This window comes from Strongylocentrotus purpuratus, unplaced genomic scaffold (genome assembly GCF_000002235.5).
Source record: "Strongylocentrotus purpuratus isolate Spur 01 unplaced genomic scaffold, Spur_5.0 spur5_scaffold_17, whole genome shotgun sequence".
NCBI lineage: Eukaryota > Metazoa > Echinodermata > Echinoidea > Camarodonta > Strongylocentrotidae > Strongylocentrotus > Strongylocentrotus purpuratus.
Genome location: NW_022145602.1, coordinates 175246 through 247334, shown reverse-complemented (window position 1 = coordinate 247334; position 72089 = coordinate 175246). Strand labels below are relative to the sequence as shown.

The 72089-nt window shown below is 36.8% G+C and overlaps 3 protein-coding genes across 4 annotated transcripts in view; 2 read left to right on the top strand and 1 right to left on the bottom strand.

Moving 5' to 3' along the window:
• Window positions 1-19420: 19420 nt before the first annotated feature.
• Window positions 19421-41582, top strand: LOC105444710 (synaptonemal complex protein 1-like). The gene is made up of 24 exons (XM_030988569.1): window positions 19421-19649; window positions 20511-20690; window positions 21370-21534; window positions 22233-22300; window positions 22776-22908; window positions 23527-23596; window positions 24262-24335; window positions 25133-25241; window positions 25999-26123; window positions 26623-26739; window positions 27592-27696; window positions 28412-28515; window positions 29907-30024; window positions 30621-30773; window positions 31585-31773; window positions 32534-32707; window positions 32960-33052; window positions 33512-33658; window positions 34617-34830; window positions 36194-36247; window positions 37211-37371; window positions 37783-37941; window positions 39995-40087; window positions 40870-41582. The coding sequence occupies exons 1-24, from the start codon at window positions 19491-19493 to the stop codon at window positions 41047-41049; spliced, it is 3144 nt and encodes a 1047-aa protein (XP_030844429.1). The 5' UTR covers window positions 19421-19490; the 3' UTR covers window positions 41050-41582.
• Window positions 41583-44065: 2483 nt separating this feature from the next.
• On the top strand, window positions 44066-61814 carry LOC581563 (sulfotransferase 4A1). The gene is made up of 6 exons (XM_781552.5): window positions 44066-44281; window positions 54050-54264; window positions 59198-59324; window positions 59880-59974; window positions 60796-60910; window positions 61505-61814. Exons 1-6 carry the CDS (start codon window positions 44104-44106, stop codon window positions 61618-61620), a joined length of 846 nt encoding a protein of 281 aa, XP_786645.2. The 5' UTR covers window positions 44066-44103; the 3' UTR covers window positions 61621-61814.
• A 6343-nt stretch (window positions 61815-68157) lies between these two features.
• The window catches only part of LOC100889959, a 6063-nt gene continuing 2131 nt past the window's right edge, over window positions 68158-72089 (bottom strand). For both annotated transcript variants that reach the window (XM_030988363.1, XM_003726147.3), the window contains exons 2-3: window positions 70146-71186; window positions 68158-69604 (exon numbers count right to left, since the gene is read on the bottom strand). In XM_030988363.1, the coding sequence (XP_030844223.1) occupies window positions 68412-69604; window positions 70146-71118 (2166 nt within the window). In that variant the 5' untranslated portion in view covers window positions 71119-71186 and the 3' untranslated portion in view covers window positions 68158-68411. The remainder of the gene's footprint in view (window positions 69605-70145; window positions 71187-72089) is intronic.

Sequence of the window (72089 nt, the reverse complement as noted above, 5' to 3'; positions counted from 1 at the left end):
CTAACCTGAAGACTGCCATACATAACAATCATGAAAGCTCAAGGAACCTTTGACAGCTCACTTATTTTGTTAGCCTTTGTTTTTATTAGTTCGACTCGTCTGTTTGAAGTGGTTTTATTGCTTGATTTCTGTTTAACTTGGCCCCAATATACTGCTTTGTGGGGGAAATTGCGAAACTTTTTGTAAATATACAAGGAAAACACGCTATAACAAATAGTGATTTTAGGTCGGATGTAGGGTAGGGTCGTGTCAGGTCGTTTGTTTAGGTTTGGAATGCGACGCATGTGTTTACGAACTAGACACGACGGTTGTAACACCATAACTTTATTTTGCTATCCTTTTTCAAGTGAATATTGAGATATTGGTATACATCCATTTATAGCGAACGCACCCCAAGGTGGGTTGCTATAATAATGATCATCATTATTCTATCTGCCAAAAATAATAAATCTAGGAGCGCCCCAACTCAAACAAAAACAAATATATTTGAGTTTGAAAGATAGTTTGACGATGCATATCCATGCAAGAAAGTCTCAAGTAGCCAAGCAGCAAAAATCATACCCCGTTAGAAAAATTGCTCTTGATGTATAACTTACTCTGTTCACGTTGATTTATATTTCATAATATATATTGTAATTTGTAGGCTTATTTTTAATTTTTGTTTTGTTTAATATGTAATTGTTTATCATTGTGTTTTGTTTGTTATAGCGCTTAGAGACTTCGGTGGTAAGCGCTTTATAAGCACCGTTTTTATCATTATTATTATTGTTAGCTACGCCACCGGATAATAATGCACTACCAGATGGAACTCGTTTGTGGCCGAATGAACCTATAAACCCCGTCCTAGTTTCTCTCTGGCTGTTGCAGTGAACGGGAGATAGGTCGAAAACTTAGAAGGTGACCAGGGGGGTGTTTCATAAAGCTGTTCGTAAAGTTACGCATGACTTTACGAACGACTTGTATATGAAAAGCCAAATGGGATGCTCAATCATTATTTATTATTATTTATTAAGTTGAACTGTGCAGATGTAGATTAACATTCTTATTATAATAACCATTATTAATGCAAAGTATATTTTTTGCCATAATTTTAATTGAGGTTATTGGAAATATCAGAAAAAACTTTGGGCATCCTATCTGGCACTTCATATATAAATCGTTCGTAAAGTCATGCATAACTTTACGAACTCTTTATGAAACACTCCCTGGCAAGGGTGTCGATTTGAATCCGTGGTTGGGGGGATGATAAGTGCCAAAATATTTTCGGCAATGGATCAAAGCAATCAAGAGGTAGAAGCGTATGGCAAGTTGCACCCCTCCCAAGCGCGTAGCCAGGATTTCATTTTAAAGGTATTACAAAGTTTTGGTATGGGGTCATGAATTTGGTTCAAATTAACATATTGGAAGCATATGCGTTCCTACAATATTAATTGATCGTTGTCGCGGTTGAAATCGAGTCTATGAAATTATAAATAATAAAATCTTTATGTTGTATAGCTCCCTCTCAAGGTCAAGATATTAATTTAGCTATGAAACAATGTTTCTTGACTAAAATTGACCGATTAGCTATTCCCGTTTGGAAATTATATATCACAACTACATATTCTGAAATTTTCATGGTCGCAGCTACCATTGTACGGCCATAGGCGCTATTTGAAATTTATCAAAATTTACCGGGAGCACCGGTAAATTTTTATATTCCATTTTTCTCAAAAGCAGAAGAGTTTTAGGGGCTAATTTTTCTAGTGCTTATAATACATCCACAGGGGCATCCAAATATATCAAAATTGTAAAGATTCACTATCCATCCAATTTTCAAAATTTCCCAAAACTTTGTATTACCTTTAAGGGGCGGTAGTGAGCACGCGAAGCGTGGTCCCTAGGGGGTTGCGTCCAGGGAGCGCGGAAGCTTTGACGTTTCACTAAATTATTAGAAAAAGAAGACGATTCGTTGGACCGTTCTCGACCCTTAATCCTTGTTTGAATCAAGTTCCCCTTCCTCCGCGCGTAGCGCGGAAGCTCTGACGTTTCATTAGATTATTAAAGACAGAAGACGATTCGATGTACCATTCTCAACTTTTAATCCTTGCTAGAATCAAGTTCACCTTCCTCCGCGCATAGCGCGGAAGATCTGACGTTTAATCAGATTATTAAAGAAAAGACGATTCGATGTACCATTCTCGACTCTTAATCCTTAATGTTTGAATCAAATTCCCCCTTCCCCGCGCGTGGCGCGGAAGCTCTGATGTGTCATTAGATGATTAAAGAAAGAAGACGATCCTATGTTCCATTCTCGACTCTTAATCCTTGTCTGAACTCATTTTCGCCCATTCCTGCGCGAAGCGCGGAAGCTTTCACATTAGTGAAAGAAGACGATTTGTTGTATCGTGTCCTTCATGAACTCAGTTTCCCCCCTACCGCGCGAAGCGCGGAAGCTTTATCGTTTCAATAAATTATTACTCTTAATCCTTGTCTGTATTTATTTTCGCCCATTCGCGCGGAAGCTTTCACGTTTCATTAAATTATTCGTAAAAGAAGACGCTTCGTTGTATCGTGTACTTTGACGTTTCATTTGATTATTACGCTTAATCCAATTCTGAATTTAGTTGCCCCCTAACAGCTTTCCCCTTTTCACTGAATTATTAGAGAAAGAAGACGATTCGTTGTTCTGTTCTTTATATTAATCCTTGTCTGAATTCAGTTTCCCCACTGAAAATAATTTGTGTTACAAATAAGTTGTGACATAATAATCTTTCTCCAGAAATGAAAAATCTTTTAGGAAATAACAAAAATAAAGATACAATGACGTGAATTTTAAAAAGCGTAAACGGAAACAACATAACAACTAGAGAACTATTTTATAAGTTATACTAATGTCCGAAAATCTTTCTCCTTGTCTCCGATCTCATCACGAAATCGTCACAGAGTTCATCTATGTTTACACTGTCCAGGATTGTCTGATGTGCATTGCAGATTGCTATTTTTGCGCTTCGCGCTTAACATTTAGCTCGTTGCTTTTTGACGCTGCGTCTTTGCATTTGGCGCACTGCATTTCTATGATGCTGTTGATTGAACAAATTGAATAAATTCATCAATTCCTGATGAAGCCGTATGAGCGAGAATTCAATTTATTCTTGTCTCATATACGGTTATCTTATTTACTTCGGATATATGTATGTATTATGAAAATGAGATAGCAAAATGTGTATATTGATGGTCATCTTGCGAGTAATAACCATTTACTACTCTCATCGGGCTCTCATCCTTAATTTTTCTCTTCATTTTTTATTTTTTTTTGATGGTGAATTATTGGGGGGGGGGGGATGATTGTACAGGCAATCCCCCCACCTGAAATATTGGGGGGGGGGGGGATATATCCCCCCATCCCCCCCCCCCCCCCCCGGGATCGACACCCATGCTCCCTGGACAGTTTTATTTGACTGACAAGGAAATCCTCTATCAGTACGAGGTAAGCTATCAAATGGTATAAATGATATGGTTTGTGACATTCTATATCTAAATTTGGGAAACCGATATCGTAATATTATGAACAGTTAAAGTTTGTTTGAAAATTTGATAGGCTTACTACGACGTACTCTCTTGCCAGTATTCGAAATACAAAACGGGTATTTCGTCACAAGCCCGTAAGACCTAGAGCTAATATTATCATAAGCCCTTTAATCACCATGATATAAAAGGGATCCCTCTTTTTTAAACTTTGCATGGTTGAAATATATTATTTTCTAAAATTTAAGGAATTAATGGACAATAATTATTGCTTATTTCAAGACTTTTAAGGAATCTACTCAAGGGCAATTTTAATACTCTATTACTTTTATAAATCATGATAGGATTGGTAATGTCATTGTCATGTCCGCATATTTCGATAGGTGACCCACAATGCAATGCTATTGTAATTGCCTCGGGTTGATTACTTGGAAGGCTTTGCGATCGCGCTTGAATTTTTGTATCATCACCCCCCCCCCTCTTGACATTTAAAAACAACATTTAACTGGTAACACAAAACCAAGAATTGTTCATTAAGAAAGTTGCCCGTTAAATTTGTTTTAATGTCCATTTTATTATCATTTTATTGTATAACCCTTTACACATTAAAAACAATTTGTTATAATTTGTATTATATTCCACATACTAAGAATCTTGCTCTACGATTGGTCAAAAGTAAATCACATGACGAAAGATAGTTCGCCCATTATTGATGGGAGAAGCAACAAGTTCGTTACACTGTGTAGATAGTACTACTATCTACACAGTGCAACGCACTTTCACTGAAGATAGAGGTACTATCTACACAGGGCAACGCACTTTCACTGAAGATTATCCAAAAGCGCACTAAAACAGGCGTAATTAAGCGCGCATTACCAATGAGCGCCATTAAAACAAACACATGCGCGCACCGTACCCTCAAGGGGTTAAACTGTTTAACTTTTTTTGTGTGAATTTGGACATGGTGTCTTTTATGTAGATGCATACACGTCCTTTTCTTTTTGTAGTTAAATTGTTTTAGATGTGGAATATAAAGCAAATAATTACCTTTTGGTTTCAGGCGATGGCAAACTATCACTTCCTCGTCGATCAGAATGTTTACGCTATCTTTCCTCAGCTTCGCTTCGGAAAAATAGCTACATCCAGATCGTCTCGGAAGTGATAGTTTGTCCCATCACCTTCACCAACGGTAGTTATTTGCTTATTATGCTATATTGCTGAAATGTAATTTGATTTGTATGTTGCAGAAGAAAATTAATCCAATTCAATCAACAACAACAACAACAACAAAAGTTTGCCAAATAAAAGATATTTGCTCCTGTCATGTCTGTGCAATTTATTCTCTATGTTAAAATAGACTATACCTGATAGGCATTTACAGACTACATGATAGGTAATGAGTCATACATGTCTATGTCTGTACAATTTCTTTTAGCCAAAGGGAAGAAATGTTTTTAGTTATACTAAACGCTGCCTTCCTGTAGCACTCGGGGTCATGTCAATTCCGTACTGTTACATGTGCTAATCCGTTTCTTTTGGAATTATTTCCTTTAAAAAAAAAAAGCCCCTATAGGAGACTTCATGATTTAATCTATCCTCATTGGCCATTCTTCTTCCTTCTGAGTACAGACCTCTTTGCAGAGTATTATCGTACTATACTGGGGCTGTGTGCAGGTGGACCACTACACCGGGGTTTCCTCCTATACTCTTATACGAATAGTGCAGTGTAGTGGGTTCTTAACGTGCAAAGGTAGAGACTCTTCTCTACACGGGGCCTCCATTTAACGTCCTATCCGAGGGACGTTTTGTGGTCTAATGGATAGGTCGTCGGATTTTGAACCACAAGGTACGGCGTTCGAATCCCTGTCACAATACTAATTTGGCAAGACACTTGTCTTCCTCGACCCAGGTGAGGTAGGCCTATAGATGTGTACCTGGCAGGAATAATTTCCTTTTAATAATTGCTAGAGCGCTATAATGGCAGCCATGCTAAAGCCGGGGTAGTGGAGAGCCAGGAGTGTAAAGTCTGACAAATATGAGCGCTATGCAAGAACCAATAGTAGTAGTATTATTTTGTTGGTGTTTGATCGAATATAAAGTTGTGAGTTTTTCTTAAAGATTGTACCATGTATAAATTATATTATTCCCCATACTTAATATAGGTTCTATATCAAGGAACTACGTGGTTTCAGTAGAAAATGGGTTAAAAGAATCAAACGAAAGCTAATGCCGTAGCATAAGGTAATTAAGATTGGACTGTACAAAAACTGTAATGACCACATCTCTAAATAACATTTGTGAAATGTATCTTTATTCTCGACAGGAGTTCAATAGTCACTATGTTTTCTCCAGTACCGCTCTTTCTACTGGTGTCTATTGGGATGTTGTCAGGGTCTGCTCATAGGCATTCATGGACTACGACTACGTTGTGAAAGAGTTCAAAACTCGAGACTGTGGCGGTTAGTCGAATTCAACTTATTTCTTTTGTCGGAGGATGTTATTGAGTAATTGATCTTTAAAGGGATCCGGTAACTTTGTCCAGATTCTGAAACAAAATCCTCGATTTAGCTCATGCTGCAATGATACTTATAAACCTTTAGGTCAGTCAGGAACCATGACTTTTACAAGCCGATCGCCTGTATGATTATCAAGATATTAATGATTGGAAATCGAAAACAAATTTTGCGTTTTCCTAACACTACAGTCTATTGGGGAAAACGAGTATGGAAAAATCGGTCACTCAAAGATTTGTTACTTTTTAGAGGCACTTCTTGATCATTTTGAAGCGCATTTTTTTTACGGCTTCAAATAATATTACACCATATCACAGACACTGATAACACGTGGGGCCGTGCATCTCAGATATAAGAAGGTATAACATTGTTAAACGATGCCTTTAAATAGAATAAGAGTCCAGGCACGATTCAAGTACTGAAATCAGTCACCCTTAGTGACCCTATAATGAATGGATTCATGTAATTTATACGCCTTTCTCTACTTCTTTCCCCCTCAATTTTGTTTCTCAGTCAATAACCTTACCCGATGTATGTACTTTTCCTCTAATTATGTGACCTACATTATATAATGAAGTTAATCTGTTATATTGCTAGGATCTTTAAATGATTCGGGAGGGGGCGGGGGGGGGGGGCGGGATGCATGCAAAGAATTGTCGTACCTGGCAGGTACGAAAATTCTTTGCATGCATCCCGGCTTGCATTACATTAATATCGATAAATGTGGGAGAAAAGAAACTTGATTATTCTTATTCTTTAATTATTGGTAATCAGAATCAGTATGATTGGCATAAAGATGGGAAGAGTATCCCCGGCATTATTATATGGCACTCTGAGATTTAACATAAATTTAACATAACAAATTACCTCCCCAAACTAGCGTATATAGATCACTTTGATCAATTTAATTTGTTTGGCCCTCAAATATTTGAAAAATCGCACCCTCCCCTTGAGCGCCAGGGAAGGGGCCCCATCTCAAAAAAAGGTAAAATTTACTTTTGATATACTATATTATAGTATAACAGATGAATGAAATGATTCGTGAAGAGGCACTCCACAAAGACGTATGCAGTAGGCCTACATAGCTTAAAGAAAACTGGCATTGAATTTGCAAATGATCATTATTTTATTTCCTTTCCTTCCACATCACTTTGAACTTGAACAGGAAACGGTTATGTTTGTTTAAAGTAATGCTTGAATTTCCATAATTTTATTAAACGAATCCACCCTAAAACAAATAAAAAAAAAAAAAAGACGGAAGACTTCATGCCAGGCGAGTAGCCAGAGTTTCATGTTTTTTTTTTTTTTTTTTTTTTTTTTTTTTTTGGGGGGGGGGGGGGGGGGACATACATGTAATCGATCGAGATCGAAAAAAGTTCGACCGATCTTGGAAATTTTTTTGGGGCACCCCCCCCCCCCCCATTGCTACGTGCCTGCTTCATGCATGGCTGATTGTCAACGAAACGGAGTTAGGTCTTTTGTAAACTCTGTTTGTTGCTACGGCAGGCAGCCCGTGAAAACGAAAATCCATATTTATGGGAAAAACAAATGTCGGCCCGAATTAATTCACAAAGGAGGTTTAAATTCTAATAATTAGCGCAAATTAGGCGTACCTTGCCTACGCGCGCGTCTAGGTAGGACCTGTGACTGTACTGTAGGCGCGCTTATTTCTTGGGATAATTTTAAACCATGTTTTATGTATATAAATAAAGATTTAAACCATGGGTTAAATCTAAACCTCCTGAATTCGGGCCGTCATTTTCTTTCAGAAACTCTGTATCTGAACGGCAGGGCTTTGTTTATACCATCAATATTCACAGCACTAGATCTAGTCGGAGCCAGTATTTATCAGCGTTCCGAAAATTGCAAGGAAAGGATGAGACATGGAACAAGAAGAGGAAATTGGAGACCACGCCCTTCCGGTAGAACAGTTAGATAGAGAGGATGGTGAGGGTGAGGAGGATTCATCTGATGAGAGCTATTATGACTCAGATCCTGAGATCGCTGATGGAGAGGACATTGGATTACCGATCTATGATTGCCCACCTTCCCAAGACACAAACCATATGTGGCAGAGGCATTATCCACGAGAGTTCATACCATTTGGTTGTGTTGAATATGATGATCATTACTCCGGGAGGGGAAAGTGGATGTTGTTCTACCCAGTATCGGAGATTGATAAAAAATTGGAGATGGCAAATGATTTGTTTGATACCGGTGAGCTGAGGGGTGTGAGGGGAATGAAAGTCTCAACAGCTAAGGTCAATCCAAGAAGTTCTGATAATACCAATGCAGTGCTTATCATGTATTGTGGACCGTGGACTAATGAACTGCTCATGAGAAAAATTGGGAGAAATCTGGCTCTAAAAACAAAGTATGAGAGTAAGACTGGTCGTATGTTGTACAAAACAGACGACCAAACCAGAGGGGGGACAAGGGCAACAGGTCAAGCTGTAAACCATGTTTACCAGATGCAGGTGCCAAGGCCTATCGAAGGAACTGCTACTAGCTCAGCAATGCCGGAAATGCTTCCGTCCAAAGATACAAGAGACTTTTGGCAGTGGCACTTTCCCAATTGTTCACCTTTTGGTTGTGCTGAGGAATATGACTTCTCAAAGAGTGGGCGATGGATGCTGTTCTATTCATTGGCAGAGATCGACGAGAAATGGCAGATGATGAAAGGCTTGTTTGATTCGGATGAACTGGATGGAGTTCGAGGATTAAAAGTCTCCACAGCCTCCTCCCCACAAGGTAACCATAGGGGCAACAGTTCTGCAGTTATTATGGTCTACTGTGGGCCATGGGATGACGAGGATCTTGTGTTGAGAGTAGGAGAGAATCTAGTCCAGAAGACCTCGTATAAAGACAAATCTGGCACTCTTCGCTACAAGACAGATATAGTTGGAAAGGGAACGGCAAGTTTGGGACAGTTGGTGTCTACATACAAACAGGTGTTACCAGTTCCCAGGCCAAACATGGGGGCCAACTACAGCCAATCAGGCGTGGCAGACCTTCCACCATCTAAAGACATGAGAAGAAATTGGCAGTGGCATCCGAAGTCCAAAGATGGCAGGTTTACAAACTATGACTCATCATTGAGGGGGAAATGGATGCTGTTTTATCCATTGCCAGATATCGATGACATGTGGCAGCTGATGAAGGATCTGTTCGACGCTGGGGAACTGCACGGAGTCAGTGATGCAATGGTCTCTACAGCAAAGAGCAGTGCTGCACATCCTGAAAAAAACAGAGGAGTTATCATGGTGTATTGTGGACCGTGCGATGACGCAGAGCTCACGTCGAAAATCGGGGAAAACATTGCGTTGAAAACAAAATATGAAGACAGATCTGGTATCATGCGTTACAAGGTAGATGCTCCAAGAGAGGGGAGAAGAGCAACAGGTAAGAGGAGCTCGAGCTACTGGGTACAAGTACCAAAGCCTCAGGCGATGTGGGCAAGTGCCTGGGACACAACAGAATGCCCGCCTTCAAGAGACACAGCAGAATGCCTGCCTTCAAGAGACAAGAGAAACGTCTTGCAGTGGCATCGTAAACCTGATGGTGTTGAATATGATCCATCAACGAGCGGGAAATGGATGCTCTTCTATCCAACGTCAGAAATTGATAGTCGGTGGCATCTGGTGAAGAGTCTTTTCGACGCTGGCGAACTACAGGGAGTTGGAGAATTACAGGTTTCTACAGCAAAGGGCTATGCTGGACGTCCTGACAGTGGGGTCATCAACGTGCATTGCGGACCATACGACGACGAAGAGCTCATGATGAGAATAGGAAAGAATCTTGCGAAGAAGATGCAGTATAAAAACAGAAATGGTTTCATGTTGTACAAGACAGAGGGACAACAGATAAAGCAGGGTGGAGCAATGGACCAGGAATGGGACCATCTTTACAAATTAAGTTTGCCATGGAGATACGTTTGACAAGAGATAAATTAGAAGATAGTCCAAATGCCGATGAAAAATCTGTTCATAAATACTTTAAAGTGTATCTTCAGCTTTTTTTGCTGTTCTTCAGAATTTCTTATCATTAGTGCAAGTAGCTACATGCAACATAGGTGAGCATTAAAGAAAAAGTGTGATTTAATGTTGATACCTATTGATGTCTCAACAAAATTCTACCAAGTTTTCACAACGTTGCCTTACTTTTACATCGATCTAGATAAAGCACAATTGGTCTTGACTTTGGACTTGGCATTGCTTTCATTCTGATAATGTGTCGAGAATGTTGTGGTGATTTATATGGAGAATAATGAAGTTAGGATCATATAAAGTTGCCAATTTGTATTTTTTGTAGCATTTAAATGATTCACTTAACTGTAAGTCGAATAGAATGTGATAACTTTACTATTATTTAGATGATTTTAAAGGACAGATCCAGGCGATGTTCAAGTCAAATCCGAATAAAACGAGGAATTTAATACAAATGGACCACTGAAAATTTGTAAAAATTGACATAGATTAAAAAAGTTATGGAATTATGTAGGTTTTGCAAAATTTCAAAAATGATCGATATGTATCGCACGGGTTGCATGCAGATTAGTGAGTTGATGTCACCTTCACCTTTGCTCTATTAATTAGAACGACTTTGTAAAAAGAACTGGAGACTGGAGTTGTCCTCTAATTTCAATAAAACTTCTTTTTTTAAAATAAATTATTCATAATTAAATGTTATGTAGCCATTTAGGAACGAGAATGGTATTTGAATTTTTCTTTATTTTTCACTGAATGCTTATGGAATGATGCTCTGTATATAAACCAAAAGAAGAAAAAAAAACGTTGATTACCTACAGTAATTAGATTCCACTCCATCGGCATACATGTAAATCGATTGTGATAAGTTGCCTTGATGAGTTGTCCCTTTAGCTTATAACGAGTCTCATTCCGTTCAATACCCCCTGCAAATGAGGCGTTACTACCTGCAAGCATGTTTGAGAGTGTACATTTTAAAGGAACTCATAATTGTATTAACGAAACTAACATATCTTTATAATTATATCATAAAGTGTTATATGTAATGTTTTTCGAATTCAATGAAGTACAATGAGTATTTATAACATGTCATATTTCCATTATTTCTAAAATTTAAGTTTCATTTATTTACATGTGTTGATATTTGTGCTACCAGTATATCCAATTTTATTACTCTATGTCGCACAGGGCAGCTCAGATTTTCTACATGCAGGAATCGATTTTTGTTAACATATCTTGAACAATATGTAGTTTGTTTCTTGAAATTGAAATTCAGCTTCTGGCTGAAAAAGACATAATTTTGCAATGATAACGAGCCATTTTGATTGGAAATTATTTGACAAAATAAATAAATATAGACAACATTCGAACAATGTTTTGACGCATTCTTATACAATGTATGTCGTTATTAATACACTGAAAGCAGTAATTATCTTGTTATCTGTATATTTTGTCATTGACATTCCATTTATAAGTTTACATAAAAATTAGAAATCCCCAAGCTCAGATAAATCAATTTAAATAAACTATCTTCATTGGCGGCACACATTATTGAAGAGATCATAAATTAACTATTCAACTCCAATTAAATTTTAATGTGCTCTTCATTGACATTGACCCTCGTAAACTGCCCTATTTGTTGCAGTGGCGGATCCAGGGGGGGGGGGCACAGGGGGCACGTGCCCCCGGCCCAAAAATATGTTAAAGGCAGGCCTAAATTCGCCCAAAATGTACTAAAAAACAGGGTCATGCCCCCCCCCGGCCCAAAAAAATAATTAAAAAATTATTATACCTTACCCCCCCTCACAACGGAGCAAAATGTAAATTTTAAAAATTTCGTGACCCCCCAAAAGTATCCTCTCCCCCCCCCCCCCCCCCCCCCTGCTTATTCAGCCACTGGCTGAGTCGTTGCGATTTTTGGGGGGACTAAAAAAAAAAAAAAAAAAAAAAAAAAAAAAAATATATATATATATATATATATATATATATATATATATGTATATATATGTTCTCTTTCCAACCGGGTGCCCCCCCCCCCCCCCGTGTGCTCCCCAGGCAAGTAATTCCTGGATCCGCCACTGTGTTGGATAAGGGGAAGGGAAAATAAATTCTGACGACAACAACAGGTGCTCTGCTACGCTACGCGGCAGACCAGCTAAAAATAGACTTCAATAGACGGGAATGCAGGCCCAGCAAATTATTGGACCGCATTTTACTAATTCCGTTAACCCGACACGGGGTCTAAAATCACTTTTAGCAAAGGGAAAACTCGGAGCGCATACTACCTTCTAATTATTTTGAACACAAGCATAAACTAATCGTCGGTTTTAAATGGTCAAATGTTCGGATAATAAGTGCCTTAGTGTGATCAAGAGGTTCGCAAAAGGTCTTGCGGACGTTAAAACATCAAAGAAGAAGTCCACCGTGAAATAAAGCTGGTTTTAATAGAAGCAGAAAAATGAAAGGAAGAGGTCGAAATTCCGATTAAATTAGAAATTCTTTCTCTCATTATTTTATATGTATACGCGTATAATGACATGAAATAGAAATCCGACCCAACTAATCCATTCAAACACTTTTGAAGATAAACAAATGTTTCAAGTTTTAAAAAAAGGAGATTTTTTTTAAAAGATTGAAGAAAAAAAAATGTTTTACAAAACGTGTTTTAGGTGTCAGACTTCAGTATTAACGTTTCAATGCAAGTTTTCTTTTCCAGGATCGCCATTAAATGTGATTTGTACAATTTAACCATTAAAGTTTTAGCGCCTTTCTTACTTTCTTTCTATTTCTCTTTAACATACTTTTTCAAAAAAAGTGGGGGAGGGGGGGGGGGGGCTCGAGCCAGCCGAGCCCAGCTGTTATTAATTTGATGTACAGTTAGAAAAAAAAAGTGAAACATGAAGATAATAATGAACTCATAACATTGTATGTACCCATACCTAAATTAATGGAAACGAAACATTTTATTATTACAGAATTCGGTCTTTCGATGAACATATTTCTGTCTGAACGAAAAGCAGGGCATGCAATGAAACTCGTCCACAAAGCCAAAGGGCTCTGTTTGCCTTGCATAATTATACAAGTACGCGCGCGCGCCGCACACGCGCGCCTATTGATTGCGCGTCCGGTATCGATCACAACAAAAATCACGATATTAAAGCGATCACGTAAATGAGAAAATGGTGTCGTTGATGTAATCTTGCAGCTCATAGCTTTACTTTTAAAGTTATATTAGTAAATCTCAGACGCACTTCTCTGGTACTTGATTAATTGATGGGGTAAGTACCGTTTAGAACATCTTGAAATAAGTTTTCTCCTTTTTATGGTGGGATGGGAAGGGGGAAGGCCAAGTGAGACTTGTTAATTCGTTCGTTTGTCGACCAAAATTAATCCCATTATTGCATTGACAATTGTCATTCATTCATTGCATGCATTGCACTGCCATTACCATAAGTCGTGTCGTGGGCATGGCACTAACCTCAGAATCTCAGAATCTCAGAATTGGTGTCCAGACATCGCTTTTGAAGCACTAACGTCTAGAGGGGGTTTCATGTGCATTTTAAATTGATGGACGGTTCTTTTGGAGGCATAGTTTAAAGGTTTGTGTTTTTACACAGTGCAGTCAAACAGAGGTCACGACTGAAACCAGCCTTCAGACCATCCAAGGTGGACATGAAAGACTGGGCGAAATATCTTCAATTTGTAAGAAGGGTATTGAGTTAAGTGAAAGTTTGACAAAATCTAGTGATGATCCGAAAATTATAGTTGACGGTCGAAAATATAAGTTCCCTTGTGGGAACTGTGATAAGCCAGTCAAATGTAATCAACACGGCCTTCTGTGTTCTTATTGTAAAAAATGGTTTCACACTAATTGTCAAGCTATCAGTTTTTCAGAGTACCGCAGGTTATATTATGAATGCCCTGATGAGAAGTGGAATTGTTTAACATGTTGTCTGCCATCTTTTTGTGACTCATTATTTAACGACGATTGTTTAGAGAAAGAAAGCCAAAACGAGGATAGACTAAAAGAAAACTATTTTAAGATAACGCGCGTTACACCTGAAAAGCAAGCGATAGCAAGAGTAATTCAGCCAAACCTCAGAGATGAAAACACTTCTCTTTATCAAGAATTTGAAGAAAAGTTTAAAGTTAAAGGTCTTCATTTTTTACACCTTAATGTTAGGTCTATTCTAAACAAGATATCGGAACTTAGAATTCTTTTTAAAAGAAAAAGGCTGTCTATTATTGCTTTCACTGAAACATGGTTAAACAATTCCATAAATGATGAAGAAATTGAAATAGACGGATATAAAATCATACGCCATGATCGATCCTCTGGCTCTGGAGGTGGTGTATGTTTCTATATCAGAAATGATATTGCATTTAATATTATGGATGCTATAAGTACTGGAGATACGGAATCCCTGTGGATAAATTTGCTTATACCAAGATCAAAACCAATTGTTGTTGGTGTTCTGTATCGACCTCCGAAAAACAATTTGTTTATCGAGAAATTGTCCAATATTCTTGATACATTAAAGAAGGATGACGAAATAATTCTTTTAGGAGACATGAATATTTGTCTTCTTCGCAAATCGCCACTGGCTAAAAAATATATTGACTTGTTGAGTCTTCATGGGTTTAGTCAACTCATTAAAGAGGCAACACGCGTTACACCTACATGTTCTTCTCTATTGGATCATGTTGGTTGTACCAAAGAAAATAAAATAAGTCAAAGTGGTGTCATTGATCTAGGTATTAGCGACCATTATTTTACTTTCTGTACACGGAAAAATGTTAGACTGGCTATAGGTCATCACAGGACTAATGATATCAGATCCATGAAAAAATATACAGAAGAGTCTTTCAATCTTCAACTATCTGTTGTTGATTGGTCACGAATAACTGACTGTACAGATGTAAATGAGGCATGGTCAATATTTCAACATGTTTTTATCTCAAATTTGAATATGATAGCGCCACTGAAACGGATAAGAATAAAACAAAGATCAGAAACTTGGGTGACTAAAGATATTCTTTCCCTAATTCAAGAGAGAAATATAGTATACAAAAAATGGAGGAAAAGAGCAAAAGATGAGAAGCTCTATAAAAGATACAGAGTATTAAGAAATATGGTCCAAAGAGAGGTGAAAAAGGCTAAACTCGATTACTTACAAAACAAGATAGAAGAAAATAAACAAGATTCGAAAAAACTTTGGCAGAATCTAAAAAGCTTAGGATTGAAAAATAAGAAGCGAAAAGAACAAGAATCTGTCATTAAAATTGATGGGGAATTATGTCATGATAAGATGGCCATCGCTGATGAATTCAATTCTCATTTCACAAATGTGGCTGCCAAATTAGTAGACAAACTCCCCCCTTCCAAAGACTTTTTCAGCGCAGACAATGATTGTATTCGTGACTTTTACGAAAGAAAAGGTGTACGTGAAAACAGCTTCGAGTTATTACCAATCAGTGAACAATTTGTTTTCAAAGAGTTACGTAAGTTGAATGTATCAAAAAGTACTGGGTTAGACTTGATTCCAGCTAAATTTCTAAAAGATGGTGCGAAGGTTTTATTTAAGCCTCTAAGTTACTTAATGAACCTATCTATCTTGACGAGTACTTTTCCAGAAGATATGAAAATAGCAAAAGTGACTCCACTTTATAAAAAGAAAGATAAAACTGATGTTAGCAACTATAGACCTATTAGTGTTTTAAGCGTAGCATCAAAGATTCTAGAAAAATCGGTCTGTGTTCAAATTGAAAGATACTTCAAAGAAAATGAAATAATTTATGAATTTCAATCTGGTTTTCGACATGATTATTCGACTGAAACATGTCTAATGCATTTGACTGATTATTTGAGGAGAGAAACTTCCCAAGGACGCTTTGTTGGTATGGTGCTCCTTGATCTGCAAAAAGCTTTTGATACAGTTAATCATTGCGTCTTATTGAAGAAGTTACAACTAATGGGTTTTGATAAGGCAAGTTTAGATTGGTTCAGATCCTACTTATCTAATCGGCACCAAGTAGTGGCCATTCATGATATTCGTTCCAAACTAATGCCTATAACATGCGGTGTTCCTCAGGGAAGTATTTTAGGCCCAATTCTATTTTCAAGTTATATAAATGATATGTGTATTTGTATAAAAGACTTCAAACTATTATTGTACGCAGATGACAGCGTACTACTCTATTCAAATCCTGATCCTAAATATATTGAGGAAAAGCTCAGTGAACAGCTGTCTACGTGTGTCGATTGGATGACTGATAATAAGCTTTCTTTACACTTGGGAAAAACAGAAAGCATTTTATTTTGTTCTAAAAGTAGTTCTAAAAAGTCATTTGAATTCAAAGTGACACACAATAATCAAGCAATCAAGAGAAAAGAGTCTGTGAAGTATTTAGGCATTGAGTTGGCTAGCGCAATTTCATTTTCATCTTTAGTAGAATCAGTTGTAAAAAAAGCAAATTCTCGTCTGAAATTTTTGTACAGATATCAAAGTTGTATGGATTTAAAAGCAAGACGTACACTCTGTTTTGCTCTTATTCAATGTTTATTTGACTATGCTAACCCTGCATGGTACAGTAACATAAACAAGTCAGATCAAAAGAAGTTGAAGATTATACAGAACAAAATGGTGAGATTTATCAACTGTTCTGGTCCAAGAACTCATGTTGGCTATAGCGAACTTTCTAAAGCTGGTTTTCTTGAAGTCGACCAAAGATCAAAACAACTCGCATTGCATCACGTGCATAAAATATATCATACTAGGGCGAATCATTATATTCGATCCAACTTCGATCTTGTTACTGACGTACATGATTATAATACAAGAAATAGACGATTCAACTTTAACTTACCAGAAAGAGTAGGTAGTATTGGAAATTCGTTTTATTACAATGCCATAAAACATTGGAATTCCCTTCCCAATGGTGTAAAAGAAATAGGAAACTATGATCATTTTAAGAGGAAATTAAAGGAATACCTAATACTTGACAGTCAGAGAAGAGAAGTGAATGACATGTTATATGATTGAAATTGTTATTCTTCTGTCGGTTCATACTTTTTCATGTTGTATATACTTATGTTTTCGTACGTTATAGAAATTCTACAAATTCATCATTATTTTCCTCTTCTTCCTTCTCCTCTTTTTCTTCTTCTCCTTCTTCTTTTTCTTCTTGTACTTAATATCATTTCTATCATCAGTTTAATGTTGTTATTATTATCTTTAATAAGTAGTTCTTTTAATTTTCTTATCTGTCTGTAAATATTACTATTTTAATTTATTAATTGTATACATGTCTGTAAGGGACCCCACTGGAAATAAGCTCTCGAGCTTTCGTGGGTTATCCTGTTCAAGCTGACTTATTTTTGATCTGTTATTATTGTATATTGTTGTATATTGGAAGCTTGTCGAATAAAAATCAATCAATCAACTTTAATTTAAAGATTTTTTTTAGACGCCGCTCAACCTGTTTAGTCTACTGACTAGATCTAGATCTAGATCTAGATCTATTTAAAAAAAGGGAGTTTGCTCTTGGACCATTTAGATGTAGATCTAGATCTAACATTAACATTATGACAAGTAGATCCAAGTCTTTGTGTGGCTGTTCACAATCACACTCAGTTCAGTGACAGACTGATAGTGTTTGTGTCTGCAAAACATTGTGAACAATACTAGATCTAGGCCTAACTTAGGTCTAATACTAGCTCATTCTATCTTGTTAAATTACTGTTAGAAATAGAGGGAGAGACTGAGTGTGAGAGTCCATGCAGGCTTGACCAGAGCAAAGGTAGAGAGTGAGACTGAGAGTTGGAACAGAGAGCTAATTCGAGAGAGACAGAGACTGAGACTGAGACAGAGAGATGAAAAGAAAGCTAGAGTACACGGTAAAAATGCTGTTTAAAAAAGTGATGTTCACTTACAGTAGTACACTATCTTAAACAACAGTTGAACAAATTGTAAACAACGTTGCTCAAAACGAAAGTAGTTTTGTTAAACATTCGCTGTATAAAATTTAATGACTGCTATATTTACTATACGAGAGCTTTTAGTTTTAGACAGTGTTGTTTACATATGACGTCATGTGTCTCGTGCCAGTAAAGTGCCCGTTGGCTAAAAGCTTTATTTCACATTGTTATGTTTAGAAACAGGTTCCTTGAAACTAACATGCAATTGAAATTAACATGCCACTTAGAAATGTAGTGCAGCTGTTCAGGCACAGCTCATTGTTATTCATATTAGATGCATACACACAATGCAAGTGTATGCAAGGGTCTCCTGTTGACTACACAGATTGATACATATGTAAAAGCACAGGGATATTGAGTCTGGATTAAACTACCAAAGCAACCACACGTGTTTCTGCAGGCTCCATTTTGTTTGTCTCTAAACTATTACATTTATTTAGCTTAATAGTTATTACTTTCCAACCCACAACACAACACACATCATGGCCGACCAACCCGACCAAGCTACCGACTTCTAAGTGACTGCAGGGATTCAGTGGCTTCATTGAAATCACTTTTCTATTAACTAATTTGAAGTTTTTAACTTATAGCGTAAGTTCACAGTTAAAATTTTCAGTATCTGTACGCAAACGTCAGAATATATGTAGACTTAAAATCGTCGCGTCATGCAGTGCGGCACTGATCGCGCACTCGGTTATAGATCGTGTGCTAAATTCCTTGCCATAGAGATTGCATGCATCCCTAGATATGCAGTTTATACGTGCGTGCATGTGCGCTCATGCAAAATGGGCACTGTTTTGGCGCTAATTCATGAATTGCAGAATTACCCTACCATATTGTTAGTCTTCATATACCTATAATATAGAGACCCAGAAGTAGTGGTGCACTTATTCAGAGTATCAAACCCAAATTATACCCCATTATACAACCCTTTTGGAGTAAACAACCCCCACTGAACAACAGCTCCTTTTTAAACAACTTTCTTTAAACAACCCAGTTGGTGTAAATAACCCCCATTGAACAACAGCTATTTTTTAAACAACTTTCTTTAAACAACCCAGTTGCTGTAAACAACCCCCACTGAACAACAGCTCCTTTTTAAACAACCGTCTTTAAACAACACCAGTTGTTTAAATTGTGATTTTAAACAAGTTGTTCAAAATGTTGATCAACTAAGTACGTGTTTAAACTTTAAACAACTCGAGATGCTTAAGATTTTAAACAACTTTCAGATCAGGTCACCCGTTAATCAAGAGTTGTTTAAACTTTTAAAAAACTTGTTCACAAAAATTTTAACTGTGCAGAGAGAGAGAGAAAAGAGTCTAGAACTAGAAGACTAGGTCTAGAGCTCTAAAATAGAGAGAGAGATTCCAATCTAAGTTTTTTGTACAACCTATTTCATATTTACTTATTTTACCTACACTACAGCTTACAGGGACAGGTGCAGTAGGGTACATCTAAACCTTCCTCTTGTTCTGAAGAGCAGAAGGTCAACTATCATCAAACATGATGCAGCAGCAGAGACAAGAGCAAGAACACCATGCTGATAAACAGCCTTTCTTCATGCCTACTACTAGTCAGAGTCAGAACAGACAGGATAGTTTCTTCATGAACATTGAACGAGATCAGCAAGCATCTACTTCATCAGCAGCTTCTCTCTTCACTGTTAGTTCATTTCAAATGTTTACCCTTTTTAAATTTCAGTAAAATTCAGTGGGATTAAATAGAAGTAGGTCTCCCCTTTCCAGGCTACTGCTTGGATATCTAAAGAGAAAAAATTAACATGGGAGTTTTACGATAAATCCTCAGATGGCTTACAATCTTTAGTTCATTTCTGTGATAATCTGCATAGCCCTTTGGAAAAGGAGGAGGAGGAGATGAAATTTTCTGTGTGTGTATTTGATGAATACGAAATATATATGATGTGACTATCCCAGCAACCCCCCTTTAATGTTCTCAAGACATTTGCAAACATCCAAAGGATGATAAAAAAATATGTTGAAGCTTAATCATGGTTCTGCGAACATTGAGTGTTACATAGGATATTAATTATGAAGAATTATCTCTAAACCCCAAGTAGAGTCTGCTAAGTTCACATCTTATAGAGATCAGTGCCTTGTTTCATAATACCTGTCACTGATCACAAGTTTCAAGGTATTCTCTACCAACTAAATTCTAAAGAGTTTCAGCTCCTATCTTACACAGCATTGCATGTTATTGACCTCTGAAATTAACATCTTGATTAATTTCGGTTTCATGAATATTTTCAATCCTATTGGTGTTATCTGAATTTCATTCTCTGTCTTTTTGTCTCACTCTTTGTCTAGCTCATACGTCTTGCCCCTTTGTCTCACTCTTTGTCTAGCTCATACGTCTTGCCCCTTTGTCTCACTCGTATCTTTTTTGCCTCCCTATCTTTCTTTTCCTAATATAATTGTCCTTTTTGTCATCTTTTCTTAGTTTTCTATCTCACAAACCTACCACTAAATTATTATTTTGTTCTCTTTTGGCCCTTATTAATATTAGGACAATGCTACTACTCAGTCCTTGGCTGGTACTGAAGGGTCAATGCACTTCACAAAGGGTCAGTCCTTCCAGACACAGCCCCTTCAAGCGTCTGAACAGTTCCTACAAAACACCTCAGAAATGACCAAAGAGTTCCAGACTTCCCTTGCCCAACACGAGAATGAAACCCTGGAGATACAGGTCTGACTTTGATTTACATATATATATATATATATATCTTCTAATTTTTTTTTCAGGAATTGTTGATACAAAGTTCTATTTTTTTTTTTTTTTTTTTTTTTTAGGGCGGGGGGGGGGGGGGGGGAACATTTGTAGTCAAATTTTTCTTTAACTCTACATAATATACTTTAATTCCTTTTTAAATATTCTGAGTCGGAAAAGATATTTTCCTTATCACTCTCTACATTATATCTTGTAAAACCCACTTAAGGTCTATGTAGCTAAACATTTCTAAATGAGATATTTTTAAAGCAAAAGGCCCATCAATGTTTTTTTGTTGTCCAGGTTGCATGTGTCTGCTAACTTTTTTTCTACATTTAGCAAAAGCTCTCACAGCCCGCAAAGCCAAAAAGTACTTTGGTTGTATTCTAATGATTCAGTTAGACCCAACGCAAGAACTAAAGTCATACAAAAGAAAGTAAACTTGACCTTGGTCTAAATCTCTTTGTCACACTCCAGGTTTAAAGAATGCACAGCTTTGTGTACAAGGGGAAAGAAGAATTTTCACCACAATTGTTTTGAATTGATTTATTTTCCACATTTCCATATAAAATAACAAAACAATATACACGATATACAGTTAATGATTTTCATGTTCATGTCTTTTTCTTTGGTTGCCTTTTATGTCAAACCATGTTAGAATCAGGACAAGATGAATGCCTTGCACTCACGCTTGCATCAGGAAGCAGACAAGATACGCCGCTGGAAGGTACAGATGGAGATTGATGTGAGGCAGAAGGAAAGAGGATTAAGTGATGCACAACAGACAATTGAATCACAAAGAAAATCACTCCTTGAACTTCAGGTAAGAATGAAAAAGTATGGTACAAATTGAATGAGAGTAATTCTATCTATGAATTCAGCACTTTGTTCAAAACAAACAGGAGGCAGTTAATTCTGTTATGAGTAATGCCCTTCTGTCTTCAAATAGACAAAGTGATAGTAACAATTTTTGACTTGAATTATGAAGTTCATTAAGATTGGATTCAATCTGCCAATCAAATTTTATTCATTGTATTTGTTATTGTTCAAATTTTTGTACTTTGAATTTGAATTTGTATCTTTTTTAATGCAGAAATAAAATCAATCAAACAAACAAACAAACAAATAGAGTCATAGCACTTGCCAAGGCATTCCTGTAATTGGGCCAGTGATGTTTTAACATGTAGTGTTGACATGATGATGTAATGACATGGTGCATATCCAGAAAAAATGTGACCATGTCATAAACTCGAAATTGGCCAGTTTCACCTATCATCGCTGTAGATTCCCATTCTCTCCGACGGCTGTACTACCCCATCTACTGGCGATAAAATTTCAGTCCATTGATGCCTGCGGCAATGAGTAAGCAAAAGTCTCACAGGTAAAACAGGTAAGTCTCACAGGTTTTTGATTGTGATACAATGGAATAAATACCAATCAGATAAGCCTCTTCAAGGATGTAATTACAAAGATCAAAGTATGTTTGAATCATATTGATATTCCTTTTCATCCTCCTTTCAGCTCCAAAATGAGAACCTAAGTGTGAGGCTACAGGAGGAGATAGAAAACAGAATTGACATCTCCCAGAAGTATGTATCATTGTGTGTCTTCAAAGTGTTCTGACTTTGTTGCAAGTTTTATAGATGTTGACGTAAAATTGATATTATGTAGGAAAGAAGTCAAATGCAAATGAATTTTTGTGTACACTAGTGAGAGAATGGATTAAAGAAGAAATTTTGAAATTTAGGATACATAAGTCGATGTAAAAGTTCCATTAATACTAAATACTGAGCTGAATCATCCCTTCCTCAAAACCAAATGACTAACAAATTCTTTGGTCTTTCAATGAATTTGTGAATTAATCAAGTTATTTAATCAAAATGGTTTTAATGATAATATTCCACATTTAAACCATGGAACTTGTATTACATTGACATTAATGCTATGTACACTGTATAATGATGATTTATTGATGATTATATTTTGAATGCACTCATCAATTGAGTAAGAGCAACATGAACAATATTTATTGTTATTACAACATTTTTATTTGATTGAATGTAGAATCGTATCAACAAGGGAGATGTGTAACTTGGTGAAGGGTTACGCCGGCAAGTTAGAAGGCAAGCTGATGGAGGGTGAACAAGTGAAGGAGGAGCTGCAAGACAATGCGCAGAAACAACTTGGAGATATGAACGTAAGATTTATCATTCTAATAGGTTTAAACGTAGAAAATGGAGAGAGAGAGAGAGAGAGAGAGAGAGAGAGAGGAGCTTCAAGATAATGGACAGAAACAACTTGGAGATATGAAATTAAGATTAACTTCTAGTTTAGAATAACGCTGATAGCTTTGAAGGCAAACTGATGGAGTGAAATAAAGAGAGAGAGAGAGAGAGAAATGGGGGGGGGGGGGAATGGATGATAGATTCAGGTTAAAGATGTAAGGTTAACTCCTGGTTTACAATGATGCCGAGCGGTGGAGAAAATGTTTTCTGTTGTTTCCTACTTTTGAATATGAAGAAGAAGAAGGAAAAAGAAAGAAAAAGGAGGTGACCATAGGCTAGTATAGTTGAATGTCTTTGTATCCTGACCCAATTGTTTTATACCAAATGTATCCCAGGGTAATTTTTTTTAGACCAAATATCAGATGACTGCAGTTCTATAAACTGATATAGAAATCTCTTATTTCTTCACTCATTCTAAAGAGTCCATTAGTAGCGTTACTGTTTCAACCCTGTATTTGTAAGAGGCTGGGTAAAGCCAGAAAGCCACCTTGCGCTAACTCAAATTGTTTGTTGTATTACATTCTACACAGATCCTGGAAATGAAGTTTCAAGAGTTGAGTCTGGCTCAGTGCAACCAAGTCAATGAGCTGAAATCAGAATGTGAGTTGAAATCAGCAAAAACTTATCATGATTTGTCAGCAAAATAGTTATCTCTCAACTTATATTCATGTTCATTTCTATTCTTAACCACCTAATCTGTTGTATGCAAAGCCTGCAAATTTTTGTTTTGTTGATTACCTTTATTAAGGACTTGTTGAAAAACAGCCCAGTTGAAGGCATTTTTGTTTAAAACACAGTATCTGAAACTAAAGTTGTGTCCCTCTGCAACCAAACGCGACTTAACAAGAGAGGGAGCTGTGTTTGAAAATGCCAGTAAAACCATTGTTCATTGTACACTGTGTTTTATGGTTTAAACTTTAAAAAGACAACTTTTGAAATGAAAGGATTAAGGTGCAATGCTATTGAGGGATGTGAAGATATCAAGCTATTTAAATGTTATTTTGCATTGTATCACCATTGAGACCTTCTTGAGTTTCTACTTGGGTTAAAAGTTTAGATGACACTTCTTTTTCAAGTACTGTAAGACAGATTCAAACACTTTGAATAAAACAGCACTTCAAAGTGAGCCAGAGAGAGCAAACAACTTTAAACCCTTTTTTTTAGAAGAATTGAACAGTTTTTCAAAGCATTTTATTTGCAAATGTAGTATGAAGACCTGTGATGTCAGAATAGTAATGCTCTTGATGTGTTCTATTTCTATGTAGTGCAAAGACAGAAGATAAAACTTGCTGAAGCTGAAGATACAATGGAAGCCAAGATATCTGGAATAGAGAAAGAGGTAATACAAATCTTGAAATAATTCCTCTGTTGAGAGTCAGAAGGACAATAACTTAAATTCAAATTCAAATTCAAATTCAAATTTATTCATGTTTCCAACAAAACATTACAAATCAATTATGAGCATTTAAAACAAATTTAAGAAATACATGTTGGAAACAGAGGGGTCCACTAAAAAGCAATGCTTGTACAAGTGTGGACACCTCAAATGAAACTTAGGAATAATGAGTAATTAAATTATCTAATATGTAACTACAAAAGGAACTATAAAATAGGGGAAATAAAAGGGGAATGCCAACAGAGACGAGAAAGGGACAAGACAATACTTTACACGACAAAGATAGAAGAACACGGTCAACTGACATTGTAATCTTCAACCACTTCTGAACAATATTCATATGCTGCTATACTTACACAGCCATGTCCCTTTTTTCGTAAATTGAAAGATTCTTGGTGTTATAAATTTAGTTATACATAAATATATCTATATGAGCCTCATTTGAACCAAGCTGTGAAAGTGATAAGTTATGCCAGGATTTACATATTGAACCAGGACAAAGTGATCCAGATCAGTTCAGTTCCAAATCAATTCAAAACAATTTTACTCCCAAATCATTAAAACATCTCAAATGAATATGAAGTTACAGTTATGTACAGTGATAACAAATGATAATAAATACAGAAAATAACAAAATTAAAGCTTGTAAGTGGTATGAAAGTAGTTGTATTTGATCCATAATTGGAATGGTTTAGACCCAAACACTTTGTCAGTAAAGATGTAACTGTTTTGTTTTGAAGTGTGAAGAATTACAGAGTGTCTGTGAGAAGAAAGACCAGACTATCTCTGATCTCCAAGATGATATCAAGAAGACTTCTAGACAGATAGCTGTACTCCAACAAGAGAAAGGTCAGCACAAAACATTTTTCTTCCTCCGTCAAACAGATTTAATGGAGTTTTAATACATTCATAGAGTTTGTTATGTTGTTATAGCCCCTAGGTGCCATGGGCGACTAATCCTGCCCCCCCCCAAAAAAAAATAAATAAATAAAATAAAAAAAATAAAAATAAAATAAATAAATAAATAAAAAAATAAATAAAAATAAAAAAATAAAAAAATAATAATAATAATAATTAAAAAAAAAAAATTACAATAATAATATGAGAGTTGAACAGTGTATGGTTCGGTAATCTGCAGGCCATTAGTTGATGGTTTCTTTCTTTCTTTTTTGTAATTGTTAAACTTGTTTCTTACAGAAGCAGTCACTTGTACTTTGAAGTTTCTGTCCCTAGAATTTCAACCACTTTCACTCTTGAAGGTTCTTTTATTAGAGGAGAATTGTCAAAGGACATTGGGGCCCCTGTCTCCTCTGTGTTCTCCTTTTTTCTTCCGGGCATCTTTTAACTATGTTCGTTCCTCAGTTTCTGTTTCTTTTCAACCTCTTCTTTGTTTCCCCCTGTCTTGAAGCATTCTAACCTTCTTGTTCTGCTCCTACAGAATGTCTTCATGAGTCTCTGAGCCAAGCCAATGAATGTCTTCTCTGTGTTTTCCTTCTTTCTTCCCATCTTTTAATCAAGTCTGTTCCTCAGTTTCTGTTTCTTTTCAACCTCTTCTTTGTTTCCCCCTGTCTTGATGAATACTAACCTTCTTGTTCTGCTCCTACAGAATGTCTTCATGAGTCTCTGAGCCAAGCCAATGAAGAGGTAGAAGCTAACCAGCAGCTTCTATCAAAGATCAAATCAGAACTCAAGGAAACAACCAATCACAAGAACAAACTACAAACTCAACAGGTAGGAATAATTACTACCTGCAGTTTGAGGAATTATCTTTACCTTTAATCAGTATCACCCAATCGGAATACATTGTAATGTATATGTTTTGAGTAAAGAAGAAAGCAGTAATAATAACTGAATAAAAGGAAACTCAATGTAATGTATTGGGCAGTAAATACAACATATATTATATCAGTCATTGAGTACCATGTTCTTTTTACTTTCAGCTAGATCAAATTAAATAAATGATAAAAATAATTAAAAGAGAGTCATGTTAACCCATTAACTACTGAATTCTGTCATTCCCATAGGCTTTGATGCAGGAACCACCCAGTTCTCAAAGGCAATGGGTTAAAGGAAACCTATGTAATTATGATAAACTGTTGCAAAGCTCAAATGATGGTGGGCTAGAGGTTCAATGAGGTACAGCTGTTGTATTCACAGGCAAGTATATGTATGTTTGATTCTATGACTATTTTTTAAATTTTCATCTCTGTTTTCTTGTTTTTGTTATCAGGCTGAACTGGAAAAGGAGCTTCAGGGGCTCAAGGAAGATGCTGAGATATCCAAGAAACAAATTGACCAAGATAAGAACACAGTGGATAGTCTTGAAGCTGATATCAAGTCCAAAGAGGTACTGTGAATATCTTTATGCCATTGCTAATTCTTAATGTGTCTCTTTAACCTTTTGACTACTGACTTTTCTTATTCCCATTGGGTTAATACAGAGACAAGTTGTTGCCAATAGATAATGGATTAGTACAGATTAGTGATTAAAGTCTCTCTAAAGTGTTGGGAGCCCCCCAAATTTGATGGAAAAATTACACTTAAATTGTATCATAATGTGAAAGAGTATGTCATTTAAGACACATTTCTGTAAGGATTTTTATAACAAATGTGTTTGAAGTCGAATAATGATGAAAGAATACAAAATTTAAGTTTGCTGCGTACAACAGAAAACCTAAATTATGTATTCTATTATCGAAAGTTTTCTTCAAACTCATTTTTGGGGGAGAATTCTTTGCAGAATTGTGTCGTAAATGACATACGCTGTCACATTATGATACAATTTTAGTGAAATTTTGCCATCAAATTTGGGGCGAATTTGGGGCTCCCAACACTTAAGAGGGGTTTTAAGACCAAGTGAGAACTTGAGCTCAGCAACATTGTGAGATTTCACTCCTGATATGAATACACCAGTTTACAGTTGTGTGCGCCATTTAAACAAAGCTAATGACCTAGGAGTCATGTATTTATGCGTAAATTAAGATTGCGCCCATGCAAATAATGATGACATCACTGCCTGCGCGCTGCGTTGTGCGCGCACATCATCATTTGCATGGGCGCAATTTTAATTTACGCATAAATACCAGAGGTCAGAGGTTATTGGCCCCAATTTTGGGGCCAATGACCCGAGGTCAACTGTCTGCGCATGCGCACTGATACAACTGTAAACTGGTGTATTCAAATTTGTTCCTAATTGTAGGATGCAGTGGCAGAACTGGATAAAAAGGTGACTGACCTAACAGAAGAAAAGAAGCAACTTGAAAACAAGATTGAGGACCAGAACAAGATACTGCTTAAGAAAGAGGTAAGATCTGAGACTAGTATCATATTAGATGCTGGTTATAAGGATTGGCTTCCATGGTGGTGTAGATATACAGTAGGCTTATTGCACCATGTGAGAGGGGAGGATTGGGGAGACCTGAAAAGGACTTTTCTGTAATCTTTTTTGTGTAGTCCTAAAAAAAAATGTGGTAGTCCTAGAAGGAGTGGTGTATTATTGAGCTAGTTCTAAAAGGAACTATAGCGCCAGTAGTAAGGAGAGGATGGGTGGTAGAAGGGCAAGGGCTTAACGTTTCGAACAGGTTGACTATCCCTCATCAGGAAATCATTAAAAATCATGTCAAAAATCATCTTCAAATGCATCGTTTAACAATGTTAAATCTGAGATGCACGGCCCTATGTGTTATCAGTGTCTGTGATATGGTGTAATATTGAAGCCCTAAGCAAAATTGCGCTTCATAATGATCAAGAAGTGCCTCAAAAAAGTAAAAATCTTTGACTGACCAGTTTTACCATACTCGTTTTCCCCAATAGACTGTAGTGTTATGAAAACCGTTAGGAAAGGGCAAAATTTGGTTTCGATTTCCAATCATGAATATCTTGATAATCAGACAGGCGATCAGCTTGTAAAATTCATGGGGTTCCTGACTGAGCTAAATACAGGATTTTGTGTAGAATCTGAGACAAAGTTACCGGATCCCTTTAAGACACTGGATTCATGTCTATATATCTATATACAGGGAGATATGACATCCTTGAAGGCTGAACTGAAGGAAGTATTGGAGAGGGAGAAGGTATCTTATGACAAACTAGACAGCATGAGGAAAGATCTACAATTAGAGAGGTGAGTTTTAACCACTATTTCTTTCTTCTTTTGATATGTAGCTAATTTGCATTTTCTGTGAAAAAGGATTCTAGATGTATTTTTATCTTGTGTCAAATTGCTTTGTGTTTTCTTGGAATGTGTTAAGATATAATCAACTTTTCTCATGGAATGGGATAAATGTGTGTTATGGTTACATAGCAGAAAACATTACAAAACAAGTGACGGCAAATCTTGAAATTGATTGCAAACTGCAAAGGATAGATTATGTATCCTCCTAACTTATTACAAGATTGATCATTCATCATTTAAGTTTCTCTCTGTCTCTCTCTCTGTGTCTCTGTCTGTCCCTCTCTCTTCCTCCTTCTCCTTTCTGTCATATTAAAGGTAAAGACCAGTATTGGCAACGCCCCAATTTCAAAAAATGAAATGGAAGCTCTCATTACCAATCATGTGAAAGAATATGTTTTGACTAATACATGATGATAAAAAATTTGCCGGGAAACCGCCTACTAATTCATATATTTGGTAAATTTATTTCTCTCATGGTCTGGTGAGAGAGATAGGGTAGTCCCATATACATCTTTCTGTGTATAGTGCTTGTAACTTTACGAAGAATGAGCCAAATTTCTTATCATTTTGATGATTCCAGAACCTTGCAGATGCTAGATGCTAGATGATCGACCTTTTCTGATCGATTCCACAACGTTTCTTTCACAATGCAATCGCATGACCATTACTGGTCTTTACCTTTAAGCTACTTAGTATGTTGCTGTGACATGGGATTCTTGATCTGTTCTGGGCCCCATTTCACAAAACTTGTCACCTTTGACAAATGACAGTTTTTGTTATAAGCCAGTAAAATCCTTGCTTCTGATTGGTTATGAGCAGATTTGTCACTGATTTTTGTCATATGTCATTGAAAAAAGGCTTTGTGAAACAAGTCCCTGATCTTGCATCCATTTAGGTTTTATTGAAATGTGGTAAAACAATGAATAATTTACTTTGGCTTAGAGAGAATGAAAAAACATATTGGATGGATAAGGAAGGATTGCAATGCATGTGTCAGAAATGTTTAATTGAGTTAATTGTGAATGATAAAGTTTAGAGGTTAGATTAAACATACATTTTAGATCAAAGAGCTATGACTTGATCATTTGTGATGTACTCAGATCCTCAATTTATTGTACTCACGTCTCCCTATGACCCTCTAAATCTTTTTATCTAATCATCAATTTTTTTCTCTCATTGGTTTTATTTATTCACTTAATTATTTTGTCTTTGTTCTTTTTTTGGCTTTCACTTTCTCACTCTCGCTGTTTTCTCATTTTATCCATCTCCCTTCATCTCTCCCCTCCTCCTCCTCCTCCTTTCTCTCACCACTACTTCTCTTTCTCTCCATTTAAATGTAGTTCTGAGAACGCTAAGCTGGTCGAAGTCATTGAGCATACCAGAAAAGACAAGCAAACTCTGGAGCAAGAATTGATCGTTTATAAACAAGAAGCTGAAGACCTCAATGCAAAAATCAAGGTAAGAGTAAAACAATTCACAGATTATTTATTTAATTCAATATTTACTTTCCATACATGCAAGTGATTTCAATAAATTAAATTAAAAAAAAATTAAAAAAAAGCTGCAGCAACTCGCAAACAGCAAAGCATCATTGTAATTACATGGCATTCTTGTATATTTCAGAGAATTATTTATTTATAATTTGTCTATAGAAGTCAAGTCAATAACAAAGAATAAAAAAGAAGACTCTAGCATCAAAATCTCTAAATGATTATACAGCAATCCTACATGTATGTTGCTAAAAGTTGGAATGAAATAAAAAGAATTAGTATTGTGGATGGAAGCCTGGTTGAAGGTATGCTTGTAGATTATGTAGCCCCCCTTCAGCTATGATGTAAGTCGTCTTCTTCTCTACGTGCCATATCCTGAGATGTTGGTGACCATGGAGTGCCACAACTCTCTGTTCCATATTCTATGAAGTAATTCATTCTCCCCCAGATCAATTCCACTTTCAGAAATCCTACTCCTGTAAGTCACCAAATCTATATAGAGAACAAATGTTTGGGCCTATGAAGAATAATGAGGAATCTATATGCCATACCTCTTTCTATAAGATCCTTGAGGATGACATGAAAGTAGAGAAGACCAACGTACAGACTGCCCTGAATGCCAAGGATGCCTTAGAGAAAGCTAAAGATGATCTTCAGACCCAACAGGAGAAGCATTCAGAAGATATCAACAAGCTTCTAGAGGAAGAAAAGAAGCAGGTAAGGGGGACATTACATTTGAATATAGAATTGTCAAGTGATTTTACAAACTGGAGGCAATCTACTTTTAATTTGATACACTTTCCCCCATGGGTTTCAGCCTTGTCATTTACAGATTTGGTAACATGTTATGCAGGGTATGTATTAATTCCCAGTTATATGGACGAATTAAAAGATGGTCTAAATGTCTCAAAACTCTCCTCTTTGACCATGATCAACAGTAGATTCTTTTATCACTTTCCTGTAAATCGCTGTGAAACAACAGTTAATTTGTAAGAGTGCTATAGAAATGACTTTATTGTATTGTATCGTACGAACTTAAAATTATCTTCAGGTATCATTTCTCTTTTACCTCTCTTAGGCGAGGCGTCAAAAATAAATATACCAGCCAGCGGCAGCTAACTGCACTTGTGCGTCCTGGCTGCATTTTTTAAATTAGCTCAGCCGGCTACCGCTGGCGGTAGGAAATGGCATTCAAAAGCATGCGCCGGCTGCCGCCTTTCGAATGGAAACCGAGCCTCAGATCCCAGCCTGGCGCAAGCCGGCTGGGCTAATAAGTGAAAAATAATTGCCCCAGCCAGGCTTCGGCCGTAATTGCAGCCTCGATGCGCCAATACATGAGGCGGCAGCCTGCTGGTATCGACATTGTTGACGCCTCGCCTTAGCCAATACCATAAATTCAATTAAATTCACTTCAGCTTCAGCTACTGATGATAGACAAATAGCTTGTAAGATTTCCTTTTAAAGCCTCTTCAAATAAATGTTAGATTATCTTGTTTACCTGACATTTACTAATGGTTTTATTTTGAAGAAACAAGAGCTGAGTGAAGAGCTGGAACAACTGAAGACAGAGAAGTGCAACCTGGAAGATAAGAACAAATCACTTCATGGGCAGACTGGAGGCAAGACTAAGCAGATCAAAGACTTAAATCAAGAGATCAAGACTCTAAAAGGAAAGCTGACCACGATGACCAAACAGAAAACATCAAAAGAAGAAGGAGTAAGATCGACTCTTACAAATATATTTTAAAGATAAGAGAAGTTCTAGCAATGAATTTCCAGGTTGCTGGCTCAAAACCCTGTGCCAGACCCTGCAACACCTAGAAGGAGAAGCTAGAAGAAGACTTGAGAATATCTGGGGGTTGTTTCACAAAGAATAAGATCCACTTTAAGTGGGACGTAACTATGGCAGGCATTCATGCCACTGGTTGCTCTCACCATTGGTCTCTCAATTAAGATCTTTAGATAATATTTTTCCTTCAATAATGAACTATCAAAAAAGGTAAATTCTGTAGATTTGTCACCACGATTTGTACCTCCCTTGAGAGACCAATGCCAGTAACAGTGAGAGCAAATAGTGGCATGAACGGCCTGCCATAGTTAAGTCCAACTTAAAGTCGATCTTAGTCTTTGTGAAACAACCCCCTGGTCTCCCCAGGTGGATGCTGAAGACTTTCTTCTTGCATTATGTTTATCTCATATGTACAAGTATGATTAGTGCTAGTCAGAACATGTGATTCATGTCAAATCTTTGTTAGTTTGTATATAAATATTTGCTGGTCCAAGCAAACCTACCTACTCCATGACAAACAGTTATGAATTATTTTGAGCCTGTTTGTCTCAAGCTGGCATTCATTTGCCAGATTACCAGACGTTAAGGTTTATAGGAAAACTTGAAATAAGGGGAAAATATTTGGCTTTCGTATGTGCAGACAAATTCATGATAAATAGTTCCTCTCACTTTGCTTTGCTTTGATCAGATGGCTGATCTGGAGAAAGACTTGAAAGCAGCACAAACCGATATGGAAGCATTGAAGAAAGAGATGGCTGAGCTTACTGATCAGAAGGAAGAAGCAGAGAAGAAGGAGAAGCTTGCAACGGGAGCCCAGGTAGAACAACAGCAGACATTTGAACAGGTTATGGATACTTACAAGGTAATGACATAGATTTCTCCGTGAACACATTAAGCATTATTACATACTTGCATATTTGTATAACGCTACATGTGTACTGTTTATATGAGTATTTACCCATTCATTATTCATCATGCCATTTAATTAAGGAGAAAACTGTAAAATCAGAAACTTCAGGACGGGAGAGAAAAAGAGAGGGAAGGAAGAAGGATTGCTTAAACCAATGTCTTGTTAAAATTCCATTGAGTTGACCATTCTTTCTTTGTTCTGTAGATTGACTATGATAAGATTGTTGTAGAGAAGTGCAACATCATCGATGATCTCAAGAAGAAACTATCAGAGCAAACCACTACCAAGAAAGATGAGGTATAAATTCAATATCTCACCCTTTTTTAAGAAATAAAGTTCATTCTGACAATATGTAAACATTATGTAGCAGAGCAGAAATTGTTATTTCCTGAATATATATAAAATATAAAGTCAACGTGTAATGATTAGCATAATTTGTATTAAGGATAAATATACCGAATCTTAAATTATGAATAGTTTCGTGCTTTATGAAAATGTCCAGAAATCAGTCATTATGACAGCTTCCCTAATATTTTAGTTTGCAGGGAAACAAACAAACACCAACATAAAATAAAAAAATAAAAATTGAATTCTAAACTGTTGTTTCCCCATCTCTCAAACCATTATGAAGAATACTTGTATCTCATTTGCATATTGATGATGATAATAATAAAACAAGGTGTTTGGACATTGTTTTGTTCATTCGCTTTGTATCTTTGCATGGAATCATTCTTTGTCATATCTCATTGTTTGCAGGAGAAGAAGAGGAAGACACTTGAGGATGAGATAAGTGACCTGAAAAAGACGATGGAAGACGTTGACTCTGCCAAAAAGACTTTAGAAGAAGGCAGTGATAAGAAAGAAAAGAAAATAACATTGCTAGAGAAACAGCTCAAGGAGAAGGTATGACTTGGTGTCTAATTTTGTCTGTAGTATTAGTAATAGATGTAGAAAATGATACCAAATATTTCACTATCATTACATGTAGATAGTTATATATGTATAAAGATTTGTTTTCATGATAACTATCTATGTGAGATGTAGACTTAACATTTGATTTGTTAAATGTTTATTTTTATTTTAAAACTTTAAAATAGAAATCAACGTCTAACAATTTTATTTTACTATCTATACAAGATGTGGACATATTACAGTTATATCAATTTCTGTTGGCACTATATATATATAGACTCATTTTGATGGATCTGAGATTATATTATCCAAAAAAAAAGAGAAGAGTATGAATTTACAAATAGTACCAAAAAATAGAAGAAAAAAAATAAATAAAATGAAAGGCGTAAATATTCTAAAAAAGAATGAAACGCCGATAATACCAAACAACAACAACAACAACATATTACTGTTTTTAGTGTCATCTGTGTCAATTGTACATGTAGATTCATTACTGTCATATTCCTTTTTATTGTTATCTGTATTAGATGTAGAGTTAGTACCATTACCCTGCATTATACATGGAATATATTATCAAAATATACTTTAAGTGTAGCATTTGTATGCTTTAACAATAGTTAGTAGAGTAGAAAGAGAAACATTACCATACGTAGTATTATATACCTCACTTAAGAAATCCAGCCAGGCGCGCCTCGGGGTCATGGCAGGAGGTGTGCACGTTCCCTTGAGCATATACAACAACTAGGCCTCTCAAAGCAGTCAATATCTCTATATTATTTCATAGGTCAAATTTATGGAGTGCTGTAATAGTTCCCTCCCATAAAGTTTGTTTGTTGGAGGAAGCTATTTGGAGCTCTAAAAATTTACCTTCCAGTGCTCATGCATGCAAGTGTCAGAACTATCCCTTTCTACTAGCTATGGCTTTTGGTAATTCCTTGATAATTCACAGGATGCGGAAATAAGCAAGCTCCAAGCTGATGCAAGCCAGGTTGAAGAGAAATTGGCTGAAGCTGAGAAAGCAGCTAAATCTGAGAAGAAACGCCGAAGCCCCAGTCCTAAACCTCAGGAGAATACTGCAAAGATTGGGCCCCGCACTCCTCATACTCCTACCATCCATAACAAGCTTCAGGATAACAGAAAAACACCAAGAACACCTGTTAACAGTATGATCAGATTATTCACTTTATAACTATTGCCTAACATTTTTTAAGGGCAGATTTCAATACAGTACAGTGAAATCCAATTGTTATTTGTCACAGGACCTTTTACTTGCAGTTATATTGGGCAACTTTGATGTTGAAATGTATTGAAGTGATCATATATTCCAATAAAAGTACATTTTATATCAAAATTATAATATGCACTTTGCAAGAATAGAATGTTGCCTCATCATTTCAGACAGTCTTTCCAATATTTTCTAGTAACTGATGTCTCCTGAAAAAAGAAAATATATTCCAAAAGAAGGAAAGTAATGGACTCATAATGGAGGGCTTTGTGGATATTTCTTCAGGCCTGTATAGAGTAAAGTACCCGGTAATCGGTCAGCTCCGGTTTTCGGCCAATTGGTTGGATACATGGTAAAATCACTTTAAAATACATCGCATAATAGCATAACACATATCCCACACATACCATACCATGCCAGTGTCACTGAAGAACCACATTTGCAATGAAAAATATATCCTAAAATATCACATTTTAGCGATGTAATCGGCGGTCCCGCTACCCAAATCTGAAAAATCGAGTTTCTTACGCGTGTATGTAAGAAATATGGGTACCATAAAATGAGCTTTATTTCAAGTATTTTTCAGATATAGAGCCCGATTTTGTGCTGGTCGCAAGCTCAAAAGTATCTCATCGCATGTATTAAATCAATGCAGCCGCACACCGCGACGCACACACGATATGTCTGTCTAATTCAGATTCCAACTTCCGATCACCGCTGTGCCTGTATTCGGCCAGGCGAGCACCCGGGAGCTCCGGCGTGGGATACCTGCTCCGCCCGCTTGTGCTATACATCAGCGCAGAAACGCACGGCGCGCGCGAGCGCTTCCTATTGACTTTGTACATGCGGCCGTAAACTGAAACGCTCGGCCGATAACCGGCTCCAAAACAGTGAAAATTGAAATGAATATTGTCATGGCAATTCGTGATTTTTTGGGGGGATTCTTTTTTTGTTTAAATAATAATAATATTTGCTTCATGATTTGAACAAGAAATGATAATAAATAGGAAGTAAAGAGTCCAATAAATAGGATTTTGTCTTAAGTGGCCGAAAACCGGGTACTTTACTCTATATAGGCCTTCATATTTCTTAACCTGTGTTTATTTTGAGTGGTATTATATATTAGAGTGAAGAAATTCATTTAGTGTGATTTTCTCAGTAGAAAAGATACAACAACTTGCAAAATAGATGCATGTAGTAAGAAGGTAGACTTGTATACTCTGAGCTTATCATGTGTTCAGCACACTGTAAATGTTGCATTCATCATATGTCATTGTCCTTTCTCTTCATTACATACACAGGATGTCAAACTGCTGATGATACTGCCTCTAAGAACATGAGAACACCCATGTCCGGTGAGTTTCATTCCTTTATTGATGCGTACCAACTGCTGAGAGTGCATAGAGTGGTGAAGTGTGACGTCATCAAAAATCTAATTTTAGAATTTCTCAGTTTTTTCTTCATTTTCCGAAAGAGCATAAAAAATAATGTCCAAATGTCGAAAACCAATTGAATATGTTAAGTATTGTCTGAGATATGACCATCTGATTAAATAAACTCCCCATAGGAGCTCAGTGTTATATATGCTCTGGCTCCTAACCACTAGGAGCCAGAGCATATAACACTGAGTTCCCATAGGACATATATTTATTCAGATGGTCATATCTCAGCCAATACTTAACATATTCAATTGGTTTTCGACATTTGGACATTATTTTTTATGCTCTTTTGGAAAATAAAGAAAAAATTGAGAAATTCTAAAAATAGATTTTTGTGACGTCACAGCTTCTGTACTCTATTATTTTAGCTCTCAGAATGTGCCTTTTGCTATTCTTTATTTTCCAGAAATTTTGCTGCAGCAGTATTTTTAGGTGGCTTATCTCTTTAATCTTTCCCTGCATTGTTTAAGAAATGAAACAAACATTAGACTGCCACAGCCAACTTTTATCACATAAACAATGTTTGTGGAACATGATACTTTACCCAATGGGGCAGTCCAAGAGGTGTCGTGGTATAGTGATTCATTCACTTGACTCTCAATCCAAGGGTAAGGGTTAAAATCCCACCTTGGCACTAGCATCCTTTGGCAAGACATTAATCCACTTTTACACTTTCTCTACATCCAGGTTTAACCTGTAATGCCTGAGCGCTACTTATTTGGCCGCCAGATATGACCGGGGTAATAATGTTGGAGCGCCAGGAGGGTTATACAACGAGATGGACATGTGCGCTATATAAGAAGCCACCATTATCATTGTTATTATGTCAGCCCATGGTGAATAAAGAGTTAATCACATGTGTATCTCATTTGTCACTAGTCAAAGCAGTGACACCCCGCACCACACCCCAGCGTAGCATCCTCAAGCAAACCAACTCAGTCCGTCTCAAACGCAACGTGGCCTTCGCTCAGGAGAATCAGATGGAGGAGGAGGATGACGGAGGATCCGATTCATCAACATCTCAACTTATGGAGTTTGAGGTATAAGAACTGGTTATTATTTCCCTCTTCATTCATCTAAGTGAAAGTACTAGATGGTGATGATGGTTAAAGGGCATTCTTTGGATCGAGAGCATTTGTTTTTAGTCCTTTGGACATGATGTGATTCTCTGTTTCTTGGAACCTTCAACAAATTTTAAAAACATAATAATGGTACTTTGCACAAGTGCAGTTGTATTGGTTGTATAAAACTCCATATTACAACAAACTCTTGATAAACTGAGAAAAGTTATTAGTGAAACATTAAAATAATAATTTCCAAAAAATTGTCAATTGGTAATTATAATTGGGTGCTCTAAATTGAATTGTACTCAACCTTGAGAAATGATTAATTACCACTAGTTTTAAGAAATTTTAGAAGATGTAATCTGTTTTGTCCATTTTCCTTTTCAGTTGGAGGAAGTTGAGCAGCGACTGAAGCATACTAACACAGATCGTCGTGTACCTAGCCGTGCTGTCACACCAATGCGTATCAGACCCTCACCTCAAGTCAGTCAGATGCCTTCTTCACAGGGGCCGGTTCAGAGATCTCTTACAGTGACCAATGTCAAGGTATGTATGTCAAGCATGTTGGCTCAGTGGTTAGAGCGCTTGCCTCTTGAACGGGAGGTTGTGGGTTCGAACGCAGGCCGAGTCATACTAAAGACTTATAACAATGGGACCTTCTGCCTTCTAGCTAGGCGCTCAGCATATTAGATTGGAGAAGGGTAGTAATGAACCTGCTGGAAGAGCAGTTTCATAACTGAAGTGGATACAATGGGTAAATAAAACGTTATTATTATTTTTATTATTATTATTATTAAGCAACTCCCAGATTCAATATTAAAACCTTAAAGTTTTATCATATCATTCCCAAATCTAGACTGTCGGCAGCTGAAAAATGTTTTGCAATAGCCCTATCAACGACTTAGAAAAGCATTCCCCTTTCCATAAGTGAAATTACCTGTCTTGCCACCTTCAAAAGATCCCTAAAAACTTCTTTTTCCACAGTGATCTACTTCCTGTGAGACTGTAAATTGTTGTCCTCTTTTCATATGTTTGTATTTGTAAGCGCTATGATACTTATTGTTTTTAGCGCTCCTAAATATATACACCATCTCGTAATTTTTGCTTAGCTACCGACACTTGTAAACCTATCATTCTCAAATCTAGGCTCTCAGCAGCTGAAAAACATTTTGCAGTAGCTGCATCAAAGACTTGAAAGAGCATCCCTCTTACCATACGAGAAATTATTTATCTTGCCACCTTCAAAAGATCCCCTAAAACTTACCCTTTTCCAGTGATCTATGTGATCTTCTTCCTGTGAGACATTTTTGTCCTCTTTTCATATATTTGTATGTGTAACCACTATGGTACTTATTGTTTTTAGCGCTCCTAACTATTCTATATTATTATTATTATTATATCGGCTTCTATGAGCCAAGAGGGTGTTCAGTCATGTATTTTAACACAGAGTTAATGCCCTCTATAGGCTCTAAACGGACAATGAAGGATTGAGTTGTTTTCCATTGATATTTAATGCAATGTACAGTTAAATCTGTCTATAGCGACCGCCCAAGGGGAACACAAAAAGTGGTCTTTGTTGACGGGTTCCTTTAGTACATATGTTTCAATGAGAAACCAATTTCAAGGGAAACAAACAAATGTGGTCTTTGTGGACAGGTGGTCACTAAAGCAGGTTTGACTGTATATGGTATCATTTGCTGAGAGCCAGTTAACACTCTTTTAACAGTCTTTAAGTAAATGCCCTTCTGGTTCTGAGCAGACTATATGTAAACAAGATGATATGAATGAAATTATGAGTCACAGTGTGATGGCATTCAGACATTCATGTATCTTGGAACAGGGAGTAAATCATTAATGGTAATTGATGTGAATTAATAAATCCATCATGACTCATCGGTACAACAGTGATTGATGATTTTGTTGGAAAGCTAATAGTGACTTAGTCGTCAGATGGAAGGGAAATAAGGGGGGGGGGGGGGAGAAAAGGAGAAATGGTAAAATTGTGAGAGGATCAAGGGTAGACAGACATCATTAAATGGAATAAATCATTAATGGTAATTCATCATTACTCATCTCATATGTACAACAGTGATCAATGATTTTGTTTGGAAAGCTAGAGGTCGTCAAGAAGGGAAATGTGGGGGAGGGGGGGGGGGGGAGAAAATGAGAAATTGTTAAAATTGTTAGAGGAACAAGGGTAGACAGAATAACAAGAAAGGGAAAGATACAAGAAAGAATAGGAAAAAAAGGGAGAGAGAAATAGAGAAAAGAGAAATATAGATAGAGAGAGAGAAAGAGAGAGAGAGAGAGAGAGAGAGAGAGAGAGATTCAGGGGAGACAGAACAAGAGAGACATATTGACAGGTTCGTGTAAAGGGAGGAAAGTTTTAAATACTCGGAGCAACACAAATTTCCTTGACAAATTAGAGGGTCTCAACTTGTATATTATACAAACAAATCATGTAAGGTGTTTTGGATATGTATTATTGGTTCACATCTAATGTATATATTGGTTGTAACGTAGACATCAGAGTACTTTTAAGATTTTCAGAATTACATTGAAGATATAGAAATATGATCTTATCCCTTCCTTTTACCAGATGATGGATGAAAGCTCAGCACAAAAAGAAAATCAGCTCTATAGTGAACTCTATCCTGAAGTAGAAGCTGATAAGCTGGACAAGAAACAAAAAGTAAGATCATTAAAACATTATTGTCTGTTTTGAGCCATAAGGGTTTCAACTCAGAGGTAATGTTCTTCTGGCTTTTAACAAGCGATATAGGAGTGAAGTTGAACCCTGAGGCTAGTATTGACTTGGATTCTGTTGTTATTTGTATTTCATATTTTACTTCTCCATCTGTATTGTCTAGCGTTCAGTGAATTTTTATTAGAATTTAAAATAATGCATATTTTAGTGGCAAAATTTTTGTTTGAATTGCAAAAGTTAATTATTCACTATTGTAATCCAATTATTTTGCAGTGTTAAACTTTTGTAAATCTGGACATCTTTGATACATTCTTGAAAGTGTGTTCATGAAATACTAAAATTCTGGTTTTAAATTGATAAGATTAAATCAACTTGCAATGTTTCTTTCCAGTATCATTTTTGGATCTTTGCTAAAATAATAAAGGTTGTTCAAGAAATGCTCGGTAAAAATTGTTTCATTTTGTAGTCAATATTCTTTAACTACTGAATTCTTAACTTTAACCCTTGACTAAACTAACAGTATACCTAAATCTAAACTGAAACCAAATTGCAACCCTAGCCTGAACCCTATAAATAACACTATCCCTATATCTGTAATGAAAACTGCCAGGAGCAATTTAATATTATTAATAACGATGTATTTATATAGCGCATTTTCCATGTAGATGTTCAAGGAAGAAGGAGCATCTGTCAGCGCACCATAAAACAACATATGTTTCGCTCTCTATTTGAACCTTTTTTGTCTTCAATTCTGTATTTTGTTTCAGCAGACAAGCCAGTCAACCAAGAATGCCAGGAAGACTCCTAAGAGAGCTTATAAGATCAAAGGATGGGGGGATTCCCCTCGAGGCAGGAAGAAGAAGAAGGATGCACCTGCTGCCAAGGAAACCAAAGAAAACAATCTCTCATGGTTTGAAAATGATGCCGTCTATGGATTCTTTGATTAAATTAACAATTTTGTCATCGTTATGAATATCTTGTTTACTAACCTCCTTCAAGAAGTGGCCTTGAAACATATTTATTTTAGAAATATATCTTTAGTTGTGATATCTTAAGATATTTGTACATGTACTTGTATCTGTGACATGTAAAGCTATTTAGGAAAAATGGCATTGGAAACGTGTGTTTGTCTGTTTAGCTCCATATTGATTGTTTGAAGGTAGTTTGCACAATTTTTTGCAAGATTCCAAATCATTAAGCCCCTTTGAGACATGAGGCTGAAAAATTATTCACAATTGAAGTGTGGTGTGGGGGTTAGCTGTTTTATTGAGATAGTTAACCTTCTCGTTGGCTTTAACATTAATACCAACAACAGTTCTTAGTTTGAAAATGATTTAAATTCATTAGTTAAATGACAATATATATAAGGCTCAGGAGCAGATTAGGAAAAGCCCTATAGAATATGTCTCTTATCTTAAAGATATTTAAGTTTAATATGTTACATTACTTTGCTTTCAACTATGATAGTATTTTTATAATAATAATACAATATTTATATAGCGCAAAATAAACATAAGTTTCTCTTTGCGCTGTACAAGCATAATTATAATCACATAAAATGAATCAACACAGAGAAATATACAAATCTTATACTACTAAAATGACTAACTTAACATAGTAAATAACATAATAAAGAGATAGCTAACATGGTCAAAAACAAAGAACGTAAGTCAGGATAGTTTAAACTAATTAATTAAGGCCAAAGAGGTGCGTTTTTAGTGAAGATTTGAATGTTGCAGCAGTGGGTGCCTGTCGTATGAATTTGGGGAGATTGTTCCAAAGGTTTGGTCCAGCAACTGCAAATGATCTGCCCCCATAGAATATAGTATTGGTTTTTGGTACACAAAGTAATGCTTGATTGCTTGAACGGAGGGTTCGGGGTGGGTGGTATTGTTTGAGCAAATCAGTCAGGTATGAAGGAGAAGAACTATGTTGTGCTTTAAATGTAATTAATAAGAGTTTGAATATGATGCGCTTATCTACAGGAAGCCAGTGTAGTTTCTTCAGAGTACTAGTTATACTTTGTTGGTATGGAGTGCGAGTGACCAGTCTCGCTGCAATGTTCTGTATCATCTGGATCCGGTAAATGTTTATCATAGCTAATATACCATTAGTTCAAAATGTTTTTGTTTGTTTTCATCATGTTCTTTTCTATTAGTATCAAAACATTACCTTATAGACACTTTTATTTTGTTATTTACTCAGTCAATTAATTTATACTTACTTTAGAATTGGCATTTGTCCAATGTTGCTCTGCTGAATTCAGTTCACTTCCCACCTTCTGCCTGGTTAAACAAGTTTAATTCATGAGTAATACATGTGATGTGATAGTAATTTTCTTAACATATGCATATCTGTGTTCATACACTGTATGTGTATGACTTTTTAGTACTTGGTTTGTAATAAAGAGGTTATATGTATATTATCAAAAGTACAGGCTCTAAATTGAAGATAAAAAAGAAGAAAATATCACTGATGTGAAATAGTTGGAATATTATCTTGATGTATAAGTATAACAAAAATGTAAATAAATATTTGTAAATATGTTATGATGTATTCTATTTATTCATCTATTCATATATGACATAGCACAGAGGATATAATATGTTTAATATATATGACATACCTAGTCACATACTTTTACAGTATACTGTACATGTAAGGCTACTTCTATTGCTTACAGTATCTCATATTGTATCTTTACTTGTTGATAACACAAGCAATTCCTGGTAAGTGTGTTTGAAGTAGTGACTCAAGATATGTATGGATAGTTATACATGTAGATATTGTCAAATACATTCTATTTATTTATTTATTTATTTATGTATGTATCTTACAAAAACATAGCACAGACAATAACTATTTATATTAACATTTAATATATTCATGTGCTAGTGAAAGGTAAAATGTTATGACACTAATTATATAATGTTTGCCTGTTCTTCTAATTGCAGTATTTTACTATTATAATCTCTTACTTGCCTATAATATAGTACATGTACAAGAATATAGAGATATTCTATAGTTATTACCTAAAAGAATGGTAATTTATATACAGATAAGTGTTTTAATTTCTTTCACATGTTACAAAAACTGAATGCAATGTATATACAAAGATCAATCACAATAACAGATGTACAAACATCAGTTTTCTTCTAGCTCTGCCATGAGTGAAATAAAATCGTAAGAAATTCTTGGAAAGAAAGAAAGAAAAAATAATCAGATTTTGCCTTTTGTATTATTGTGTCTCTTCTACTGAATATTCACAGAATGAGGGTATGAAGATATAATTTTTTTAAGCAGGCAAAATTATGTAACTGATGCAAGAATGTGAGATAGGTCTGTTAGAAAATCAATGCAAACATGTCCAATTCATAGCTGGGAATGTTTTAATTGCTTAAAATGATATGTATACCTAAACAAGACTGAGAGAGAGAGAGAGAGAGAGAGAGAGGGGAGGGGTGGGGTCCGGTAGATGAGGAAGGAGAAGGCAGGAACAAATAAGAGATGGATACACAGCTGGAAGAGACGAAGAGGAGATGAGGCGAGGGAATGACAGGAGAGACAGAGTGAGGGAGAAAATATGGGGTACAGACTTTAGAAGAGAGCTAGAGAATATAACTTAAGTTATAACTTAGCCTATGGATAGTAGGGAGAATGGATAATAAGGGAGATTGGGAATAAAATAGACGAGGAGGGTGGGGTGGAAAAATGTCGTCATAGCAAAAATGGACACCTTTTTTTCAATATTTGATGGGTAGTATATCAATGTTATCGAGGCACGATAGTAGAGTCCCAAGTCTCGTCAAGCTATCTAGACAAGAGATACCCAGCTGTCTCCAGTCTCCATCTGTAGACTTCACACCAGGCTTATGATAATTTCGAATCAACCCGAATCATATGAATTACAACACGACTAGTTGATTATCACAAGTATAGGTGCTGCAGAAACGTCTGCTAATGCGTCTACTCATCACCAATTTCTCCACCGTGATGTAAACATGGCGCAAGCATCGTCCCCAGAATCTCCAAACAAATTGGAGTTGGAGGATGATTTTATGCACTACTATGTCGTCGACGGGGTTCGTTTGCCGCCATTTTGCAGAGGGAAGATACAGGATATTTTAGAATTTCCCTGCAGGTCGGACGATGTCTGGATTTTGTCGTATCCCCGTGCCGGTAAGCTCCATTAGAAGGCGAAAACCCTCGCTGAGCTGTGCTTGTGTGGTGTGTGTGAATTCAATGATCGTGCATGCATGCATATGTGTGGACGTCAATGCATACACTTCGCATTGGCAATTGTTTTACATCTAATTTAGATAGCGCCGTGTGTTGCACTCGTATTGATTCAATCTGATACTGCTACATTTACAAGATGGCTATGTAGAAACTGATCTAAAATGTTTTACATGTAAGGTCGAATCTAAAGTCAGATCATCCAAGTATCATCTACCTTTTTAGATCTGAGGCTTTTTTTTGGGGGGGGGGGGGCAAGTCACTCCAAGAGACAAAGGAATGAAAATGATATTTTTGTCCAGCATTTGTAACGTTCATTAAATTGTTGAGTGAACATTTAAACTATTTAGACTCGCAGAGTAATTCTCACAGTTGAGAATACTGTGTTGGTCAAGATACAAAACAAATGTAGATAAATATTTGATGCAAATGCAATAACGTGTGAGTTATGATTGAATCATACAGTAAGCCTACAATGATATGAAAGGTAAGATGGCTGTATAAATTATAGAAGACCTATGTCATTACCTGTGTAGAACTGTTTGCAGCTTTAAAATGACAAATGAAGGTGTATAATCAATGTACAACATATCTTGTATTTTGGATCCATATGATACACTTCTCTTGATATTAATTGTAGTAAATGATCCACACAATGATACATGTAGGTAAACCGTCCTTAAAGTTACAGCTTGTGTGCATTATGCACTGTGAATATGTTTATTAACTATATTTAATCATATAAATGAGACACATAATTCTGAGAAAATAGATAAAATGCACTGTATGCTTGCGAATCTCTGGTTAAATTGAAATAGTATTAAGACGAAAATGAATTAAGGAATGCATAGTTTCATGTGTTAGGCTATACACCTGTACATGTACATGTATATAGAGAAATGAAAAAAGATGATAAAAATGGCGAGGTACAGATTTTTAAGTGAGAATTATAAAGAGGGGAGTAATAAGAAACAGTCTGAGGCAAATGAGGTACAAAGACAGAGAGAGAGAGAGAGAGAGAGAGACAGGGAGACCTACATGTATTAGAAATAGGTGGTAAGCTATAGCTGAAGACAAGGGCAGAATGCAATGGGGAATTTTAATTCAAGACAAGCTCATAAAGATGGAATAATTAGTCACTTCCACAAATAAAGACACAGAGTAGGAAAGAGTCAGGCATTCACACAATTTTAGGCAAAAAGAAGTAAAAAAGGAAGACATGGGGGGGGGGGTACAGCGTACATGCAGACAAATTAAGATCCAGCTTTAGTGAAATGAATAAAGGGAGGGTACGTGTACTGTAGACTTGAGCTCCAGTGGCAGGAAGAGATGTATGATGGGGGGGGGGGGGGTAAATAGACAGATGGCTAAAGACAAATCAATTGATAAATACATATAAATATGAAGATAAATTGATACACATAGAGAGAGAGAGAGGGGAAGAGAGAGAGAGAGAGAGAGAGAGAGGGAGGAGAGTTAGCTGGAGGGTTAGCAAATGGGTAGAAGAAGCATCTATTGATACATTACATTCTCCGTCAGACAGACGTCAAAAAAAAAAATTGTCCATACTTGAGTTACATGTAGCTAGCTGGGCGTCCATAATGATAGAGCAGGCTATTTGTACCATGAATGTCAAATGTGCTGCCTTTAGCAACTCAGCTGTGAGGACTAATGTACTGAAGACTGTAATGGATGCCAAGGCACAGCCAGCTACACGTTGTATGAAGTCATGCCGATTCAGGCTAAATAATAATCAATCATTTAATTTATTCCATGCATCTAACCATCAGCCCTGTCTCCCACTTAACATCCATGCACTTTGTTTACCCCCTCTACCTGTACCTGTTCATTCCTCTTCTCTTGCTCTCTCTATCTCTCTCTCTCTCTTTTCTACTTAGCAAATTAATTAAGTCATCAGTGCACTTTCCTTCCCCTTTCCTACCCTTTCACTTCTGCACTCCCCCCCTCTCTCTCTCTCTCTCTCTCTCTCTATCTCTCACTGTCTTCCCTCTTACTTTTCTAAAAGTCATTAGTGCACTTTCCTTTCCCCTTCTACACTTTCCCCCCTCGTTCTCTCTCTTTCTCTTTCTCTCTGCCTTCCCTCTCTCTCTTTTCTGATTAGAAAATTAAGTCTTCAGTGCACTTTCCTTTCCCCTTCTACCTGTTCACTCCTGTTCACTCCCTCTCTTGCTCTCTCTCTCTCTCTCTCTTTCTCTCTTTCTTCATCTTGCTTTTGTCTTGTTTGTCATCAATATTCTTGAACCTATATTTGTTATTTACAAGTCTCTTTAAGATTCATTCCTCTTCTCTTGCTCTCTTTCACTCATTCTCTCTCTCTCTCTCTCTCACCGTCACCCCCTCTCTCTCTCTCTTCTATATAAGTAATACGCTAAGGCTCCGCGGGGGGCGCGACGTCTCCGCGAGTCCTTGTATTCTATTGTTTTTTAATGAGATCGCCGACCCAAGTTGGTGCGGCTATCTCCTCCTGAACCCTGCCCTCGGGGTACCCGTGCCCGGTGCCATCGTCCGCGGGAGAGTCTACTCTGTGGAATTGGCTATACTCCGCCCGAGGTCCTCCTCCGTGTCGACGTCCAGGGCGAAAACAGACGCGACATGCATAATGCAGGATATGCGTGACGACAGAGATACCTCATGGATATTCAACATTGACACACGACCGATGACTATCCGTATAAAATTGTATACACAAAAATCGGTCGTAAAAAAACTCGAAAAACATACCTTACCTGGCTTACCATGTCGCACGCAAGTACGCCAAAACATGTACATTTTCGCAGTTGCGAGATCGAGACGGAGCGTAGGGCTCGAGTTTTTGGCGGTCGATTTTGTTTTGGTAGAAGCTGAATCTAGACCATGAACCACTAAACATCGCGAAACTGCAATCAATTTCCATCACGATTGCTGCAATATTATAAAGTTTCCATAAATAGAGGTATGAAATTAAAGCCTATTTTGTGATGTTCTCGCCATGTTTACGTAATTTTGATAATCATTTCTTCAAAGTAAAGAAAATCAGACAAAATCACCGTAACTGACACGAATACAATACAGTGCATTGCCACGGTGAAGTGTGTGTGAGATGAGCTGAGTTGCAGTTATGCAGCAGTGTGTGAGTTGAATTCGAGTCGAAGAGATTTGACACTTTGAAATTGTTATCTGTTGGTTTGCATGATTATTGCCGCGATTTCAATATAGTTTCGTGAATAGATTTACGAAACCTGAGCTTCGAATTAGTAAAAGTATTACTAATGTCTACGTTTTTAAACGACTGTCTGATTTTCTTGTGAAAATTTTACTTTGAAAAATGATTATCGAAATTCATGGTCAGAAATAATCACAATCTAGGGTCTATTAAATATGTTACAGTTCTTGCATCAAATCAATGCATGAAAACTTAGTTATTGAACTAGAAAAATGTTTTTTTTTTTAAATAGGCAATTATGAAGTAGGAAGCCTGAAACCTTAGCCTAGACCTACTAAACAAATCTCAACAAAGTGTAGGCCTATCCTTTTATGAATTAATGAAAAAGTAGCCCCAGAAAAAAGAGCCCCCGAAAATTTCCCTAAAATTTGAAATGGAGCCCCCAAAATGAAAACTTAATTTTTTGCCTGCGCACCCCCTCTAGAATCCCGCATATTTCCGCGGGTCCTGAGTTGAGTGTATATATAATATAGGCGTGGGGTCCACGGGTTTCAAGGGGCCATAAACCCCCGAAAGCTTGGGGGTTACGTTTTTCAAAGTTGGGGGGGGGGGGGGGAGAGATCAGATCGCAGCGAGTTGAGTGTATATATAATATAGGCGTGGGGTCCACGGGTTTCAAGGGGCCATAAACCCCCGAAAGCTTGGGGGTTTTAGGCGTATAGGGTCAGATGAGCATATTTTTAATACTTTATTTGTGACACTTGCGGGTCACTAATTGGCGTGGGGTCAATACGTAGAGTTGCGTAGTGTTGCGTAACAACTACGCTGGCCTACGTTACTATATGCTGAGGGACGGAAAGGGGTACGCAAGATGAACGAAAACAATTCAACCTGTTTAATTTTTTTCGCCAGCCTACGCATAACCTACGCAGGGACTATTTCCCCATTAATACGCAGCCTAATTTCTGCGTAGTCGGTACGCCACACTACGGAACTCTACGCAGTTCCAGTGGCTTAAAGAATAACTACCGGTACAGTTGGATCGTTTTTTAAATTTTTATATAAGGCCAAATTAAAAAAAAAACATGTTTAGCTTCCTGTTTTTTTGAAAAATGGGAAGGAGGAGGCCCTTTTTTTTTTCTTTTTATTTTCTTTCAAAATGGCCGCTACGTACATTTTTCCTGACATTCGGGCTATTTTTCAAGATGGCGGCCGACAATTTTTTTTTTTCTTTTTTAAAATCAGAAATACATTTTAGCAGTGCTTTTCATGTTTTTTTTCTTTCAAAAAAAAAAAATAAATAAATAAAAAAAAAAAATAGGAGGCGGCCCCAAAAAGGAAGCAGGCGGGGACGCTGTTTTTTTTTCTTTCAAAAAAAAAAAAAAAAAAAAACTTTTCAAAAAATTTCAAAAAAAAAAATAGGAGGCGACCCCCAAAAAGGAAGCGGGCGGGGACGCTTAACATGTATATTTCTTAATGGCCTGAATGGCAAATAAAGTTCTTGGTGGTTTTAATTTAGACAGTCTCTATATATCTATTTACACCCCCGCCCCCCTCTAGGATCCCGCGGATTTCCGCGGGTCCTGCTAGTCTAATTATAATTTAAGTCTTCAGTGCACTTTCCTTTCCCTTCCTACCCTTTCACTCCTATCACCCCTCTCTCTCTCCTCTCTCCCTCTCTCTCTCTCCTCTCTCCCTCTCTCTCTCTCTCTCTCTCTCTCTCTCACCGTCTTCCCCCCTCTCTCTCACTTCTCTAATTATAATTTAAGTCTTCAGTGCACTTTCCTTTCCCTTCCTACCCTTTCACTCCTATCACCCCTCTCTCTCTCTCCTCTCTCCCTCTCTCTCTCTCTCCTCTCTCCCTCTCTCTCTCTCTCTCTCTCTCTCACCGTCTTCCCCCCTCTCTCTCTCTTTTCTAATTATAATTTAAGTCTTCAGTGCACTTTCCTTTCCCTTCCTACCCTTTCACTCCTATCACCCCTCTCTCTCTCTCTCTCTTTCTCTCTCTCTCTCTCTTTCTTTCTCTCTCTCTCTCTCTCTCTCTTTCTTTCTCTCTCTCTGTCTCTCTGTGTCTCGCTCTCTCTCCCTCTCTCTCTCTTTCTTTCTCTCTCTCTGTCTCTCTGTGTCTCGCTCTCTCTCCCTCTCTCTCTCTCTCTCTCTCTCTCTCTCTCTCTTTCTTTCTCTCTCTCTGTCTCTCTGTGTCTCGCTCTCTCTCCCTCTCTCTCTCTCTCTCTCTCTCTCTCTCTCTCTCTTTCTCCATCTTGCTTCTGTCTTGTTTGTCCTCAATACCCATGAACCTATGCATTATTTACAGACCTGTCTCTTTAGGGTTATGTATTTCAGCATATATGTATTGATCAGATGAATGAAGTGTTTCCCCTTTCCTTCAGTTCTCTCTCTGCCCTTTGTCATTTCGTCTATCTCCATTTAAGTGTTTCACCCAATTTCTCTATTTCTAAATTTTATTTTAAGGATTGTAAGGATCGATTTGCCCCCTTGTTAAGGGCCTCATGTATAAGCACAAGTTGCTTCCTAGAGTTCCTGGCCTATTCTGTATTTATGATTTGTTATTTTATTTGTGATGCACAATAAACTGAATTGAAATGAATTGAATTTAATTGAATATTAAATTGAATATTAATATTCAATCTACCTACATGTATGACTCTGCATATAGAATATTTTATTACGAAGTGTACCGTTGTCATCAAATCTTCTAGTAGTTTTGGAAACACCTCTTGAAGAAAAAAAATCCTTTATAACTCATTTTATTTATCATATTGCTTCTTTTTTGTTGGAATGTTAGCTTTACAATCAAACATGAAAAGTTAAGATAAGAAAACTACAGAGGAAGAGTCCATTTGAGGATTAGAGAGTAAAGGGCTATTGACCCAAATTCATTGCTTCAGCCCAAATTTGGTACAAGAGGATTTTGACAATACCCTTTCAAAAGGCTGCTGCTACTGCAGTCATCCGTGGTAGCAGAATAATGACCAAGGTATCATCAGACAGAATATTACTTATTCTTTAAAATAAAATACATCCCAGGGCCATGCAGGATATAACTTTTAAATGGGAATCTACCAAAGTAAGATATACTTTTGTATACGCACTGTACATGTTATATAGAAAAGAAAAGAGAGATGTTGAGATAAGGTACAAGGAATGAAGAGATATAAGAAAAAAATAGATTGGGCCTATAAAAAGAAGACGTTGTATTGCCCTTTAGGTGTCAGCACCTGGGTTGGTCGGTTGATTTAAAAAAAAAAAAATGTTGCTTTTTTCCCTGTATTGGCTGATATTTTTCAGTTTTGAATACTTTAATACATATATTTTTATTTTAAAAAAAATTCTTCTAAAAAAACGGTAAAAAAAAACTTTAATGAAAAGCAGACCGTAGATTTTAAGATTTTTCGCAAAGGGCAGTACAGCAATTTTTTTTTTTTTAAAGCCTTAGGGGATGAGCAGACAAGAGAAGATAAGAAACCACAGTTTCCCCAGTTAGCCTGTGCAATCATCATGAAATGATTTGTCACATCGTTCTCTTTATATTCATGAATTTCCCCCTCTTCATCATGACTTTAGGATGGTGTCAAATTGAATGGAAATTGTCTCTCACTTAAACATTGATTTTCCTACAATGAACAAGTAGAGGATTGCAGGACTTCAATTTGTTCAAGAACAGGAAGAGTGTAACATATGGCCGATAACTATTTTGGGAGTAGGTTTATTTTAAGAAAGCAAGAAGGTATTGATTATTCTGTTTTAAAAATAGCTGAGCAGTTCTATGATGGAGCAGTTGTATAGGTCATTCTTTGTTCGACTGTTATTATTTCTTCCATCGTCTTTCTGACTTCATCCAGGTTCCCTTTCCATGTCACTCTTTCACCTGCTTCAAGATGATTGATGTTTTGATTTTCGTAAATTCTGCATCGTCGAGCCTGAGCTTTATTTCTTTCTTTGACCATATGCATTTCAACTTTCATTTCCAGACAAAAGACTACAAGAAAAATGTTTAATACACCGTAAAAATATTGAGTAGCCTAATTCATCTGCCTAAAAGAAAGGAAAGAATAAGAGAGAGAAAGAGAGAAAGAGATTTTTTATTCCTTTTTGCTCTCTCTCTCTCTCTCTCTCTCCCCTCTGTGGTTCAAATGTCTGAAATCAATTTACGGAACCACACACGGCTCACAGACAGACGTTACGCTTGATGTCCCTCTATTTCCCAGAGGAAAGGGAATGTAATACCCTACCATAAGATAGGACTCTTGATTAAAATATAACTCTGAACCATCGCAAACAGCTATCTCTCTCTCCCCCTCTCTCTCTCTCTCTATCTCAAATGTCCACCCACATGCAACTCGATGTATTGCCAAAGAAATTGACTTTTAAAAAATCTGTCATTTTTGCTCTTTCCACAAAAAGATGACGCTGAACTACAATAACAAGGTAGCCGTGCAGTCTATGTACTTGTCCTAAGATACTCAATTCACATACAACTGGTCTGTAATTAAATGCAACCATTTTTGTTGAGTATACTCATGATAACTAGATTGATACCCCAAAACATCTCTAAAGGCTGAAATGGATTAATACTGTAGCTTAGTAGCTGTACACGCACTAATCCTAGTTCAGTAACAATAACTGATCCGTATTGAATGTAACCCCTTCAGTTGTTAAATAATTACAAGTATGACAGAAATATTATTAATATACATGTTTACTCTAGAGTATCCAATCCAATCCAATCCAAAAGATATTTGATATAGCGCCTTTTCCTTGCAGTTACAAAGCGCTGCACACATGCTCGACAATGTTTGGGCCACTTAAAAACAAAAGTTAGACACTTCTCAGAGATCAGCAAAGTATATGTAGGCTGGTAATAAAGTAATTTCTAGTAGAAAAGATGTGACTTGAGTAGTTTCTTGAACTGGTCAACAGATGAGGCCGTCTGCACAGCAGTAGGTAGTTGGTTCCACAGTATGCTATGTTAAATAAGCCTTCATGAGAATGCACTATAGCTGTGCATAAATTGACTGTTATAATGTACTTGAATGGCATATCCAATTAATTCTGATTAGATTATTCCCCCAGGGTAGTACTCGGGGGTTCATGAACTGTACATGTATGCATGTTACAGGTGGAAACATCCACACATACAATGTACAGTGTAGACACCAAATACTTGTACATCCATGTTCAAAGTTACATTGATTAAAACCACACTAAATCTAATCTTACCAAAATCGAGATGGAGATTTATAGCTATGAGTGAAATAGTTGTCTTGCCTTTATTTGACCTGGATATTTTTTCTTTGAATGTTTGAACAAGGTGGATTTAGCATGCACTGATAGGAAAGATTTCTCCCATTGGCTATTGAATTCTCTTATTCTTTAAGAGCCACCCATTTATCATTGGCAAAGGGTTAAAGCTACTGCCACCAATTGGTTCAATTTTATTTATTTCCATATTTCTTTATTTTATTAAAGTGCAATTTATGAGCTACAATATGTGCAAAGTGTGAACGGCCTGAGCTAATAACAATATCATAAAAGCAACGTTCATGTAGCTCTCTATCATGTGAAGGGTTGGTTTGTAATTTCACACCACCTTTAAAGGTCAGATGTATTTGGACTCTGATGTCATTTTGAAGGAGAACTGACCACATTCATAACAGACATGTTTATGATATAGGCTGTATAATGTTAATTGTACATTTTAGCAATGATAAGATTTCCTCAATACAATAAATTACATAATTAAAACAATGAAAATAGAAATAAAAAATATTATTTTGTCTTTTATATTTTGAAGAATTTGGTCAAGCCACAATATTTTCTGCCATCTCGTTTCTAGAACCGCAAAAACATTGTTCTAATAAAACCTAGATAGTCAATGGTTTGATTTGCCAGTGCCTTGGAAGTATTTTTTTCCTTCAACAAATCCTAAACAGGGAAGAACCATAACATGACCGTTTTAGATGCACCAAGGCAGAAGCAAGATAGATATGTTTGCATCTTCCCAACACTTTATCCCTGAATGAAATAGCGTACCCCAATTAGCCTCAACTGTTTACCTCACACCATTTGCAACCTTTAGTTCATCTTTGCCATAGGCTGCATAGCCTTTTGATGATTTTCAGTAGAAGAAAAAGAGGCATCTTATCTTCTCTTCTATTTTTAGGACTGAAGGCTCCAGAACATATCTTCTGCTCCAATACAACAGTCTTCAGACGATCAACATTGAAACAGAGATACATGTAGTAGAACATGATATTATTGTATTTTGTAGAATTATTTGTAGCAAGACAAAGTTAAATGGAGATGGATATTCATAATTCTATATTATTTTCTTACTTTCTGTTTTCAGGAGTCTGGATTCAAGACCTGATATATCTCTTGCTCCAAGGAGGCAACCTCCAGGAGACCAGTATCAGCTTGGAGACGGTAGAAGGTGCCATCTTATTCCTAGAAGGACCAAGTCCTGGTCTAGAGATGGAGATGGATATTAACAGTTCTATATTATTTTCTAATTGTCTGTTTTTCAGGAGTGTGGGTCCAAGACCTGATCTATCTCTTGCTCCAAGGAGGCAACCTCCAGGAGACCAGTATCAGCCTGGAGACAGTAGAAGATGCTATCCCATTCCTAGAAGGACCAAGTCCTGGTCTAGAGACCATCAAGAGTCTTCAATCTCCTCGTTATATCAAGTCACACCTCCCATTCCAGCTCCTACCAAAGGGAGTCCAGGAAAAGCAATGCAAGGTAAGGTCAAAGGTCATCTTTAAAGGTGGCCTCTTATAAAGAGCTTAGATTTGCCAAGCATCTTGCTCATTGCGCTATACATGTACATACAGTGTAAATATAATCATAATAATAACAGTCTGTTCTTGTAAAACGTATAAGACTTAATAGTCTCTATGCGCTTCCAAAAAGCTTTGGAAAGTATCACCCTAGCTTTAGCTCCGGCTACCTATATCGGCGCACAGTGCATTTTAAGGAATAATCCTACCAGATACCTACCCAATAAACAAAATCACGTGAAAATCACGTCAATATCAAGGTATCAACTTGAGGAGAGTTACGTTCTTCAAACACCGGACATTTACGTAAATGTGTTAATACGTTTATTGCACTAGGTCACTTAAAACACACGTACACTAAATCACGCAATTGTCACTGTAATATCACCATTATAATAACGTGATTATCCCTACCTTGGAGACCATGGTTTGGAAACCTAATACTCCCGTGTTTTTTGGTTATGAAATTATGATCTTCATAAACGAAATTATCGCGTCACAGAAACACGTGAAGCGTTAGTGATAGTTTTAGTCAAAATATCTGCGTGAAATTCACGTGAATATTACGTCGAAGAGGAAATATATTACTGTAGCCCGCGTTCAACCCAATAATTACGCAAATGTTACACAATAAATAAACCAAAATAATGACGTTCTCATCCCGTTTCTGAACATCGTCTTTTGGATCTTCCATCATTACGTCCAGGCGCGCCGGAAGCAGTTTGGGATTAGAGGGGGTGGGGGGAGGGGGTGGTTGCAAACATCCCAGAGGAGAAAGCTAGTTGCAACTGGTCCAGTTGATGAACCAGTTAATGCCAACTGGTCACCCCGGAAATTGAAATGGGCTAAATGATCCAGTTGATCCAGACCAGTTAGAATTCAACTGGTCTAGCTGAGCCATTAGAACCATTTGGTAAAACTTCCAAACAGTTGAACGGCAACAGCACTTCAATACTGGTATCGTCTGTATTTCCAATGTAAAGGCATTGGTAATAAGTAGACTTACATAATTTAATTAGTCGAAATTTTTTCATATACTTGTATTTTATTGAAATTATTTTAGTTCTAGTTAATGTTTTCCTTATTCATGTTTAATTAAATGTAATTTATACGAAGTAGCGAAATGTCCTAATAACTGGTAATTTATATTTGTAGTATTTTCGAAATGAATTGCATATAACTAAATCATCAGTAATAAAGAAATATGCTGTAAATTCAGATAAACTGTTTAAAAAACATAGATCTTCACGCACCCCATATTCAATATGCAAATTAATTTGTGTCAGCTGGTTCAACTGGAAACATGCCAACAGTCAGCCAGCAGTCATCAACTGGTGCAACTGGAAATATGCACACAGACCGGTTATCAACTGGTGCAATGAAAAGATGCCAACAGTCAGTTATCAACTGGTGAAAATAGAAATATGCCAACAGACACGGGATTATCACCACGGAACTTAAATGGTAACTGTGAAACCATCAAGACACCCAAGAATAACTCATTTTTCACACCTGGAAATCACGGAATACCCAGCTTAGATTAATAATCCGTTTGAGTCACGAGATCATCACCGCGGAACTGCTGGTAACTTTGACTACCATTTACATAGGTGTTTTAAGACACCTAATAATTACTAATTTTTCACACCTAAATATCACGAATTCACAGCTTAGATTAGTAATCAGTTTTAGCTACGTGATCATCACCAATAAAGTTATGGTAACTTTGAAACCATTTAAAAAGGTGTTTTAAGACACCTAATAATTACTAATTGTTCACACCTAAAAGTCACTTATGCCCAGCTTAGATTAATAATCCGTTTTAGTCACGAGATCATTACCGCGGAACTGCTGGCAACTTTGACTACCATTTAAATAGGTGTTTTAAGACACCTAGTAATTACTAATTTTTCACACCTAAATATCACGATTCACAGCTGAGATTAGTAATCAGTTTTAGCTACGTGATCATAACCAAGAAAGTTATGGTAACTTTGAAACCATTTAAAGAGGTGTGTAAGACACCTCAGAATTACTAATTTAATATAAACAGAGATTCACGGACAAAACAATAAGACGATTAGCCGGTGTAAGTAACGTGATTATTACCATCAACCTTGGATAACCTGTGAAACCAATCGATTAAGGTGCTTACAAGACCAAATAATTACTTATTTATCACCACCATCGGTTAACGGATAAAAAACTCGTTGCTTGGTCAAGTGATTATTTGGTCATAAACACGTGATTTACAGAGGTAAGTGGAATCACGTTACTCCAGTCGCGTGATAAATTGGTGGTTTTTAGGTTAGATGAAAACGTGAACAGGAGTACCTTTTTTGTTTAAATGAAAGCACGTGTCGATAACGTTTAAATTTAGTTCAAAAGGCACCATACTTTAAAATCACTTAAAATACACTTCCAAAAGAGGTTACTTTTTAGTGTTTTGTTTATTGGGTATTAACCTAAACTCGGTTGATTGTGGCAAATGTAGATCAATGTCTTGTCAATTTTTCCTTTTTTTAAAGAAAATTGCCATGTGTCAAGCTAGCAAAATGGCCAATCAAATATACAAAATATTTTTTCCTCCAGCTGATTGTAAGCAAAGCAATAACTTTCAGTCTTCTGGGAGTTGTTAACCTTTGAGGACACCCACCACTGAAGCTCCAACCCATCTATCACTTTCCTTAGTCTCATATCATTGTATGTGTCAGTGAATGCATTAAGCTCTATCTTAATTATTCAACATAATTTTTTGTTTAGAGTATCTTATGAAGATGTAGACATGTAGAGCATTCAGTGATAGCAGTTTGTTAAAAGAAAGAGGCAACTCTGATTAAATAAAAGTGTAGATAAAAAGAACAGATAGATCTATACCAATCATACCACATGCATATTTTATCAGTAAGTACATTGGGCTGTTATGTATGGAAGAATGGAGTATACATGTAGTAATAGAGTCAAACCTGCTGATCCCTACTTACAAAGACCACATGTTTTGGTTCCCTTGAAAAAAAATTGTCTTTGAAACATGTACTAAAGGAACCTGTCTACAAATACCACTTTTTGTGCATCCCTTGGGCGGTCACTATAGACAGGTTTTTACTGTACATGTAAATGTACTTCTTCTAAAGATGTGGACTTATTATTTAATTCTCCTTGTTATTTAATTCTCCTTGTTATTTAATTCTCCTTGTTATTTAATTCTCCTTGTTATCTAATTCTCCTTGTTATTTAATTCTCCTTGTTATTTAATTCTCCTTGTTATTTAATTCTCCTTGTTATTTAATTCTCCTTGTTATTTAATTATCCTTGTTATTTAATTGTCCTTGTTATCTAATTCTCCTTGTTATTTAATTCTCCTTGTTATTTAATTCTCCTTGTTATTTAATTCTCCTTGTTATTTAATTCTCCTTGTTATCTAATTCTCCTTGTTATTTAATTCTCCTTGTTATTTAATTCTCCTTGTTATTTAATTCTCCTTGTTATTTAATTCTCCTTGTTATTTAATTCTCCTTGTTATTTAATTCTCCTTGTTATTTAATTCTCCTTGTTATTTAATTCTCCTTGTTTTACTTTGGATGTTCTTTTAAACGAGTGTGTTAACAGGTTCATATAGGGACATATATTTGTAGCTGGCCTTTTTCTTCTACTTAATCAAGAGAAAATAACACATTAGAATAAATTGACATTGTAGGAGGACAAGCATTTTAAATGTAAATGTATATCTAAATGTTTTAGTACATGTAACAAAATGCTAATCTTTGTAAGCATTAAGTTTTAGAAGGTAATATACAAGGCCAGGATATAAATATTTCTTATACATACATGCACCATCACAAAACAGAACAATACAAGAAATAACATGTCTACATCTTCATAAGATTCAATTAGTTTATATGTTTTATAATATGCACTTTTTTTGCACATTCTTCTATATAATTCATTCATTGATGAAAAATATATTTGAAACATATATTCACAAGATACTGGACATGTGTTTTTACATGTTCTATGTTACATTTACATGAAGTCTTTAGAATTCATTCACTGGTTTTGATAAAAAATATGATGGCGCGTGATCATGTGTGAAGCTAAACATAACTAATTTTAACAAGACCCCTTTGGAACATTTCAACTTTCAAGTTGTTCAGAAAACTTATCAGTTTCATTAATCTGTACACAAAGTGTACATCCTACAATGTACAGGTAACTTATATCTGAATCTTGAATCTTGAATCTTGAATAATGTACATGAATGCATGTACATGTATGCTCAGAGCTGAGGTTGGATTATGCAACATGTACATGTACGCCTTGTTGCACAATATGCATACCAAATCTACTACATGTACATTTTAAGTATGTTATAAGATTTTATTGGATCTGGTCTAGGCCGATATTGCATGCTCTTTTAAAAGTGATAAAAGCACTCAATCCAATTCCATTGATGTTGAATAGGCATAAACATGGACATGTACATGAATGTAAAATTCAATTGAGCTCTTATTCTATCGTAAAGATAAAGTTTATTAGTCATTTGCTTTTTGATGAAAATTTTGTTTGCATTGACATTCATATATGTTCTCTTCCCACTTCCCTTCTATTTCTCTCTTTCTCCTTTTCCCTTTCTCTTTGTCTCTGTTGCCCTCTCTCTTTCTCTATGTATCTCTGTCTTTCTATTTTCTGTGTCTCTGTTTATGTCTCTCTCTCCCTTCCTCTCTCTTTCTCTCATTCTTTTTTTTTCTTTCTCTTTCTCTCTCCCTTTCCTCTCCTTTTTCTTCTCCCTCTCTCTCAATCTATCTGTCTTTCTCTTTCTCTGTCCTTTCCTCTCGCTCTCTCCTCTCTCCCTTCCCCTCTCCTCCTCCTCCTCATCTCTCTCTTCACACACACAGATCATCTACATTGCCCGGAACCCTAAGGATGTCATGTGTTCATTCTATGACTTTCACAGGACTGTTCGTATGGTACACTACAAAGGCACCTTCAACCAATTCTTCTACAGATTCATCAATAACAAGTGTCAGTTTATAATCTACTCACTTCCTGAATCATTTGTTGAGTTTTTTTTTTTGTATTTGTCTTTGTATTTTTGTATTTATGTATTTATTTATGTATTTTGTATTTATTCATTAATTAATTAACTCATTATTTAAAATTTAATTTAATTTTTTTTTTTTGGAGGGGGGGGGGGGGAGGTACAGCCATCCTCTGCCTTGATTCTCCCTTTTGAAACTCAAGTGAAATACATTCAGTACTCAACTCCTAAAATGTGCCCCCATCTTTTCATGTGATGACCTCTCTTTTGTTGTTGATATTTTAGGTCAAGAAACAATGCCAGAATGTTTCCAGTACATTTAAAATAGGACACATCATAGATTAATGTCTGTGCAAGGCTTTCTGTGAATAGATTAGAGATACATGTTTGCAAGCAGCAGCGAAAAGCGCGTATTCCATGCAGTTCGTTATTCTAATTTTACAATATTTTCAGTAACATAAAAGATAACATAATTTTTCAGAATACAGCCCCAGGTTTTGAAGAAAAACAAATTCTCTATTTTTTCTTTTCTATTTCAGTGGGTTATGGCTCCTACTTTGATCATGTTCTGAACTTCTGGAAAAATAGACATCATGAGAATGTTCTATTCCTAAACTACGAAGATGTGAAAAAGGTAAGGATCTTTGTTTTTCTGTATAATCAAAAGCTTTTGCGCAAATTAAATTTATGCAAACTTTGTGAGTTGTACAAATTTGGGAACAATTCATGCCACAAATAATTGCATCACAACTGATATAAAACTGAATTATTACGTTTGGTGAAAGTGTATTGCTGTGGAAGATGTTCTTGTATACAAATCACAAAATATCATGTCCTGAATACGGAATTTCTGGCTTTATTGTATATCTTAGGAAAACAATGGTTTGTAAGATATCGACAACAGAACAATTCTTGCTTGAGGTTCTCATGGAAACACAAATCATGTTGATTTGAAGAAGTACTAGCATTTGTATTCAAGAAACCATTTAGCAGCAATAATTTCCACACTTTTAATATTGTTGTCAATACTTTATATTTTTATATTCAAACAGGATTGTAAGATTTTGAGCAAAATGAGCATAATTTACTATTTATAATGTTATATTTGCTGATTTATTTATCCAAATGTGAGATGGATCATTTGCTTTGTACAAATCAAATGTTTTCAAATCGGGAAGAGATACATGTATCATGAGGAATATCCTTTGACAAGACATTAATCTACCTTTGCCACACTCGACCCAGGTGAGGTAAACGGGTACCTGGAAGGAATTAATTCCTTGAAATTCTAGAGCGCCGTAAAGGCAGCCATGCTAAAGCCGGAGAAATAATTTCCAAAGCTCTTTGGAAGTAGATAGAGACGTTATAATGTGATATGCGCTATACAAGAACCGAATATATTAGTATCATTAATATCCTTTGAGATGCAAGTAATCTTCTTTTATTTTCTTTCAGGATTTTCCAGCTGCCGTGATTCAGGTAGCTAATTACCTTGACAAACCTCTGGGTGAGAAGGCTATCAAAGCTATCAACAATTACTGGGATGACGAACCACTCTACAATAGGAAAGGTATGTTTACATTCATCTTCGTTCATTCATCATCATTTCCTTAATAACATTTTTAAGTAGCTGATCCCAGGTAGTAATCAAAGCTATCAATTACCATGGGGACTATTTTTAAGTAGAAAAGGTATGTTCATATTTCATTTCATTATCATTTCCTTCTACTCTATCAAAAAGCTATTGAATCTATAAATACTTACTGGGTGGACAAACCACTCTACAATTAATTGGAAAGACCGTACTATACTACAGAAAATGATAAAGGCATAACCGCATATGGTCACAGATGGTGGCTGATGACCTCACACTAAATCAGACTTGCTGTCCAATTTGTGAATCCTAGTCTGTTATATAACTATGATGCTTTTCATTGCCACCCCTCCTTCTCTCTCTCTCTCTTCCCATCTCTCTGCATCTTTCCCTTAATCTCTCATCTCTTGTTTTCTGCGTGCCCTCTTAATTTTGACCCCTCCCCCTCTATTTCTCTTTATGTGTGTGTCTCTCTTTCTCTCCCATATACAAAAAATGAAAACCACATCATCATATCCACTTCACAGTTTTTCATTTCAATCATCTACTGGATTTAATTTTTGTTTGCAGAGGATCGCGTTGGATTCTGGAGGTACTACTTCACAGTGCACATGAATGACAAGATGAACAAACTCTTACCTGACAAACTCAAGGACGCAGACTTGGAGTTTAACTACACAATATAACTAGCGCCCTCTATCATCAATGTCCCACCAACGTGCAGGAGCCTGATTAACAATCAAGTTCCTCTCCTAGCTCTGTATGTTATACAGTCAAACCTGTCTATAGTGACCGCCCAATGGAAACGTCAAAATTGGTCTTTGTAGAGTTTCCTTTAGTACATGTTTTAATGAGAAACCATTTTCAAGGGAAACAAAAAACTTGGTCTTTGTAGACAGGTTCCTTTTAATAGTACATGTTTCAACAAGAAACAATTTTTCAAGGGAAACAAAAAATGTGGTATTTGTAGACAGGTGGTCACTAAAGCAGGTTTGACTGTATTATCATTCATATATATATATTGCAATCACAATTGGATTTCATATGTATCTCCTTGAAGTAATGGTTCTAACCTTTGTATCCCCATGACAAATGTTCAAATTCTAAGAATATGCTTGATTGGCATGTTTGTTGAAAATTATATGCTTCATAATTGGATGTCTTAAAGTGTGTCTTTCCAGCTTGTGCAATGAGTTTTATGCAAATGTTTGTATTTATTTATCCTGACCTGTATGTATGGTGTTGAACTAGTAATGACTGGTCTAAACTGGTACAAACCAGAATGAACCAGTATCATAACTCCCACTCTTGTAAGCAATGAAGCATCTATCAGTTTGGTCCTATTGAACACAGTTCAACACTTTCGATATCAATTAACTCATCTTTCTGTATGTTACTGATTATTCATGCTAAGTACTGTGAAACCACCAGAAATTTTGCCTCCCTTGAAGTGTCCACAAATTTTGCATGGGTTTAAGATTCATTAAAGTTTCATGTCGTGAAATAAAGCAATCTCAACTGTCACAAAACTAAATTTGGACGATTTAGAAAAGTTTCTTGCCATGAAAATGTCTGTAAATCAGGCATTACAACTTGTAAATGATAATTTCTCAAAAAGTAAGCTATTCATTTCCTTGGCGTGTAGATAAATATAAACAAAGAATGAGAAAAAGTTATTAAAATGAATGTTTATATTAAATGTGCATGTTTATGCAGCACTATCATGTATCATATTGTTCTGTGATGTGGTATAAATTTGTATATATTTGTCAAATATACTCCATTCCAGTATCACTATATCAAAGTTGAACCTAGTGATGTATAAAAAAAAAGGGGAAAAGTATATATATTTCTTTATTCTTGTGCAATACATGTTGATGCAAGCATGTAAATATGCCTTCTGTGCATTTATTCTTATGTAGATTCAATATAAAGAAAGTTGTATAGTGAACTTTGTCTCTCAAGTAACAGAAAGAAATTAGTCAGAATATAGTTATCATAAACATGGTTGTCCTTTTGGTCAATTGTTCACCCATCTTACATGCCAGTAAGTGTAATGAATATATAGTTCTGAACGCAAGTTTCTACTCTACATGTAAATTCAATCTTAACAATAAGAAAGTGATCAGGTACATGCATTTAAAGGAAATGCAGGTATTCCAAGCATGTGATTTTTAGGAAAAACGCTAGTAACAATTTTTATGTCGAGGGCAGATGCTGCAACATTGACATCTATTTTTGTTATGTCTCTTCTCTGAATTGATTTCTTTTACCTTTTGATTAATTTTAGTAATAAATAATTTTCCATAAACCCACTGCATAATGGAGCAGGGCAGGGCAGCCCCTGTATTAACCTTATGACAATGAATTAATTCAGTAATTACTGGGTTTACCATTTGAAATAATAAAAGGTGAGGAGTTCATACTTTGGCAACAAGATATTGTAAGAGTAAAATGCTTCCAGGTTATGCGGTGGTCACATCCCGCCGTACTTGCAAGTGCGTGCTGTCTACGTGCAAAAACGTGGGCAAACTTTGGGTATCCGTACGTGATGAGTACCGCCTCTGTACGGATTTGGGAGCACGCAGACACACCGTAGCACTTTTAGTGCACGAGGAACTTTCGCTGCGTTCGGGCTGCGTTCGGGCTACCGATTCACCCCAGTGCGTGTGACGTGCGTGCCCGGTACTGCCAACGAGCGCACAACGCACTGACTCCGTGCGTCTTTTAAAGGCGCACGTGATAAGTGCGTGGGCCGTGCTTACTCGCCACTTCCCCCAGTTCAGCTATCCAATGAGCACGCAGAACTCACGTGGACCGTACCGAGTAAGCACTTACAACGCACGTTGTTCGCACTGATTTATGCAGTATATAGTCTCTTCGGTGGAATGGGCGGCATCTTGAGGCAGCAACAGCTGGGACTTCTAGAGAACATCGGAATGTCGTCCTATATAAACACCGAGTTCATCGCACGTGCACGCACTTACAACATGCGAGTGAGTAAGGACACCGTACGTGAGCAGCACTTGTAAGTACGGCCTCCGTACGATAACGTGGCAACCGCACGGAGACCGTACGTTGTAAGCACGTTGTAAGCACTTACAACGCACTTACCACGTGCGCAACGTACGATGCACGCAACCGTTCACGGCCAGGCGTGGCGTACGGGCCACGTACTTATACAGTGCGTGTGACGCGCGTTGACGGTACTCCCTCCCTGCCTTTGCCACTCCCTCCCTACGTTTTCAGAAAAAACGTGGCGGCCGTGGCCTCCCCAAAAACCGTACGGACTAAAAACACGCACGGTGGGATGTGACCAACGCTTTACACAGTGGCAATGTGGATTATTTTATTATTTTGTGTATCATTGAAGATGATGGTAATATCATGAAGGTTTAAACAATCATACTTTCTATATCATAATTTGCTGATAAAAGCTTTCGATTTTTGTATCTGCGTAATATTGTTAAAAAGAAAAAGCTATATCACCTCTTCACAGTTGTTTCTCATCTGACAAAATGACATATGTATCTTAACTGGATATAAGAGCCTTTAAGGTTGTGTATAAAGTTATACTTGTGTTGCTATACAGTTTTATAAAATTACAGTATGTTATTCAATCTCGTTTTACTTGGTTATAAGTATGTATGATGGACTAAAATATCTCTCTATGCATGCTGTTATTATTTCTTCCATGATATCTCTAATATCTATCCTCTGTCATAAAATGTTAATTTCCAAAAGAAAGTTTGAAAGATTTCTGACTGGTACTTATTAACTCCCAAACCACTGCACACTATTGTATACACTATACACCGTCAGTCCAATATTGATAGATATTTTAGTGTTTAGATAAACTCTTGAATGAAGATCTTAATAAGTCAGTCACACTGACCAGACCAATATCATACAGACTACAGACCAAACAGACAATTACATTACATGGAATGGCAAAATTGCAGTTGGTCTGGAATTGGTCTCGAGTCAGTTTGGCAGTGTGGCCGAGGTGAATTAATAGAAATAACATGTATTTCCCAGTCGGTTTTACTGGTAGGAGAGACCCAAAGTTATTTATAGACTGATTTTCTCCTCCAATACAAAGAAGACACCCAAACTATTCAAAGAATCTTGATGTTCTTCAAGTATGCAAATATGATCAGTCGGTCAACAGTGATTTGTAGGGAGATGTGACCAGTCACTGAGTCAGCTTTTGTACATCCATAGTAGGACCAAGCAGTTAAACCAGATTTTTAAAACAATTTTATGATTTGTTGAAATCCAAAGATTTTAGAATATTCTTTATATTTATAACATTGAAATACAGATGAAATATTTATGTTTTTCACCATTTTGTTTATAAAATTAGATTTCTGTTCATCAGCAGAATACTTTATATACTTTTGCTAATTTTATTTAGTAATATTACATGGATTATATTGCTCTAATTTGTCTTCATGGAAGATTAATGCTGTACCAGATGAAAATCAAAATATGTGAAAATTATGTGAAAATTGTGAAAATGTTAAATTGAGAAAATAAATGAGCCATGTGATAAAAAAGAATTCTTTTACTTCTAAATGATCTTTCTTTATTTGAAACTTTGATTGCCATCTTCGTAATCATAATGGAAAAATATATTTACTATATCACTTTGAAAAGTGAATGAATGAGATTTGAACTGCAATGGAATTCATACACTTGTGACAGCATACAATCGTTGAAAATTGCTTGCTCAACAACAGCAAAAAAAGAAATAAAAACAAAATAATGTTATTGAAGAGACATCATAAGGTCTGCTGTGTGACAAAATACAATATAATGGAAATGAAAAAATATATATATAAATATATTATACATTATAGCAAAGCGTGCTCTTCTTTCATTTCAAATAATAAATCCATTCAGTGAAAGAAGCTGAAGTGATCATCTCTCTCTGCCATAAACTAAATTGGCAACAAAATGTTGGTTGAATGTACAAAGAACTACAGCCTTGCACAAGGACAATAGCAATCCTGTTATTTAACCTTGTCTCTTACACTTACGAGTAGTCTCATTTCAGTGGACTACTCGGCCTTGTTTCAAATGTGTACATTGTATCATTAGACTATAGGTCCCCAAATTGAATGGTTGGCTGGTTTATTTGTTTTACTGGACTGTTAAGAAAGCATGTGTTTGCTTGTAAGTAAGCAATTGGGGACTTACATGTAAGTCCTCTCTGAGGGACTTGATAAAGAGGATTAATGCCTTACCAAAGGGCAATAGCACATTGACTTGGTTTTGAACCCGGGATCTGGTTACGAGACCACTGCTCTACCACTGAGCAATCCCGCCTGACAATATCATTTATCCTGTTAGCACTGAGCCAAAACTGAATGATGGGACCTTACAATCTATTTATAGTACTGCATAGACATTGTATACATTGTAGATCTGAGTGCAGATCTGATTTATTGCACTTACATGTAGCTCTGTAATTGTTTCATGATTACAGCTACTTAAATAGACATTGATAAAAACATAATATACATTTACATGGACAAATAAACAAAGCAAATCAAAAGAGGATTCTACCTAAATTAAAAATCCAAAATGTAACCAGATTTAAAAGAATAGTTGATCAAAATTTACATAAAGTAAAAATGACACTTAGAATTTAAATAATTCTCTAAAATTAGTTTGTTGAAATTTGACAATGAATATAGGGCCTGAAAGCTGTGTGATTATGTGATTTGATTAATTACAAACATAATTTAAATATAAATGCATTTTTGTTTGTCAAAAAGTGAAAGCCTATCCAAGAGAAAAAGTTCCATGATTCGACCATTTACAGATAAACATAATGTGGGCATATGTGTAATAAAAGACATACAATATCACATGAATAGCTTCATATCTGAATCTATGAATTCACAATTTCTTCTTCTTTGATCACACAGACAGGCCAGATTAAGGGATTGATAATCATGAACATTCCCAGATGATTTAAGTACATTGTATCATGCTATTTATTCCTGGGTAATTTCATGTAGAATATTGGTTATGTGGGGGGGGGGGGGGGGAGAGGTGGAGGGGCTTAAAATCACAATCAGTAATGGGACATAGTTTTTTGTCACACACTTTTCCTCCTTGCAAATATTGAACAAGTATTATAATAATAATAATAATAATAATATTCCGCTTTTATATAGGGCCTTTAAAAAAAAGTGTTGTATTGCCTGTAAGGTGGCAAAACATGGGTCGGTCGATCAGAAATCTTTTTTTAAACTTTTTTAAAAAACTCCCTCTATGGGCTTATATTTCTCAGTTTTGAATGCTTTAATACATTTTTTACCTAAAAAAAATGGTTTTAAAAAAAGGTAAGGGGGGGAGGACACATTTTTTTTTTTTTGGGTCCCAAAAAAATCGCAACGACTCAGCCGACCGCTGAATAAGCGGGGGGGGGGGGGGGGGGTAAGAGGACACTTTTTTTTTTTTTTTTTGGTCTCGAAATTTGGAAATTTGACATTTTGCTCCGTTGGGGGGGGGGGTAAGGTCACCTTTTTTAGGTCGGCCATGGGAATAATTTTTTTTTTTTTTTTTTTTTTTTAATTAAAAAAAAAAAAAAAAAAAAAAAATCCAAAAGGGGGGGGGTTTTAGGTTTTTTTTAGGGGGGTTTACACACAAAAAATTTCCAAAGGGGGGGGGTTTAACCCCCTAAACCCCCCCCTGCGTACGCGCCTGGGTACAACGTTGTTTCGGTCTGCCCAACAGCGAGCCATGGCAAGCCAAAACGGCGTGCCACTGGAGCACCTCTTGGAGGTGCTCCACGAGAGATAGCGCGGTCTAGCACGTGCTAGAAAAAAGGGGGTGCTACGATAGACCGATAGATCTCATTGCGATGTGAACAGCCTCTGTGAGGTTAAGGAGTCCCCCAAATAATGAGAAATTGGCTCAATCTTGCTAAAAATCACAGTGAAAATCATTACAAACAGACATTGGCATGAAACAGGACTACATGTATATGTACAGACACACTTGTGGCAAGTTTTCAAGATTTTCCAGTAATGTTTTCCAGGGGAGTTTGCTATATGATATTCTTCAACACTGAAAGCTGGTTGAAAAAGCCCCTAATTTGTTTTTTACCAGTACCCAACCTTCTCTTTAAAGGGATCCGGTAACTTTGTCTCAGATTCTGAAACAAAATCCTGGATTTAGCTCATGCTGCAATGATAATTATAAACCTTTGTGTCAGTCAGGAACCCCATGAGTTTTACAAGCCGATCGCCTGTCTAATTATCAAGATATTTAGACATCTTGCAATCTGTTTGCCAAACGATTTTCATAACACTACGGTCTATTGGGGAAAACAAGTATGGTAAAACCGGTCACTCAAAGGTTTTTACTTTCTTGGGGCACTTCTTAATCACAGACACCGATTAAACGTAGGGCCGTGCATCTCAGATTTGACACTGTTAAACGATCCCTTTGGTGTACGTATTCACTGCAAGATGTTGGTTTTCATATCAGAAGTCTGTATCTGCATGAGTTGACTAAGGTGCTGCGATGAGTCCATATCTAATATCTGTATAATCCCATTTGGGAAGGTGGGATCATGGTTTGGTTCTTCTTTTTTATTCTCTTCACACATCAACTCCTTCTCAAATGTCTTCCTAAAAGTTCTAAAAGTGTTTAACGTTCTTGCAAGCACTTCCACCTGTGTACAGGAACTCACATTCTTAACAAAGTGCTGCAACTCGTTGAAACATTCCTCCTTCAGGTTCGACAGCTGCTTTTCATAGCTTTTGCGATTCTTGAGTTCTGTGCGCTTCTTCCACTTCCCTGTACCCATGCCATCCTCCCCTCCCGATGGCTCCTGGATGAAGCCATTGTAACTGTGTCTTTGAGCGATGTCCTCGACCTCCTTTATCATTTCTAGGAATTTGGACGTCTCCAGCGTGTTACTGTCCATATGATCCAGCATTTGCTTACGATACCACCACACCTGCCTACTACCACAGATATCTTTGCGATTCTTCCAAGTCATTCCTTCTTTAGAAAGCACATATTCTGCAAAGTGTACCACATGCTTCATAATGGTGTGCGTGTTCCTCAATCCCATCTGCACAAGTTGGCAGATCCGACCAATCAATCTCCTGTCGAGCGGTCTGTCGCGGAGTCGTAACGTGCGAACGAGCTCGTGGTTCGTGTGGGCACTGGCTTTCGGTAGCATGACGTAGACCCTCCACTCCACGACCATGTCCCTGCCACCTTCCTTCCAAACTCTAGACAATTTCTGTGATGCTACCAGTCTATGGTGCTCTGTATCGTCCTTCAGCTTATGCTCTGGAAACCTTGCCACCACGCGGAAGGCAATACGGGCCTCACATCCAACTTTCTTGCTCTGCATTCGCTTATGAGGATTCTTCAAGGGGCGGTCCTTCGGAGGCTCTTTTCTCTTGCTTCCCAGGTGGCAGTAATACATGGCCTTACCCCCGTGGTAGTACGGCACACGATCAAAGGGAACCTTGTGCCCGCAGATGATAAGAGGGGTGTATCGAAATGGTCGTCCTTTAGAAGCATCGATCTCAAAGTTTGTCTTGTCGCATCGCTTGATGCCTACATACTTGGATTCTGTGCACATTTCATAGACGTGAAGCAACTCTTCTGCCTCCTCAAGCGTATGGACATAACCTGCCAAGAAACAAGATAAAAATGAAAATACAGAGAGATATATTGAAATATTTATTCTGCGTCGCATGTCATACATGCCTCTCCACATACAAGTACATGTTTCTTCTTCACATAAACTTTCTTTGCAGGGAATTTATTTACAGGAACTTTCCTAAAGGAATACTTTGCTTTGACCATTTGGACCAAGAATATGTATACCAGTAACTTATTTTAATGATCATCAATAGATAAACATTGAAAGAAGCCTCAACTTTACAAAGATTTAATTTCACTTGTTTAAAAACCTTTTGACTGAATTCATAATTTCTTACTGATTTAATTGACTCTCTACTTTGTCTGTTTTTCAACACTACCTGAGTACCTTTTGCCCTCATACATGTTTGTCTACATTTGGGTATGTCCAAAACAATGGATAGGGATCAGTGGGTCTCGGACCATCTTTCAAGGATCCCACATAGCCAAGTGACCAGGGGTACATGGTAGACAAAAGACAAATAAAAAAGGACAATTATATTGCACATGTAGGACGTCTAGAACTTACCAAAGTATGGAGAGAATTTCTCTTTGAAGTGTCGGGACCATTCTTCTGTGAAAGAATCATGGTATTCTCCATCGTCATCAAGCGCTGAAGATGTGGTTGGTTCCTCAACCAGGGTATCCCCCCAGCAGGTTGTGAAGTCTGTCTCTCCTGCCTCAACGTCATTAGGAAGATCTTGAGCGTCTTCCCTGATGACCTGGGTGGCCACGTCTAGGAGGCTCTGAGGATCGGTTGCAGGAAGCACCAGAGGGTCCAGAGAAGCAGGAAGCTGGGATGATGTCACTGACTCTTGGTTTGACACCACTCCATCTATTACAGATGGAACCAGGTCAGTCAAAGAGGGGATGGTTTGTAGGCTGGATGCTGCCTGGGACATCATGGTGGTGAGTTGCGGACTCGTGAAGGTGAGCAAGTCTGGCGAGGAAGCGACCAATGAACTTGGTGATGTCATGGTAGGATGCGAGGTTGTCATGGTGATCTGGGAAGATGACGTCATGGGGAGGAGCTCTGTTGATGATACTAGCATGAACTGTGAAGGTGTTAGAGTAGTCAGCTTTGGCAAGCTGGCTGAAGGAGGATTGGCAGTTTCTGAGGATGTTATCAGCGAGGCATTTGACGCAGTCATGGATGAATCCTGTGGGGCCATCACCAGGGCTGGGGGGAAGGGTTGGAGAGCTGCCAAGTTCTGAAACTGTGAAATATAATTCCTTAAGAGGATTGTCTCATCACAAAGCTCCGATGGGGCTTGTACCGTCACCGACTGAGATTGGGACATGACATCGGAGGCTATGCTCTCAGAACTTGTTACATTGATGACAGGAATGAACTGTAACACCCTGCCAGGCAGACCTTCTGCTGGGGAGGGCTGCGCTGACGTCAGCATTTGTAGAGCTGAATACGCACTGCTTGAATCCTGATTGCCATGGAAGGGTGAGATATCTGGATTCATCTGGTCATCATCGCCATGGGATTCCATGATGTAGAATGGTTTGGCCAACCCTGGGAATAGTCACTGATGCCTTCTCCCAGGACCACACTCAATACCTGTATACATGGAGACAAGAATAAGTAAAAGCATCATGAAAATATGCACATAAATAACGCCACACCGGTTGCTTACTTTATACAAGCATACACATTCTTCCTTAGCAGTCAGGTAAAAGTAAACCATCAAAACAAACCAAACATAGTATGACAAAAATTTAAATGAGTATACATGTATACATGTATGTCAAAACCAATTCATACATACTACAGAGGAAAAGCAAAGATGTTTTTAAAAGTTGCCATGGGAAAATTGAACAATATTATAGCCCTTCTTAGTTCTTTATCTCTAACAAAATGTAGGTCAGAGACTACCGTTTGGGGCTTTTTTGTGTGCATAGTTTTAAATCCCTGTAACGCTGCCTTTTGTCACTCAATTATCTAAATCCAAGGAGCTCCAACACCGATGCCATTCACTCGAAATTGCTGAATATCCATGATCGAAGAGACAGAGCCCTTCTCAACCTATTCAGCAATTTCGAGCAAACGGTGCTCTATATCATGAAAATTAATATTTGCTCCGTTGCTACCGTGCCTATGTAATTTCTCCTTGCCATGTTGAATCAACGATACATGGATGAATTGTCAAGTAGGACGAAGAATCCCCCTTTTCCCTGTCAAAGACTTCTTCAAATTTTAATTTCAATTGGTTGGAAAGATGCCAAGAGGAGTCGAAAAACATATTTACATTGCACAAAAAAATATGACCCAACCCGCTGTTTGAATCATTTTTAGAAGCGGGCTCTTGGCGTCGGAGCTCCCTGGAGTTATCAAAATCTAGATAGGCCTAGCAGATAATAATAATAATAATTATACTTGCTTATTAATATAGCGCCTAACACTTACTTTATCAGAAGTCTCTAAGCGCTCTACAATAATGCAGCATAATTACCCTGGCTTTAG

Excerpts from the sequence above, each read along its gene's own strand:
- LOC105444710 (XM_030988569.1), top strand. The coding sequence starts at position 19,491 with ATGATGCAGCAGCAGAGACAAGAGCAAGAACACCATGCTGATAAACAG. Across the intron at positions 24,336-25,132 it reads TATCTGGAATAGAGAAAGAG|TGTGAAGAATTACAGAGTGT; the intron begins GTAATACAAATC and ends TTTGTTTTGAAG. Across the intron at positions 40,088-40,869 it reads AGCTGGACAAGAAACAAAAA|CAGACAAGCCAGTCAACCAA; the intron begins GTAAGATCATTA and ends ATTTTGTTTCAG.
- LOC581563 (XM_781552.5), top strand. The coding sequence starts at position 44,104 with ATGGCGCAAGCATCGTCCCCAGAATCTCCAAACAAATTGGAGTTGGAG. Across the intron at positions 44,282-54,049 it reads TTTGTCGTATCCCCGTGCCG|GAGTGTGGGTCCAAGACCTG; the intron begins GTAAGCTCCATT and ends TCTGTTTTTCAG. Across the intron at positions 54,265-59,197 it reads TCCAGGAAAAGCAATGCAAG|ATCATCTACATTGCCCGGAA; the intron begins GTAAGGTCAAAG and ends TCACACACACAG.